Here is a 72,089-nt window from a genome sequence, read left to right as displayed (position 1 = left end):
GTATTCTGGTGCTCCTGCTAGCAGGCTAGCCCAGAAGATAGAATACAATGGAGAGAGGATAAACCTGAGAAAAAAGGAAGTTTTTTTTTTTTTTTTTTGACCACTGTAAAGAGACATCATCTGTGCACCTTAAATGAAAAGTCTGTTTCTCTGAAAGACTAAACATGTACATGGAAATGTTTTGAATAATTTGAGTACAAATAGTGTTTCTTCTTCCCTCTCTCTTCATTATATCATCTCTACAGTGTAACTCACTGAACTCATTCAATTGATTATCCAATAAATATTAAGAATCTACTGTGTGTCGGGCTGGGCTAATCATTTCCCTTGCATGATCTCATTTCATGCCCATGCCCATTTACAAAGTAGATACTATAATTATCCCCACTTACAGAACGGAAGCATGCTAAGAGACCTGGCCAAAGCTCACAGTAACTGGAGAACTGAGTGTTTCTAGCTTCAGATGCTGCGTTCTAACCACAATGCTATTACATGGTATTCCATTGTAGGGTCTTCACACAGCTGAGGACTCCATAGCAGCCAGAGGGCTTTGAAAATGGTCATCTGAATTTGAATATATGAACTATTATGTTTGCAAATGGTAAAAGTTTACCGTTGAAGTTTAATTTCTTAAACACATATGTATTTAAACAGCATATTAAAGAAAAATGATATATTCAAAACATGGCTTTTTCTCCAATCTCATTTTTCACGGAATTATTTGATTTAAGCTTAGAACCTGCATCTTCTTTCACCGCAGTAGAGCCAAGTTTTGAGTTTTCCAGTAGTTTTCTAGAGCAAATGATTTTCATTTCTGTCTAGGTTTTTTGTGACATAGCACTTTTGGAATCTGTGTCTGGGGCTGAAATGGAAATTTTATCCCAAGTCAAAGGTACCTAATTATATAATATTGATGGCTGTTTTTCTCATTCATCTCTAAGATTATATGTATATATATACATATGTATGTTATATGTCACATATGTGATGGAATATAATATATATATTATCTACAGTGTAACTTTATGGATCCTCGAAATGTGACTACAAGTTTTTTCTTACACTGGGATTCAAAACTTTTAACTGTAAAATCATACCCCTAAAATAATTACTAAATTCAGGTTAAGAATTTTTTTTTTCTTTTTTTAACAAATTCTGTAAAGTAACTTTTATGTATACCCAAAGCTAACATTGATTGATTCTCAGGCTTGTGTGTCTTCCTTAAATAATATTTTATTTTATTTCAAATGAAGTATTTAAGAGAACATACTGTAATATGAAAGACCTGTTAGGGTGCTAACGAAAGCCAACATCCTTTTTTCTGGGAGATACTTTTTTTTTTTTTTTTTGAGTTGTGGAATAAATATTCTATTGTCTTATATTTAAGCATGTTTAGTAACTATTGTTCAAAAGTAGAAGTTTCATACAAGATTTTGACAAGTGGCTCAAAAAAGTCAACCCTATCTCTGTTATTTTCATCTCTCTGACTCCTATGGAAGGAGCCCTGCTGGTGCAGCGGTTAAAGTGCTCAGCTGCTAACCTAAAGTTTAGTGGTTGGAACCCATCAGCTGCTCCTTGGCAGAAAGACTGTAGCAGTCTAATTCCATCCATAAAGATTGCAGCCTTGGAAATCCTATGAGGCAGTTCTATTTAGTCCTATAGAATTGCTACAGGGTCGTTATGAGTTGGAATTAACTCCGCAGCAACAGTTTTTTTTTTTTTTTCTCCTATGGTATCAGTTTTAACCTAACTCTCCTCCTCTTTAGTCACAAGGTGGCTGCCAAAGGTGCTATGAAAAGGAGGAGAAAAAAAGAGAGGGAGGCCTATTCCTCCAAATATTCAACAAAATTCATTTCTGTTAATCTGATGGGACCAATTTAGGTTGCAAGCCAACCCTTCAACCAATTCCTTCAGGGAGAGACAAGCCAAGTGCTAATTGATTTGGGACCATCGGGCCTTCCTCTGGAGTTGGGGATGAGTAAATACTCTCCAAAGCGCATGGCTATTACCACTGAGGGAGGGGTGAAATAGGAGCTGGAGCACCCACTACATGTTTCAGCATAGCAATATTGACCTCTATGGGGACAGTGCTTTAATTAATTCCAAAGAAATCTCATGCCTACTCATTTGATTCTCAGAACAAGTCTTGAGTTATTCCATTTGATGGAGGAGAACTCTGAGGCTCAGTGTGGCTGTTACCCTATAGTTAGACCTATTCTTCTTTAACTCCAGGTTCAAAGCTTTTTGGACAATTTCTCATTTTGCTAAAACCAGTTGAAACATGGCTAATTTGGTATAACTACACATTTGTCACTAAAAGGGTTGCTATATTGAATTTGTCATTCTTTTCCTGTCTAAATTATTCCAAAATGATAATAAGTTATGGTTGCAATGTTAGTTAGGAGGGTAGAGGGAGAGTCAGAAGTCAAGCCTGCCTTGATTAGCATCTTTGTTCTCTAGAAAAAAGATCACCTAACAGCCTCTCACCTTGATGGCACAGTGGTTAAGCACTTGGCTGCTAGCCTGAAGGTTGGCAGTTTGAACCTACCAGCAGCTCCAAAGTTTAGATGTCAATATGCCAGGGGAGTCACCGTCTATCTAGGAACTTCCTAATGCTCATGAAAGGGCTCTATGTGACAATTTGCCAAGAACATCTGAGAAGAAGGAGAGGTGTTTGAATGAAAACTCTCCAGATTGGGAGCAAAACCCTCATGGCAGGCTTGCTCACCCTGCCTCTTCTGATAATGCCCCCACTATTTAATATGGATGTTGGGTGAAATAAGAAGGAATTGTGAAAATACATTTTGGTGAAATTACTTGCTAATAGTGGGCTTAATATATTCAATCATTTGCTTTCACAATGCCACTGGATGTCATGATGCCAAAAATGTTTCCTAAAATTTTTATGGCTATGCATGTTCTTTTTTCTCTACACAATCTCAGTACTTCAAAGAGGTTACAACTTTAAGTGGATAGGGTATTGGCAAGGGAGTTTTAGAGTAGTAATAGATAGACCCAAGGAGTGGGGAGCACTCTCAATGTGCAAACCCACAGCCAGATATTTCAAACATAAAATAGAAAGACATATCCACTCAGGCAACAAAGACCAAGTACTGTAACTACATGGACAAGGCCCTCTTCTAAGTGCCAGGAATAGAGGTATGGATCAGACATACTTATTTCACCCTTACAAATCAAGCATAGTTATAAAAATGGCTTGGGAGCTGTGTCTGACCTCCTCCAACTTCACAAGGGGGAAGGAGAACCAAGATCATCAGCCCAAGGCTAATTCCTATGAGATAGAGGTAGGAACCACCTCCTATCTCCACCATCTCTGGCAATTCTGACACCAACTGTCCCTCCCATAGCACTCCCTACTACGATAATTCATTACAACGGCCACACAGGACTCACAGACCACACTCATTAATATGGGGTTTATTAGAGAAGTAACGGAAACCCTGGTGGTATAGTGGTTAAGTGCTATAGCTGCTAACGAAAAGGTCAGCAGTTTGAATCCACCAGATGCTCCTTGGAAACTCTATGGGGCAGTTCTACTCTGTCCTATAGGGTCGCTATGAGTCAGTATCGACTTGATGGCAGTGGGTTTGGTTTCTTTTTGGTTTTAGAGAAGTAACAGTTACAAGTCAGGCTCAAAAACACTCAAGATACAGTTCTTCCATCAGGATAGCCTCTTCCCAGCCATGCGCGCAGGCACACCTCTCCCTGGCCCTCAGTCTATGCCCAAAGGCACTCAAACTTTCTCTCTCCATGGGCTGGGAAGCTCACCATGCTGTCTCCTGCTGCTGGGTTTCTATACATAGTAAAATAATCATTTAATCTATAGCTTACTGTGTTTTAAGAAAGGGTAAAACACCAAGATTCAAATAAGGGGTGGTGATTATCCACTTTAGAAAAGGAAATTCTGGCCCTTTATTATTCCATTAGTCCAACAAGCATAGAATTCCTTCAAGGAAATGAATTACTCAGACTGTGCATGGCCCTCTTTCAAGCTGCTTGTCAACGTGGGACCCAAGGGCAGCATCAGAAGGAGGCCTGAGTAGCTTCAGTCCTGTGGACACTCACCTCGAAAAATTAAAAACCATTCTAGAATCCCTCACTTTCCAAAATAACCCTCTTACCACCCAAGAGAGAGCAGCAATTGCCTAAACTCCAAAGAGTAATAATTGAAGAACAATAACTTCATTTTGTTTTATATTTCAAAATGCGTTTATAATGGAGGTAGTACACATTTGCTGAAAATGTAGAAAATGCAGAAATACATAGAGTGAAAATGAAATCTCTTGTGATACTCCTAACTTTGGGTGTTTGAGCCCTTTCCAGTCTTTTTTTCTTTACCAAAAATGTACACCTAATATTCATGTATGTATTATTTTATTCCTTATTTTATAATTATGGCTGGAAAGATGGAAGGAAGGGTAAAAGGGAGGGAGGGATGGAAGAAGGGAGAATATATTTTGTTTCAGCCATTTTGCTAAATCCTGGGGACTGAGTGACACATAGGTAAGACCTAGACTCTACCACTACAAAACTTGTCCGTCTAGTTTTGATCATTGCTTTTTTACACAAAAAAGCCCTATAAATATTCTTGAATCCATGAATGCTAATCACATACTAGGAATACTATATTTTATGCATCTATTTCTCTCTTTAAAAGACAGTCTTACTTCCAAGTTTTGAGTCATATCATTGACACCTCTGATTATTTCCCTGGAAAAAATTCCTAGAACAGGCTCTTGGTGTCCATTGCCTCCACACTTGGGGCAGAAGAATTCAGAGCTGATGTTTCCGGGAAGCTCTAATTCAAACCTTCATCTGTCTGTGCTCTGAAGGAGGAAAGGAGGACCACTGTCTTCCCAGTGTATAAGGATAATAGAGATGGGTGTTTTGTTTTTTTCCTCATAATATTGCTTATTAGTGAAACTGATATTCTGCCTGCAGTAGTCAGTGAGGAAGAGTGGAATCGGAGTAGCAGTCAGCTCTTTTTCTGCCTCATTTACATAATGAACAACAAACGAATTAATCTTGACATTTGAAGGGGTCTTTGTTTTGATGCCACAATTAAAATGAAAAACTCACAAATATCTGTGCAATGTGTAACTTTGGAGAAGATAATTTTGCTCTTATTTTACCTGACTTCTCATCTTCCATTCAGAACAAGGGACATTATTCATAGTGCCTATGTTCTTGCCTTTGTTAGAAGGCTTCAACTTAAACACCCAGCTTACCTAAGACTTCAGTGAGGCACGCTGCAACGTGATCAAATACACTGGTGTGGGCTGGCAGATTCTTAACTGAGTAGGTAACAGGCTGTCCTCTGCCTATTGCCATCTGGGTGCTAATACAGCGTAGTCATCAGGATTTTGGAATGTGCTCCAGGGTCTTTGTTTTCTTATCTTTGATATCTCCCTTTGCCCCCTTGAATCAGCAGATCCATATTGAGTTATCAAAGTTCTCACCAGTTTTAAACTGTGATTTTATTTAAAGAATTCTCAAAGGGAGTTGGTATTTGATTAAATGAATTGCATTTCGGGGTGTACATTAAACTAAGTTCCTGTTACTTTTACTAGCCCTGACCAATATTATTGTATGCATAAATCCAACACTCTCAAAGAAGACTGCTACTACAGTTACTTCCTAATCCTAGTCTTGTTTCTGAAGTGTTTTTCATACACCTCTTGGATAGCCCTTCAATCACTCACTCACTAATTCACTCAGTCAGCCCTGGTGGTGCGATGGTTAAGGGCTTGGCTGCTAACTGAAATGTTGGCAGTTTGAACCCCCAGTAGCTCTGTGGAAGAAAAGACCTGGAGATCTGTTCCTGTGAAGATTATGCCCTAGAAAATCCTATGGGACAATTCTACTCTGTCACATGAGGTCACTATGAGTCAGAATCAACTCAAGGGCACCCAACAACAACAATCTTGGTCTAGGCATTGTATTGTTGTTGTTGTTGGGTGCCCTGGGGTCGATTAGTGACATGATGATTTTCAGAGTGTGTGGCTACTGTTCATGTCATTTGCGTTAGGCTGGGCCAGAGAAAAGACTTCTCAAGGTAGATGGGACAGAGTGGCTGGAGAAGTCTTTACTATATAATAATCAGTAGTAGGCAGATTGTGGTTTAATTATATTGGCCCCAAGTTTAAACAGATTAGATGAGATCTTTGAAATTGATGCCTTTCAGCAGTGGCTCTTTACCATATTGAGGTTACAGACCTCTTAAGAAACTCTTGAAAACAGCACTTTCTCCCCCAGAAAGAATGCTTATGTAGCAAAAAGGTTAGCACAAAATTTTAGGAAAGTTCAGGGATGCTCTGAATCCCATCAATGGCCCTACACTCCCAGGTATCACAACTCCATCTTAAAAACTATCAAACAAAAAAAAAGCCTCTCCCAAATAATTGGCATTTTTTTAGAGCTTACTATTTTCCATATCTGCACTCGAAAATTCACATGCATTACATCTTTTAACTCTTCTCACAATCCCATGCGCTACAAACTGTAGTTAACTTTATTTTATAGAGGTTAAAAGAAGAAGAGAGAGAAGGTCAGTAATCTGCCCAAGGTCAAACTGCTGAGAAGGTGTAGAGGTCAATTTTGAATGCTGGCAGCCTTACTCATTCTCTTAACTATACTCATATTACTTTTGTGTGTGTGTGTGTGTCTTTGTGTATGTGTGGTAAAATACATATAATATAAAATTTGTCATCTTTACCATTTTTAAGTATATATTTAGGTGGTATTAGTTCAATTCACAATATTGTGCAGCCATCATCTACTTCCCAAATCCTTTCATTACCTTAATACGAACTCTGCACCTGTTATGCCATAACTCCCCATTCCTCTCTCCTCACAGCCTCTGATAGCCTCTAATGTACTTCCTCTCTATGAATTTGCCTATTCTAAATACTTCATATAACTGGAATTATATAATATCTGTCCTTTTGTGTCTTGCTTATTTTACTTAGTATGTTTTCAAGATGCGTCTGTGTTCTAGCATGTATCAGATTTTCATTCCTCTTTATGGCATAATGTTTCATTGTATGTTTAAACTGGTTTCCTTGGGTGGAGCAAAGAGTTAATGTGCCTGGCTGCTAACTGAAAGGTTGGAGGCTTCAGTCCATCTAAAGGTGCCTAGGAAGAAAGGACTGGCAATCTACTTTCAAAAAATCAACTATTAAAAAACCTATGGAGCACAGTTCTACTCTGACACACATGGGGCCGCTATGAGTCAGAATTAACTCAATGGCAACTGGTTTTATGTATATAGGTTTTGTGTATCCATTTATCCATTGATGGACACGTGGATTGTTTCTACTTTTTTGGCTATTACAAATAATACTACTGTGAGCATCCATATACAAGTATCTGTTTGAGGCTCTTTTTCAATTCTTTTGGGTAAATACCTAGGAGTGTAATTGTTGGGCCATATAATAATTCCATACTTAACTTTTTGAGGAACCAGAAAATTGTTTTCCACAGCAGTTGCACCATATTACATTCCCACAGGCAATGTAGGAAGCTTCCACTTTCTCCACATCCTCGCCAACGCTTACTTGCCTGGTTTTTGTTTTGTTTTTATAACAAAACAGTCAACCTAGTGAATATGGGGAGGTATCTGATTGTTGTTTTGATTTGCATTTCCCTAATGACTAATGATGTTGAATATCTTTTCATGTGCTTGTTGGTCATTTGTATATGTTCTCTGGAGAAATGTCTATTGAAGTCCTTTGCCTATGTTTTGATTGGGTTGTTTATCATTTTCTTGTTCATATTGCCTTTCTTTCCAGCATTACTTGCCTCTAATCATGATGAAGGGTGACTAGCACATTCATTTGCTGCTACAAGAAACTTGGGTGATTGACAGCAGCACCAGGTGTTAATGCTATAGACTCTTCCTCCAAGAATGGAACCATCCGTTCTGCGATACACTGGGAATAAAGATAGAACCAAAAACTCCTGGTGGTAATTAACACCCTCCCCATTACTGTTTATCCAGAGACTTGCTCATTTGCTGTTTTCCTAGATGAGGTTAAAATAGAGTAAAATGTGCTTTCATTCTAGTTTCAACATATTCTAATTTTAAAGGATCATAGGTTAATTAAATTGATTTAAAAACAATTTTTGAGTGCTACCTTAATTAACCTTCCAGGTTTCTATGTTATTCCACTCCAATTCAGGGCTGTCAGTCTGCCAGGGCAAGGGTTAGAACCTCTCACCTTCTCGGGTAGGAGGGGAGGGTGGGAAATAGCATTTGCTTCTCGGTTTGATTAGCACAGCTCATTAGCTGTCGGATCTAAGACACAAGCAGTCCATCAGAAGAGAACTTCAACACCAATGACATTTATTACGTGGCCAATGTTCAGAGGCTGCTTAGAAACCAATTTCCAATCTTATAGCTTCTTTTCCCAAAATGGTAGTTCTCCAGGATTCAAGCCTGATCAAAATGCCAAGGAAACAAAAGAGAAAGGAATGGGGGAAAAGGCCTTAAGATAACCAAAGCACAAACCAGCCCTGAACACTCAGAGCAGAAATAAAGGAGCAAAGTTGTCAGTTGCTTCCATTTTCGCTAGCTGAGGCCTGGGTGTTACTCACCCAGCTTCAGTAGAGTTGCTGTTCTTGTTTTTTCCTGCAATTTCACAAAGTGAATGGCCATCGGAGCTGTTTGGTTGATGGTCTTAACACCGTGGAAACCAACGCTGGTTTTCTGAATTGATCACCATATGCATATCTTTCTGTTTACCCTGCCTGGCCTAAAATGCTTCCTGACAACTGATTTGAATGGCGACAGGACTGACCACATAGTGGGCAGGTGTGCACCTAGCAACCCTCTGAAAGCAAGTCTTCTCTCCTTTAGCAGCATAGCAAGGTGTTTTATTAAAATATATATATATGTATAAATACATATCGGCACATGATCTTTCTCCTAATTGGTCTGTGGCTTACACAAAGACATGGAAGCTGAGTGAAATTAAATGTGTTATGTAACAAACTATAATGGTGGAGTCCTTGAAAACCTGTGCTAGCTTTTGTTTGTCACCAAACCAGCTATGAATATGTTTTGGGTGGTATCTGTTGTCTCTTCTTGCTCGAAAATTATATGCCTTTATGATTATGGGTAGTTTTGTACTAGTCTGTGGTTTATTTATTTGCTTAACCCTCATTATAAACCTATTATCTAGGTATTGGAGTCCTGGTGGTACAGTGGTTAAGAGCTTGGCTGCTAACCAAAAGGTCAGCAGTTTGAATCCACCAGCCGCTCCTTGGAAACGCTATGGTGGCTATGAGTTGGAATCGACTTAATGGCAGTAGGTTTTTTTTTTTTTATCTAGGTATTATTGTTGTTCCTATTTACCGGTTGCAGTGGTTAGTGAAATTGGCTCCAATTCATGGTGACTCCATGTGTTTCAGAATAGAACCGCACTCCATAGGATTTTTATGGCTGTAATATCGACTCGAGGGCATTGGATTTTTTTTGCTTATTGTTTGCTTGATATACTTTTTTCCATCCTTTGAGTTTTAGTTTGTTTGTGTCTCTAAGTCTAAGGTGTGTCTCTTGTAGGCAGCATATAGATGGATCGTGTTTCTTTATCCAGTCTGTGACTCTCTGTCTCTTTATTGGTGCATTTAGTCCATTTACATTCAGGGTAATTATAGATAAATAAGTTTTTAGTGCTGTCATTTTGATGCCTTTTTATGTGTGTTGTTGACAGTTTCATTGTTCCACATACTTTTTTGTGCTGAGGCGTTTTTCTTAGTAAATTGTGAGATCCTCATTTTCATAGTGTTTGACTTTATGTTAGTTGAGTCGTTACGTTTTTCTTGGTTTTTGTCTTGAGTTATAGAGTTGTTATATCTTTTTGTGGTTACCTCATTATATACCCCTATTTTTCTAAGTAAAAACCTAACTTGTATTGTTCTATATCGCCTTGTATCACTCTCCATATGGCAGTTCAATGACTCCTGTATTTAGTCCCTCTTTTTGATTATTGTGATCTTTTACCTATTGACTTCCATGATTCCCTGTTATGTGTATTTTTTTTTTTAATTAATCTTAATTTGTTTTTTTTTATGATTTCCCTATTTGAGTTGATATCAGGACGTTCTGTTTTGTGACCTTGTGTTGTGCTGATATCTGATATTATTGGTTCTCTGACCAAACAATATCCTTTAGTATTTCTTGTAGCTTTGGTTTGGTTTTTGCAAATTCTCTAAACTTGTGTTTGTCTGTAAATATCTTAATTTCGCCTTCATATTTCAGAGAGAGTTTTGCTGGATATATGATCCTTGGTTGGCAGTTTTTCTCCTTCAGTGTTCTGTATATGTCGTCCCATTCCCTTCTTGCCTGCATGGTTTCTGCTGAGTAGTCAGAACATATTCTTATTGATTCTCCCTTGAAGGAAACCTTTCTTTTCTCCCTGGCTGCTTTTAAAATTTTCTGTTTATCTTTGGTTTTGGTGAGTTTGATGATAATATGTCTTGGTGTTTTTCTTTTTGTATCAATCTTAAATGGGGTTCGATGAGCATCTTGGATAGATATCCTTTCGTCTTTCATGATGTCAGGGAAGTTTTCTGTCAGAAGTTCTTCAACTATTTTCTCTGTGTTTTCTGTCCCCCCTCCCTGTTCTGGGACTCCAATCACCCGCAGGTTATCCTTCTTGATAGAATCCCACATAATTCTTAGGGTTTCTTCATTTTTTTAAATTCTTTTATCTGATTTTTTTTCAGCTATGTTGGTGTTGATTCCCTGGTCCTCCAGATGTCCCAGTCTGCATTCTAATTGCTCGAGTCTGCTCCTCTGACTTCCTAGTGTGTTGTCTAATTCTGTTATTTTATTGTTAATCTTTTGGATTTCTACATGTTGTCTCTCTATGGATTCTTGCAACTTATTAATTTTTCCAGTATGTTCTTGAATAATCTTTTTGAGTTCTTCAACACTTTTATCAGTGTGTTCCTTGGCTTTTTCTGCAGATATCCTAATTTCATTTGTGATATCATTAAGCATTCTGTAAATTAGTTTTTTATATTCTGTATCTGATAATTCCAAAATTGTATCTTCATTTGGGAAAGATTTTGATTCTTTTGTTTGGGGGGTTGGAGAAGCTGTCACGGTCTGCTTCTTTAAGTGATTTGATATGGATTGTTGTCTCCGAGCCATCACTGGGAAACTAGTTTTTCCAGAAAATCCTCTAAAAAAAAATGCAGTCAGATCCCTATCAGAGTTCTCCCTCTGGCTCAGGCTATTCAGATGTTAATGAAGCCGCCTGGGGAGGGTGGGGGAGGGAACAGAGAGATAGGAGAGTAGCACCTCAGAATATAGCCAGAGTTGCTTGTCTTGCTTGGAATGACTGTTATATCTGAGATTCCCGCGGGCGCGTCGCCTATGTGTGCTGGCTGTGTGGAGATTGCCCCCAGGGGGTCTGGCCCGCTGGAGTCACGGTCCGATCCTCTGCTTCCAGCCCCACACCCAGCGTCAAGGCTCCCCTACTGGGACGGTGCACTCTCGACTCCAAAATCAGTCGCTGCCTCCCGGGGACTTCTCGTCCCTCCAGCCGCGTGACCGTGCCGCCCCCGTGAACCAGGTGGGCCCCCTCCCGGGGTTAGTTCAGATGGGTGGAGTAGCTCCCTGTGCTTGTGCCGCGACCGAGTGTCCCGGCTGGAACGCTGTTCTCCCCGCTCCAATACCAGTCGCTGCCTCCCGGGGACTTCTCCTACCGGCTGCGTCCCACGCCGCCCGCGCGACCTGGCTGGTCCCCTTCCCGGGGTTAGTTCAGGGGGTGGAGCAACTCTCCGTGTTTATGGCGTACCTGCGTGCAGTCGAAATCCCTGCAGGACGGTTCCCCGGCTCGGATGCTGCTCTTTCTGCTCCAAGATCAGTCACTGTCTCCCGGGGACTTCTCCTACCGGCTGCGTCCCACGCCGCCCGTGGAACCGGCTGGTCCCCCTCCCGGGGTTAGTTCAGGGGGGTGGAGCAGGTTTCTGTGCTTGTGCCGTACCTGACTGGTACGCTGGCTCCAGGCTCTGGAAACTATCGCTGCTTCCCTGTATTAGTTCGTTCTCCGTCTCTAAATCTGTGTTTGTTGTTCAGGGTCGTAGATTATTATGTATGTGATCCATTCACTTGTTTTTCCGTGTCTTTGTTGTAAGAGGGATCCGAGGTAACGTCTGCCTAGTCCGCCATCTTGGCTCCGACCCGGATTTTTTTTATTATTATTATTTTTTAAACCTTTTGGAAGCAGTTCACCAGCCCTTTCTTCTGAGGAGCCTCTGGGTGGGCTTGAACTGCCAACCTTTTGGTTAGCAGAACCCCCCCCAAAAAACCAGTGCTGTTAAGTCAATTCCGACTCATAGCGACCCCATAGGACAGAGTAGACTGCCCCACAGAGTTTCCAAGGAGAGCCTGGTGGATTCAAACTGCCGACCTTTTGGTTAGCAGCTGTAGCACTTAACCACTACACCACCAGGGTTTCCCCTCTCTATATATGGCATTTATAATTATTTAAATTTGTTTATTGCCTACTTACCCAGTAGAATGTAAACTCCGTGGAGGTAGTGACTTCATCTGTCTTGTTCTTCTTTGTACCCCAGTGCCTAGCCCCAAAGCTGGCACTTAGCAAAGACTTTATAAATATTTGCTGCAGATAAATGGAGACATGAATTAATTGTTTGAGTATTTTCTACTTAAAATATGCAAAATCAGAAATATAGGATTATGTGGGATAAAATACAACTCATCTGGAAGAAAAAAAAGGGGGTAGATTTGTGTGTGGTGTTTCTCCTTTATTCCTTAAAAGTTCACATAGCAGAATCTTTTGAAGTAGGATAAAAAGGAAAAAAACCAAACCCAGTGCTGTCAAGTCGATTCCAACTCATAGCGACCCTATAGGACAGGGTAGAACTGCCCCACAGAGTTTCCAAGGAGTGCCTGGTGGATTTGAACTGCCCACCCTTTGGTTAGCAGCCGTAGCACTTAACCACTATGCCACCAGGGTTTCCTGAAGTAGGATAGCCTGTCCGTATTAATCCTGTCCATGCTGATTATTCCTAATCAGAGGGAATTTCCTAACTCATGGCTCTCTCTTCTCCAGACAAAAGGCAGCTGTTTTCCTGGTTCGTGGCCTGGCCTGCTGTGCCCATGGGCGGCCTCCCCAGCATGAGTATGGAGGCTCCATTGAACATAATGAAAGATACTCGGCTCCAAGCAATTACAAAAGTGAATGATGATGAACTGCCTTGTGCTTCCCTCTGCTGTGAAACTCCTCGTGGGCTGTTAGCTTTCCAGGCACCCTGTGGCTGAGATGTGATTGCACTTTGAATGGTCAGGCAAATGAAGCACGCGTGGATTCCTTTAACGGCTGCATGAGGGTAATTCTCTTTGCTTAAGTGTTAAAAACAAATTAAGTTCAAATTTTTCAAATGATAAAATGTTCTTCCCCTCCCCCCGCCCGCCAAGAGCTCATATTTAGAATTAGCTCAGATATAAATCTCTTTGAAGGCTGCCACTTGGCCATTTTGAGAGCTAGGTGCCCTCTGCCTTCAGATCAAAGGAGTCAGGCCAGGTTAAGTCAAAAAGTAGCAATAAGGATCTTCTTTATGTACGGAATTACTTTTTGGTTGTTGTTTTCTTCCCCAGTCCATTATTTCCATCATCTGATAAAACATTTTGATTTTGCTTCGACAAAGCATCCTTTTCTAATGCTTAAAAAAAAAAAAAAATTGTCATCAAGTTGATTTTGAGTCTGGCTCGTGGTGACCCCACGTGCGTCAGAGTGGAACTGTGCTCCACGGAGTTTTCAACAGCTGATTTTTCAGAAGTAGATCTCCAGACCTTTCTTCTGAGGCATCTCTGGGTAGATCCAAACCTTTAACCTTTTGATTAGTAGGTGACTGTGTCAACCATTTGCACCACCCAGGGACTCAGCCCTAACACTTAGTCCACGTGATACAGACGGGATGAGTCTAGCCCAGGGTATGAGAATAGAAACAGTTCACCAGCTGCACCAGACTGTCTCTTCCTGGAATTTTAGCTTTGCACACAGCCTGCCACAGATTTTCAGAGAAAGGTGTAAGGAAAATAGTGGCCTGGGAAAGCCATCATGGAGGAGGGGGGCTCAGAATAGACCTTGAGAACTGTTAGAACCGGGGAGACAGAGAAGAGTCAGGAGCTTATTAGAGAATGGGGGAGCAAAGAAGGTCATAGAAAAACCTTTGTTGAAGGCTTGCCAATGCCAGAAGTTTTAGACCTGGTATTTCTGTTCATCTTCGTTGCAGTTCAGTGATGTGAGAATATATGCCTCATTTACAGATGAGAAGTAAATTCAGAAAGTCTGAATAACATTATCAAGGTTCCACGCTGTCAACTGGGTGAGTCAAGACTTGGATCCTGTTTGATCTGAGGCCAAGGATTATTCCATGGCATCGTATGACCTTGTTGTTAGATGCCGACTCATAGACCATGTATACAACAGAAGAAAACACTGCCTTGTTCTGTGCCATCCTCACAATTCGTTATGCCTGAGCCCATTGTTGCAGCCACAGTGTCAATCTATCTCTTTGAGGGCCTTCCTCTTTTTCTCTGACCCTTTTTCTTACCAAGGATGATGTCATTCTCCAGGGACTGATCTCTCCTAAGAACATGTCTGTTATGGGTTGAATTGTGTCCCCCCCAAATGTATGTCAACTTGATTCCTAGTATTGTGTCTTGCAAAGTCCTATCATTCAATCTCCAGCATAGTTTCTATCACTAAGGCCTTATTTTCCAACTACAGATACTTCTTTGTTTCCAACTTTTCCATTCCAATCACCAAGCAATGATCAATGCATCCTGATTGCATGTTTGATCAATTTAAGACTGCAGAAACTGGTAAATTTCCTCATCTTTGGCCTTAGTGGTTAGTGCAGAAATTTGAATAATAGTAATTTTAACTGGCCTTCCTTGCAGACATATGGATATTATCCTATCATTGACAGCGTTGTACTTCAGGATAGATCTTGAAATGTTCTTTTTGACAATGAATGCAAGACCATTCCTCTTCAAGTTGTCATTTCCAGGATAGTAGACCACATGATTTTCAGATTCAAAATGGCCAATACCAGCCCATTTCAGCTCACTAATGCCTAGGATATTGATGTTTATACATTTCATTTTTGAAGATTTCCAATTTTCCTGGATTCATACTTTGTACATTCCACTTTCTAATTATTAATGGATGTTTGCAGCTGTTTCTTCTCATTTTAAGTCGTGCCACATTAGCACGTGGAGGTCCCAAAAGCCTGACTCCATCCATGTCATTAAGGTCAACTCTACTTTGAGGAAGCCCCTCTCACCCAGTTGTATTTTGAGTGTCTTCCAACCTGAGGGGCTCATCTCTCCAGCACCATATTAGACAATGTTCTACTATTCAAAAAGCTTTCACCAGATAATTCTTTTCAGAAGTAGATGACAGGGTCCTTCTTCCTAGTCTGTCTTAGCCTGGAAGCTCAGTTGAAACTTGTCAGGCATGGGTGACCCTGCTCTTACTTGAATACCAGTGGCATAGCTTCCAGCATCACAGCAACACTCAAGCCCTCACAGTATGACAAACTGACAGACTAATGGGGCCCTTAGAAGGTATGCCCTTAGAAGTGAGTTAAACACTGAAATATTCAATTGAACATCTAAGATCCATTAATTGAGTATCTACTTTGTGCTAAGAACAGAGGATACAATGCTGAGAATCACACACGTGTTAATGTCCAGGAAATTTGTGGTCTAGGATTGGAGGCCGACTATTAAATGAGCAATTATAAGGCATTATGATGAATACTACTGGCGGTATGTGGGATCAGGGTAAAGGATGCTTTTGGAACTAATGAAAACCAAAAAACCAAACCCGTTTCTGTAGACTTGATTCTGACTTATAGCGACCATATAGGACTAAGTAGAACTGCCCCTAGAGTTTCCAGGGTGCGCCTGGTGGATTTGAACTGTTGACCTTTTAGTTAGCAGCTGTAACTCTTTGAGGGGTTCCTAATCTAGGAGATTCAAGAAAAGAAAGGTTTCCCAGAGGAAACAATACAGAGGTTAGTTAGGTGAAGAAGAATTGTATTTGATGGGGTTGCAGGAATCATAGGAAGGGCTTTCCAGGGAAAGGAGGATAAGTCTGGAGGTAAGTGGCAGCAAGGTACCTATGAGGAACTGCAAGCAATTCAGTATGTCTTGAGCTTAGTACCTGGGTGGTACAAGTGATTAGCACTCGACCACTAACCAAAAGGTTGGTGGTTCAAATCCACCCAGAGACTCTTCATAAAAAAGGCCTGGTGATCTGCTTCTGGAAAAAAAAACATCAGCCATGGAAAACCCTGTGGTGCAGTTTTATTCTGACACACATGAGGTTGCCGTGAATCAGAATGGTAACCGGTTTTTTCTTTTTTAGTTTTTTAGAGCTTAATCTGCAAGAACCTGAGCAGGGGTTTGTAACAGGAAATGGAGAGTCAGGCAGGGGCCAGCTCAGGATGGGCTCCCAGACCATCATTGATTTCCATTGTCTCTAATGCAAAAAAGGGGGAGGTGTGCTGTCCTCTGTGCTTTTGCTGCAAGGACTCCCTTTGATAGCCCTTAAAGCAATGATGGATACCAAAAATAATACTTTTCAGCCTGCCCCATGTTACTATCTATTTCCCACATGTGCTTAAGGGAAAACTCGAATCACCAGAGCCATTAATAAACTTATAATGTAAGCATACTTGAAAGGTTCTGAGAAGACTGGTCATCCTTATTTCTCTGCCTCAGACAGATTTTTGGAGAAACATTTTAATATTTGCATGACCTTTAATCAAATATACCACACATTTTTAGATCCCGGTAAATTACTGCCTTCCTGTAAGTACAGGGCGGGGGGGCGGGGGGTATAGGGGTGGGGGAGGAAACTTAACAGTGTCATTAAGAAACACATAAATATCATCTTTTTTCAGTTTTTTTCTCTATGCAGTTTTTATTTCTGCCAGTAAAAGAGGGCCTTTTTTTTTTCTGTTTTGCCTATGGAAATTAAGGAGAATTTTATTAGCAATGAAAATTTTCCAAGTTATCTTCCTTCTGAGCCTAATGTATTTCCTAGAGCCCCCCTCGGGCTATAAAAGGACTAGATTTTTTGAAATTTCTAGTTCTTAATCATCACTAGGTCATTAACGTCAGCTTTCTCCACTTCTCCTTTTTTCTCTCCCTCCGAAGAACAGCGTCACTAAACTAAAACCTGGGATATATTTTTGTGTAAGTTTGCAAGTAAAAAGAAACCTGAGCATTCTTTACTAGATGTCATTCCCAACTTTAAAATATGAGAATTGCAGTCCTGAATTAGTCCCAAAACCAGAACTCTTGGTTTCAAGAGACAGAAATCAACTCAACCTGCTCAAGCCAACAAAAGACATTTATTGGCTAATGCGGTGAGAGAGTTCAGAGTGTCCTGGCTGCAGGCCTGGTTGGGCTCACCCGTTGCCATTAAGTCAGTTCCAACTTATGGTGGTCCCATGTGTGTAGAGTAGAACTGCACTCCATACATTGGGTTTTCAAGGCAGTAACTTTTTCAGAAGCAGATTGCCAGGCCTTTCTTCTGAGCTGTCTCTGGGTGCATTGGAACTGCCAAGTGTTTGGTTGGTAGTCAAGGGCTTAACCTTTTGCATCACCCAGGGACCCCTTGGCTGTCTCAGGGACTGCAAGTACATCATAGGAGCATCTCTCTCAACTCTTGACTCTGCTTTTCTCTGTGTTTGCTTGAATTTCGACAGGTTCTTACCACGTGATACCTATTTTGTGGCAGAAGAATGCAATCTTCTAACAGGCAAGGGCCATGTGAAAGTAGGGGCTGCTTAACAAATCACATGCACTGAGAGAAGGTTTTATTACCAGAATAAACGAGGAGTGGGCAACAGGCAAGCAAAAATGACAGATTTCCCTCTACAGTTACTTTTCTTAGTAGTTTTAGAATTTATGAACTCATTTCAATACAGTAAAACCACCATTTCATTTTACAGCCATAGTAAGGCTCATAATTCAATCACTGGATTTTTGAGGCCCCAGGATTATAGATTCTTTGACACATAAACTTTGAAACTCCTGTGAGTTCTAAAGCAGCCACAGGGGAATCTTCTCTAAATAGAGACCCAAACCCACTGCCGTCGAGTCGATTCCGACTCTAAATAGAGAGATATTATTAAATAAGAAAAGAATCACTTTGTCCCCCTTTCCTCAGCGACGTAACTAGCATTTTCATAAGAATGATATAGTTCTGATTTGGAAAAAACAACGAGTTCAATAAATCCCAACTTTTCAGCCTCCGTCTCATTTTCTTAGCAGCTTTTTCGGTGCCCAAAAGGAATCCATTATCCTTTGCGTCATTAAATGCATCTCCATGTAACACAAGAACATTTTCTGGTAGATGCATCTAGAACTCTGCAGGACATCCATCAAGACCCAAGGCTCTGCTTGTGCAGAGATCCATAATGGTTCATTTTAGCACTTGTCAGGCATCGGGAACATTTTTCCACCATCGCTAATTGGGAGAAACTGAACACTCCTAATGAAATGTTGACATTTCTGCAGATGAAGCATTATGAAGAGCAAGCCAGGTTCATTTCGTTACAAACAATAAAACACTTTCATTATATCCTTTGACTTTATAGAATTCTTATCTGTACCCTATGGAATAACAGGACTGATGCTTTGAGATCTTCACTTACAGGAAGCAAGTAGCCTCCTCTTTCATTTCCCTAAATTTAGGGTGATTTTGGATACTATGTTTTGGCCCATTTTGTACATTAATATTTGTCTCAGTCGCTGCTTCTTTGCAGAAAGAGCTTGAATGCTTGCCCTGGCTTCTTCCGCAATCAAACATGCTTCTGAATGTGTGATTTCGGCTTTCTGACTCAATGCCTTTGTCCTGTTCTTTTTAGGTAAAGTGCAAATAGCTAATTAGCACCTCTCTACTTCCTGATCTTAGGGTTTTCTATATGGGTTATGGAGAGGATTCAGAATTATTGTTATTTCTGAGGTAATTATTCAAGTTGATTTAGAGGGACCTTTTTTCATCCCTCCCTGTTTATTACCAATGAGTATTCAGATGCCATCTGGAGCTGTTGAGAGAGATGAATTGAGAGTGATTTGGGGCTGTGATTATGTCACATGATTGGCCACCAGCACTGATAATCACATCATTAGCAGCACAAGGACAGAGGGAATTACCTGTAGCAAGAGGTGTGAGCACGGAGTGGGACCCTGTTCCACCCAGACCTTTAGCACACAGCTTCTCAAGCAGACAGAGAGGAAGTATGGCTGCAAAGGGAAGAATTCAGTAATGTGTCACTCACATAGATGGGTCCATAGCCCCAAGGGTGACTTCTTACTGCAGCTAAACAAATACACATCGTATCTGACAACTGGGTAGAGTATAAGAACAGCTACCATTTGCTATGAGTTTACTAGATACCAGGCACTATGCGATATATTCTACTACATTGGTTTTTTTTTTTAACTTCATGAAAACAATATCAGGTATTAGTGTTATCCTCACTTCATAGGTTACAAACTGAGTCTAAAATATGTTAAGTACTTTGTAGAAGGTTACCCAAATGATAAATGTTAGACCCAAAGATTGATTACAGGTATACTTAATGCCAAACCTTGTTCTTATCCATCAGTTCCGTCAATTCCAAAATGCCACTCGTAGTTGGAACCAGAAAGATAGAGAAGTTTGGGACTCATGTTTTATTGGTCCCTGTATTTTCCTTGCATGGGGAACAGTGCTAGCTGTATGTGGGGGACTCAGATGAGGAAACAAATAATACTACAAAACATGATATTTATAGTATGTGATGTACTGTTGAGTCAATTCCAGCTCATAGCGCCCTTATAGTATACCTTCCCATGTATTAAGCCATCATTTGATCCTCCTCCTTACCTCTTCAGGAAGGAATAAATTTTATTAAGGGCTGCCATGGTCTAATAGTGTCCTATCCATTTTAACAAGATGGAACTGAGGCAAGTGATTAAACAGAGATGGGGCAGAGTCAGATGCCAATGGTGGGGTGATAATAACTATAGTAATACTAATAACAAGAATAATATTCACCTGGTATTTAGAAGTTTGAGCCAGGCTTATTCTTTCACCACTTTATTAAAATTTTTATTAATTGTGCTTTAAGTGAAAGTTTACAAATCAAGTCAGTCTCTCATACAAAAAGTTACACACACCTTGCTATGTATTCCTAGCTGCTCTCCCCCTAATGAGACAGCACATTCCTCCTCTCCTCCCTGTATTCCCTGTGTCCATTCAACCAGCTCCTCTCCTCTTCTTCCTTTTCATCTCACCTCCACACAGGAGCTGCCCACATAGTCTCATGCGTCTACTTGAGCCAAGAAGCTCACTCCTCACCAGTATCATTTTCTATCTTATAGTCCAGTCCAATCCCTGCTTGAAGAGTTGGCTTTGAGAATCGTTCCAGTCTTCGGCTAACAGAAGGCCTGGGGACCATGACCTCAGGAGTCCTTCTAGTCTCAGTCAGACCATTAAGCCTGGTCTTTTTAGAAGAATTTGAGGTCTGCATCCCACTGCTCTCCTGCTCCATCAGGGATTCTCTGTTGTGTTCCCTGTCAGGGCAGTCATTGATTGTAGCCAGGCACCATCTAGTTCTTCTGGTCTCAGGCTGGTGTAATCTCTGATTTATGTGGCCTCTTCTGTTTCTTGGGCTCATAATGACCTTGTGTCTTTGGTGTTATTCATTTTCCTTTGCTCCAGATGGATTGAGAACAATTAATGCAACTTAGATGGCTGCTTGCTAGTGTTTAAGACCCCAGACACCACTCACCAAAGTGGGATGCAAAATGTTTTCTTACTACCTTTCGTTATGCCAGTTAACCTAGATGTCACCTGAAACCATGATCCCCAGATCCCTGTCCCTGCTACTCTGGCCTTCGAAGGGTTTGGTTTATTCAGGAAACTTCTTTGTTTTTGGTTTAGTCCAGTTGTGCTGACCTCTCCTGTATTGTGTGTTGCCTCTCCCTTCACCTAAAACAGTTTTTGTCTACTACCTAATTAGAGAATACCCATCTCCCTCCCTCCCTCCCCAGCTTATAACCATCAAAGAATATTTTCTTCTTTGTTTAAACTATTTCTTGAGTTCTTATAATAGTGGTCTCATACAATATTTGTCCTTTTGAAACTGATTAATTTCACTCAGCATAATGCCTTCCAGATTGCTTCATTTTATGAAATGTTTCAGGGATTCATCGTTGTTCTTTATCGATGCATAGTATTCCATTATGTGAATATACCATGATTTATTTATCCATTCATCTGTTGATGGGCACCTTGGTCGCTTCCATCTTTTTGCTATTGTAAACAGTGCTGCAATGAACATGGGTATGCATATGCCTGTTCGCGTAAAGGCTTTTATTTCTCTAGGATATATTCCAAGGAGTGGGATTGCTGGATCATATGGTAGTTCTATTTCTAGCTTATTGAGGAAGCTCCAAACCGATTTCCAAAGTGGTTGTACCATTTTACATTCCCACCAGCAGTGCCTAAGTGTTCTAGTCTCTCCACAACCTCTCCAACATTTATTGTGTTGTGTTTTTTGTATTAATGCCAGCCTTATTGGGGTGAGATGGTATCTCATTGCAGTTTTGATTTGCATTTCTCTAATGGCTAGTGATTGTGGGCATTTCCTCATGTATCTGTTAATGCATGAATGTCTTCTTTGGTGAAGTGTCTGTTCATATCCTTTGCCTGTTTTTTAATTGGGTTATTTGTCTTTTTATTGTTGACTTTTTGCAGTATCATGTAGATTTTAGAGATCAGTCACTGATAGGAAATGTCATAGCTAAAAACTTTTTCCCAATCTGTAGGTAATCTTTTTACTCTTTTGGTGAAGTCTTTGGATGAGTGTAGGTGTTTGATTTTTAGGAGCTCCCAGTTATCTAGTATCTCTTCTGGTGTTTGTGCATTGTTAGTAATGTTTTGAATGCTGTTCATGCAATGTATTAGGGTTCCTAGTATTGCCCCTATTTTTTCTTCCATGATCTTTATCGTTTTAGATTGTGTATTTAGGTCTTTGATCCATTTTGAGTTTGTTTTTTTTGCATGGTTTGAGGTATGGGCCTTGTTTCATTTTTTTGCAGATGGATATCCAGTTATGCCAGCACCATTTGTTAAAGAGACTGTCTTTTCCTCCATTTAACTGACTTTGGGCCTTTGTCAAATATCAACTGCTCATATGTGGGTGGATTTATGTCTGGATTCTCAATTCTGTTCCATTGGTCTATGTACCTGTTGTTGTACCAGAATCAGGCTGTTTTGACTACTGTGGCAGTATAATATGTTCTAAAATCAGGTTGTGTGAGGCCTCCCAATTTGTTCTTCTTTTTCAGTAATGCTTTACTTATCTGGGGCCTTTTTCACTTCCATATGAAGTTGGTGATTTGTTTTTCCCTCTCATTAAAAAATGTTGCTGGAATTTGGATTGGGATTGCATTGTATCTATAGATCACTTTGGGTAGAGCAGACATTTTTACAATGTTGGGACTTCCTATTCATGAGCAAGATACATTTATCCACTTGTGTAGGTCTCTTTTGGTTTCTTGCAGAAGTGTCTTGTAGCTTTCTTTGTATAGGTCTTTCACGTCTCCGGTTAGATTTATTCTGAAGTATTTTATCTTCTTGGGGGCTACTGTAAATGGTACTGATTTGGTGATTCCCTCTTCAACATTCTTTTGGTTGATGTAAAGGAATCCAACTCATTTTCTTATGTTCATCTTGTATCCTGATAATCTCCTGAACTCTTAGTTTCAGTAGTTTTCTTGAGGATTCTTTAGGGTTTTCTGTGTATAAGATCGTGTCACCTGCAAATAGAAATACTTTTACTTCTTCCTTACCAATGTGTATGCCCTTTATCTAACCTAATTGCTCTGGCTAGGACCTCCAGCACAATGTTGAATAAGAGCGGTGATAAAGGGCATCCTTGTCTGGTTCCCATTCTCAAGGGGAATGCTTTCAGGCTGTCTCCATTTTGGATGATGTTGGCTGTTGGCTTTGTAAAAATGCCTGTTATCATGTTGAGGAATTATCCTTCTATTCCTATTTTACAGAAAATTTTTATCATGATTGGGTGTTACCAAAAACTAAAACAAAACCCAGAACCGTCAAGTCGAATCCGACTCATAGCGACCCTGTAGGAGAGAGTAGAACTGCCCCATAGAGTTTCCAAGGAGCATCTGGCAGATTCCCACTGCCGACCCTTTGGTTAGCAGCCGTAGCAGTGAACCACTACACCGCCAGTGTTTCCTGCAAATGTCTTTTCTGCATCAATTGATAAGATCACGTGATTCTTGTCTTTTGTTTTATTTATGTGATGGATTAAATTAATTGTTTTTCTAATGTTGAACCATCCCTGTATACCTGGTATAAATCCCTCTTGGTCATGGTGAATTATTTTTTTGATATGTTGTTGAATTCTAGAATTTTGTTGAAGATTTTTGCATCTAACTTCATGAGGCACGTAGGTCTGTAATTTTCTCTTTCTGTGGTGTCTTCACCTGGTTTTGGTATTAGAGATAAGCTGGCTTCACAGAATGAGTTTGGGAGTATTCCCTCCTTTTCTACGTTCTGAAATACCTTTAGTAGTAGTGGTGTTAACTTTTCTCTGAAAGTTTGGTAGAAGTCTCCAGAGAAACCGTCAGGGCCAGGGCTTTTTTGTTGTTGTTGGAGTTTTTTAAATTACGTTTTCAATCTCTTCTTTTGTTATGGGCTTATTTAGTTGTTTTACATGTTTGTGTTAGTTTAGGTAGGTAGTGTGTTTCTAGAAATTCATCCATTTCTTCCAGGTTTTCAAATTCGTAGAGTACAATTTTCATAGTAATCTGATATGGTTCTTTTAATTTCAGTTGGGTCTGATATTGTCCATCTTGTTTCTTATTCTGGTTGTTTGCTTCCTCTCCTGTTCTCCTTTTGTCGGTTTAGCCAGTAATTTATCAGTTTTGTTAATTTTTTCAAAGAGCCAGATTTGGCCTCGTTAACTCTTTCAATTGTTTTTCTGTTCTTTATTTCATTTAATTCTGCTCTAATTTTTATTATTTGGTTTCTTCTGGTGCCTGAGGGTTTCTTTTGTTGATCTCTTTCTATTTGTTCAAGTTGTAGGCATAGTCTTTTGATTCAGGCCATTTTGTCTTTTTGGATGTGTACATTTATTGCTATAAACTGACCTCTGAGCACTGTTTTAGCTGTGTCCAAAGGTTCTGATAGGAGTGTTTTCATTCATATTGTATTCTCTGAATTTCTTTATTCCATCCTTAATTTCTTCTATAATCTAGTCGTTTTTGAGCAGGATTTTGTTCATTTTCCAAGGTTTAATTTCTTTTCCCTGCTTTTTCTTCTATTGATTTCTACTTTTATGGCTTTATGGTCAGAGAAGATGCTTCGTAATATTTCAGTGTTTTGCATTCTGTTAAGGCTTGTTTTAAAATCTAATATGTGGTCTATTCTGGAGAATGTTCCATGTGCATTGAAAAAGAAAGTATACTTGGTTGCTGTTGGGTGGAGTGTTCTGTATATGTCTGTGAGGTCAAGTTGGTTGATTGTGGCATTTAGATCTTCCATGTTTTTACTAAGTTTCTTTCTGGATGTTCTGTCCGTCACCGAAAGTGGTGTGTTGAACTCTCCTACTTTTATTGTGGAGCTTTTCAATGCTGTTAGAGTTTGTTTTATGTGTCTTGAAGCCCTGTCGTTGGGTGGGTAAATATTTAATATGGTTATATCCTCCTGGTATATTGTCCCTTTAATCATTATATAGTGTCCTTCATTATCATTTGTGGTGGATTTAACTTTAAAGTCTATTTTGCCAGAAATGAATATTGCCACTCTACTCTTTCTTGATTGTTGTTTCCCTGATTTTTTTTTCCATCCTTTGAGTTTTAGTTTGTCTGTGTCTTTAAGTCTAAATTGTATCTCTTGTAGGCAGCATATAGAAAATTCATGTGTTTTTTTAATCCATTTTGTCACTCTCTGTCTCTTTATTGGTGCGTTTAGTCCATTTACATTCAGCGTAATTATGGATAAGTATGAGCTTAGTGCTGTCATTTTGATGTCTATTTTTGGGTGTTGTTTACAGTTTCTTTTTTCACTCAATTTTTTGTTCTGAGTGGCTTTTCTTTATGTATTGTCTTTTCCTCTTTCATTGTTGATTTTGTTGTTGCTGAGTCTTTATGTTTTTCTTGTACTTTATTTTGATGTTTAGGATTGTTAGTCTCCTTTGTGGTTACCTTATCATTTACCCCTATTTTTCTAAGTTTAAACAAAACTTTTATTTCTTTATATCACCTTTGACTTCCTCTCCATATGAAAGATCTATGACTGCATTTTTAGTACCTCTTTATTGATTTAATGTTGTCATCTCTTACATAATGTCATCGCTGTTTCCCTGTTCTGAGCGTTTTTTTATCTTGATTTATTTTCATAATTTTCCTATCTGGGTTGATATCTGTTTGCTCTCTCCTGTGTTCTAGTCTTGGTTTGATATCTGATATTTTTTCTAACCAGGGAACTTCCTTTAGTATCTCTTGTAGTTTTGGTTTGGTTTGCACGAATTCACTAAACTTCTGTTTATCTTGAAATGTCCCAGTTTCGCCTTCATATTTAAGAGACAGTTTTGCTGAATATATGATTCTTGGCTGGCACTTTTTTCCTTCAATGCTTTATATAAGTCATCCCATTGCTTTCTTGTCTGCGTGTTTTCTGCTGAGTAGTCTGAGCTTATTCTTATTGACTCTCCTTTATAGGTGACTTTTCGTTTATCCCTAGCTATTCTTACAATTGTCTTTATCTTTGGTTTTGGCAAGTTTGATTATAATATGTCTTGGTGACTTTCTTTTGAGATCTACCTTATGTCGTGTTCAATGAGCATCTTGGATAGATATTCTTTCATCTTTCACAATGTCAGGGGAGTTTTCCACCAACAAATCTTCAACAATTCTCTCTGTATTTTTTGCTAACCCTTGATAGTGTCCCACACGATTCTTAGAGTTTCTTCTTTTTTAAAAATTCTTTTATCTTATTTTTCTTCAAATATGTTGGTGCTAAGTGTAAGGTCTTCAGTCTAATTCTGCCTTCCATTTCCTCAATTCTGCTCCTCTGACTTTCTATTGAGTTTTCTAATTCTGTAATTTTATTGTTAATCTTCTGAATTTCTGACTGTTGCCTCTCTATGGATTCTTGCAGCCTATTAAATTTTTCATTTTCTTCTGGAATAACCTTTCAATTTCTTCAACTGTTTTATCTGTGTGTTCCTTGGCTTGTTCTGCATTTTGCCTGATATTCATGATCTCTTGAAGAGTTCTGTAAATTAATCTTTTGTATTCTACATCTGGTAGTTTCAGGAAGACATCTTCATCTGGAAGATTCCTTCTTTGTTTTGAAAGCTTTTTGAAGTGATCGTGGTCTGCTTCTTTATGTGATTTGATATTGATCGTTGTCTCCAAGCATCAATGTTATTATATTAATTTATTTTATGTTTGTTTATTATATCTTAGCTTCTTGCTTTTTTTTTTTTTTTTTCATATGCCCACATAGGATGCTTTAGTGACCTAGCTTAATTATTTCTGCCTTTGAAGCTCTCATGTCCTGTCACCAGATGGCTAGAGCTGTTACCAGGTATATTAGCCTAGGAGTCCATTCACTTTTCTTGTATGGATTCAGCTCAGGTGTCCAGGTAGTTGGTCATCAAGTGTGTGTACAAGCTCTACTTTACAGTCTTAGAGGGGCAGGGGTAATTGGTGTAGGCACAGGTATCTGGCTGCAGCATGGGGTCATGCTCTGACCAAAGCAGGAGGCTAACAACCATCCTCTGAGTGTCTGTGAGGAAAGCATGTCCCTGTTCCCTAGAGCATACAGGTGGGTAGTTTCTGCAGCCAGACCATGGGTACCCATTGCTTTTGGTTGTAAGGACTGGGAGGCACCACTTATCCTTAGACCCCTGTCATGGGTGACTGGGTGATGTGGGTGGAGACAGCAGTCCTCATTCCCCTGATGTGGGTAGGTGATGACCTTTTTTCATAGGAAAAACAATGTGAAATATCAAAAACTCTCCTCTCCACTGCACAGCTGAAACAGTTGAAATCCAATCTTAGGCAGATATACACTGTTGCAGTCTGCCAACAAGGACCTAATTTCCTGAAATGGGCCCATGCAGTTCCATGCAGGGGTGAAAGGTATTCAGAATCCGTGGACCATTTGTGCCTGGAAAGGAGCCACTTCTGTCTTGAGCTTCCAAGCTTAGTGGAGTTGGCAGATTATCTTTTCCCCCAATTGTCAGTTTGTTCCTTCTCCAAGGCTGGGAGAATGGCTCAGGCCCAGGAAAATCAACAGGCACTGAAGCTGGCTTGGGGGCTAGGAGTGCAGTAAAATAAATGCAAGTACTTAGCTTTTGCCAAGAGAGGTGTTCTTCTGTTCCAGAGGTGAGAGTAGGCTGTGTGGCTTGCTGTCTCTCCCTGAGGAAACCACTCCCCGGATGCTACCTCCAGCCTTGCTGCAATCTCTCCATGGGATCCTGCCTGAGGGGCAGTGGTACCCACCAAGTCAGGTCTGGCAACTCCTCGCCGCTTCTGATCCATCTCTCTTTCCTCCTGCTGCTCAGTTCGATTTCCTAGCTTTGCCTTTGATGTTCAGGGCTCCTAGCTTGTAATGTATATAATCATTTCACTTGTTTTTTTGGGTCTTTGTTGTAAGTTGGATCACTGGAAGCATCTGAATACTCTGCCATCTTGGCCCTGCCTTCTCTATTATATTTTTAAAGTCAACTTTGCCAAAGGTATAATTCACTTACAATGAACTGCATCCATTTTGAGTGTACAATTCAATGAGTTATGACAAATACATGCATCTGGGAAACCACCACCTTAGTCAGGGTAGGACATTTCCCTCATCCCCAAAAGGACCTTCATACCCCTTTACAGTCCATCCCACCCTCTTCCCCTGTCCGTGGGCAACCATTTATCTGCTTTTTTTCACTATAGATTAGTTTGTGTTTTTTAGAATGTTATGTCGATAGGATAATATACCATGTGCTCTTCTGTATACCTTTTCTTTCATCAGCATAATGATTTTGAGTCCATCCATTTTATCGTGTCTAAAAAATTTTTTTTTTTTTTAATCAGAAAATCGTTCCTTTTTACAGCTGAGTAGTGTTTCACTGTATGGATATACCATATGTTAGCTATCCATTCAGGGGCAAATTATATAATAGGCAAAGTAAGCATTGTGCTTACCTTGCTTACCAGATCATCTATAGTGAGCGATTTCATATTTTCTCACCACACCAAAGATTCTGCTCTTATATCTATGGCTGGTATCTATCTCTTTCCCAACATTATAGCAACTTCCTACAGAATCAAAGCCTCTTTTCAAATTTGCAGTCCCTGCCAGGAGTGGACTACCAAATAAGCAAGGTAATCATGGTTTTACCTGTGCTTAACTACTAATTGGTAGTGCACAATTTCACACTACCTGCTGATTGATATTTGGGTTGTTTCCAGTGTTTGGCTATTGTGAATAAATCTCCAGTACACATTCACATACACGTTCTTGTGTGCTTTTATTTCTCTTGGGTAAATAAGAGTGAAATGGCTGAGTTGTATGGTAGATATATATTCAACTTCTTAAGAAAATACCAAACTATTTTCCAAAGTGGTTGTGTAATTTTACATTCCCTTAAGTAGCGTACCAGAGTTTTAGTTGCCCTACATTCTGATCAATGTTTCTTTTTTCTTTTTTGATTGTAGACATTCTAATGAATGTAAAGTGATATCTCATTGTGTTTTTAAGGTATAATTTCTTGATAACTGATGATGCTGAGGAACCCTGGTGGTGCAGTGGTTAAGAGCTCAGCTAGTAACCAAAAGGTTGGCAGTTCAAATCCACTAGCCGCTCCTGGAAACCCTAGGGTCAGGTGATGATTGACCATTTATATAGCTTCTTTAGTGAAGTGTCTGGTCACATCTTTTGCCTTTTTTATTACATTGTTTGTTTTCTTATTATTGAGTTGTAAGAGTACTTTACATATTTTGATTATAAATCTGTTATCAGATAAATGTATTAAAATATTTTTTATCATTCTTTATCTTGCTTTTTTATTTTCTTACTGGTGTCTTTCAAAAATGAAATTTCTAATTTTGATAAAATCTAATTTATCAATTTTTCCTTTTTAATTTGTAGTACTTCATTTACTTTAGCATAGTTAACTATCTCATCAGCCTTATACTGTACTATAATTGTCTCTATTCTCTCAGACAATTGGAACTAAGTGTCTTAGAGATTATATGAGTTGCCCGAAGTTACAGATCTATGAGAATGCTAAATTCAAACCAATGAATGGATATAAAGTCAGGAACTGTAGTCAGGGGTTACTGCAGAAGTGCAGAATCAAGAGCCATCAAAGTCTGTGTGGGCAAATGTGAAAAGCAGAAACTAGGGCAACATTTTGGATTCTGTCACAAGGATGATGATTCATTTCCTGGCTAGAGATTGATAGGATGCTTCATTCAGCCCCTCTTCCTGGGTAAGCCTTTTCCAGGCTTGTTGTCGTTACTTGTCTTGGAGTCAGTTTCAGCTCATAATGACCCTGTGTGTACAGATTAAAACTGCTCCATAGAGTTTTCAAGGCTATGACCTTTTGGAGGTGGATCGCCAGGCCTGTCTTCCTAGGCATCTCTGGGTGGATTCAAACCATCAATATTTTGGCTAGTAGTCGAGTGCTTAATTGTAGTGCCACTCAGGGACACTTTCCAGGCTTAAAGCCTCTATTTTCTCTGTCTGGTGCCTGATTTCCAGTTTATAATTTTTTTTTTTTTAATCACAAGGGCTAGGACAGCAACTTGGTCTTCTTAGATTTAGCCCAGTGTTTTGTCCTCCCCCAGGACAAAATCCTTGTCACAGCTATCAAAAAACAAAATTAACATGCTTTTGCGTAGAAATTCCCATGATTACCTTAGGTAATGGGACAAAAAGGAGCCCTGGTGTCACATTGATTAAGTGCTTGGCTGCTAACTGAAAGGTTGGCTGTTTCTTCCTGTGCGAGAAAGATCTGGCAGTCTGCTTCCGTAAAGATTACAGCCTTGGAAACCCTACGAGGCAGTTCTACTCTGTCCTGTAGGGTTGCCATGAGTCAGAGTTGACTTGACAGCCATGGGTTTAATGGGACAAAGATGTAATTTCTCTTAAGAGAATCCAAATTGAACATGATTTTTCTTTTGAAATATAAATGGCAAAGTAGTTTTCCTGACTTCACAACAGAGTCAAAAAAGATTGAACGGTGACTGTTTAGTTTCACTCCCTTCCCAACATACCTCACAGGAAAACCCTAGAAAATGCCCCTTCTCTCCATGTTTCCTATTATGCTGGCTGGCACCATTAATTGCAATTGATTACTTCTTCAAAACTGTATTCTGCCATTTCCCTTGCCAGATTTCTCTGACCAACTCTCTGATCAGATCTATTTTGGCATATGTGAGTTTTATATTTCTCTTGCCCCTGGCTACCTTTGAATTACCACTGCTTTGCAACACAGCAGGTCCATCACCTGAAGGTGGAACAAAGAATATTGTACAGCTACCAGTGATATCAACTTTAAATGGAAATTAGATTCTTTTCCTACCTATTTTTACGTTCCACTTTAATTTGGGCAAACTACAGTTCCAGACATCATGTTCACTGCAATCATCTATCTTTTAGAGAGCACAACACTGGTCCTGCTTGCTTAAGTGCCTTTCATTTTTCATGTCAGTCTTTCTCTCTTTTTTTTTAGTAGCGTACCTCTGCCATAGGGAAGGGCATAATGTGCTCTCATGAATCTGGCTGCCCGTTCAAGCAACAGGAAACGGGAGAGTCACTTACCAGACTGATGGAATGTGCTTCTGTGGTCTAGGGGCCTTTAACTCCTGCATTCTATTACCAAAGTAATATGCATCCTCAGGGAAAATGCCCTGGAGCCCAGATGGATCTTTGGAAGACTGAGTTGTAAACCTTACAGTATCTTTGAAAGCATGAAGGAGTAGTAGTATCTACATGAACACAAAGAAATAATCAACAACCAGTAAAACTGCCCTGTGGTATAAAGCCTGAAATTGAGGCTCAATATTGTGTGCTGCCTTGATAACTGATAAAAGTGGGAGGGCTTCAAATGGCCTAAGAGTTCAGCTACTAAGGCTGGCAGTTTGAACGCACCCAGGGTTGCTCAGAAAAGAGGCTTTACAATCTGCTTCAGGAATGTCACAGCCATGAAAGCCCTATGGAGCAGTTCTACTTTGAAACACATGGGGGAATCTACTCAACAGTAATGTGTTTGGTTTTCAAATGGCCTAACCAACAATTCTCTTCCCACTATGCTTCCTCAAATAAGGTCTCCTAACCAAATCAACCCTCCTTATCAAAGAGAGCAGCCACAGTTCCTGCCTCTCCCTGAGTAGTGGATTTCAATTCCTTGAAACCTGTGGAATTATTCAAAGAAGCCTATTGCATCCTCCTGCTGGAACCAGGGGCACCTCACTCTCTTGGTACTACAAAGCCCACCTCCCACATCCTCTGCTAGGGTACTCTTGAATGCAACCTCTGTTTGATACTATGTGGGGTGCTGTGTCCCTCTTGCCCAGGTTGTGAGTATATGTGACTAACAAACTATTGATCTCATCTGTCCAGTGTTGGATACCATGCGTTTGGCTTTCCCAAAAATCCTAGGGCAGGAATCTCTCCCTCACCAGTGGGGTGACTAGAAGGCAATTATAACCATTGAAATAAAGAAAAGTAGTCAAATAAGTTGTTTGAATAAGCCAAATTCTCAATTCTGCCAAAAAGTTAGACCTAACCATCAGGTTATCTTTATATAACAATAAAATATCCTGTTGATTTATTGGTGGGACAAAGATCTGTTGAGTCGATTTAGTTCTTGCAGAGATTGTAGACATAAAGATTAGTTGGTGGGTTTGCTGTTTATTTTTAGTTTGTCCCCACCAGATATATCTTGCCCTTCTCTCCTCAGCTTTTTGTACTACCCAGGCCTTTTTACCCCCTTGCTTCTGGTTAGGAGACATTAAAAGTAAATTTATCCTTCCCTTGTCCTTCCTACTTTGTTGCGGTTCTTCTGGGTCTGGTGACACCTTTTCCACTCCTTGCCCTTTCAAACCAGTGACAATAATGGATTCTCACTGTTGCCCTCCTGGCTGCCTTATATCTCTAGTTGTTTTCCTCAACCCTGTCCACACTCACATAACTAGTCCACCCATGAAATTATTTTTTAATTAAATTTGTTTGCACCTGTTTCCTGAAATTATTTAGCCTGATAATGTTTGCTTGCTAGAAACTGTCTTTCCTGACAGGTTGTTTTTAGCCTCAGTGATTACTTAGTAAGCTACAGACGCTTACTCATAATGATACCTTAAGTATGTTTTGAGCAAATAAAAGTGCATGCAGATTATATAATAGGCATAAATTGAATAATCACAATTATTTCCATTTAGACTAAATCCCTTACCTGCCTGGGCTTTTTAGATATTTAAGTCTGTAAACTCCTGATATTTTGCATCACTGGCTTTGAAATTTCCCAGTAAAGACTCAAGTGAGGCAGTTAATAAAATGCTTGAGAGGCGAAGCCAACTTGGCTCTATAGACAGATGGACCATGCCGTCCCTGTGCAGCAAAGACCTGAAAAACAAAGTAAAACAGATACAAATATCAATCCTGGAACCCTAAGCATCAAATGAAGGGTTAAAGACTCAGTCAAGCACCAAATGGAAGAAGAAATTGACAGAGAACAGGGAATAGGGAAAGCTAAGGAGCTGAGGGCCCCTGCCAACTAATGCAGCATGGATTTGCCATCTTTGAGCACAGCCACCAAGGACCCTGGACACGGAGAATGGGAAGGCAACTTCACAGAACACCCAACAGGAGGCAGATCACCCACTTCACACATCACATCCTCTCCCTTCACTCCTGCATGTCTGTACCGTGTGCCAAGTGCAAGCAACACCAGTGATGACTCCCTGAACCCTGGACACTGCCCCACACTGCTCCCTGGCCCCACCCTGCCAGCCTCAGTTCATGCCACGAATGACCTATCCCTTCCCCCCACCGGACCTGCCCTGCTGCACCATATTTGAGATACCGGCCCTGCCTACCTGAACAAGGTGGTGAGAAGTATCATGCCCACAGATGAGCAAGCAACTAAACCCACCCATCTTGCCCACCCAGACATAACCAAATAAAACAAAAAAGCAAGATGAAACAAACCCACAATCAATACATGAAGAAAATAATTCAATATCAAAACCTGTTAAAAAAATTAAAAAAAAAGAACAGGATGACACCAGTAAACAACCAAAAAAAAAAAAAAAAAAAAAACACCAGAAGAAAAGGCACTGGAACTACCTGATAGGGAATTCAAAAATCTAATATTCAGGGCTCTCTAAAAGATTAGGAAAAAATCAAGGAAAACACACAAAAATAAGGAAAAAATAGACAAAATCATGGAAAATGCAGACAAAATCAGGGAAAAGAGAAAAAAAATTAAAATATACTCTTTTCATTTTTTTCTAAAGTAAAGACACTTCAACTCATTAGAAAGGAGGGAGAAAGACCTTAAACTGTAATGGGCTTTTAGACGACTGGTCTGATTTGCTGTTTTTGCGTTATGCTTTGTTTTAGGTCAAATGATGCTAACCAGTTTCTCTTCCATTTTCCAACTCTGCTGTAGCACATTTTCCCAGTAAAAAAAATGCTTACTTGCAGTAATTAAATACTTAGAGACTGTGTAGATTCCTTCAGAATGATTATTGCTTGCTTTGCTAATTTTTCTGTTTTCTTCTTCATATCCTTTTTTCTTTCTTCTTTTCAAAGAAGCTTCTGATTCAGTGGAACCCTGTTTCTGAATATATTTTGTATGCTCTGGTAGACACATTTCCAAAAGATACAATACTTATCAACTATAAACGGAGCCTTTTTTTTTAGAGATATTAACTTCATGATTAACTGACCTATACAGGGTCGCTATGAGCTCAATGGCAATGGGGTTGGTGAGTATCAGGTATTCTGGATTGTGACTGGCAGAGAAAAGGGATTTTAGGATGTTAATTTCATGGATAGATAGAGTCAGGCTCTGGGTGAAGAAATTGTAATTAGCGGTCCAAAATCAAGGAAGATATTAGGTAACCAGAGGGGTATTTAAGCAGTTGCCTTGAGTCGTTTTGACTCATGGTGACCCCACGTGTTTCAGAATAGAGCTGTTTCATGGAATTTTCATGTTCGTGGCCTTTCAGAAGCAGATTGCCAGGGCTTTCTTCTGAGATGCCTATGAGAGACCCTGAACTGCCAACCTTTCAGTTAGTAGTCAAGTGCTTAACGATTTATACTACCCAGGGACTCTTAGAGGGCATTTAGCCTGGGAAAAAAGGCCCTGAGAAGAGACCAGGTCAGCGTTTAATCAGGCTCACAGAACATAATTTGAATCTGAAGTCAAGTGTTTATGCATAGAGTCTTCACATTGGTCTTCTGAAGCTGGTTTGAAGAACAAGCCTGCCAGGATCACTGTTCAGTTCATAATATAGTTATAGTAATAATTACAACAGAATGATAACTACCTATGTTGAGCATTTACTATGTGCCAGTAACTACGCTAAACAATTTATTTGCTGTATTTGATTTTATGCTTTCAAGAACCCTATAATTAGCCCTAATAATTATTCCCATGAACACACAGATGAACGTGATAGAATCAGGCAGGATCCAAACCCAGGTATTTTTGATCCTGCAGTCCTAGTTTTCAACAGCCATGCTTGAGTCCCTTTAAGTCTCAGGCACAACGGTTATTATTATTAACTAACTTATTATGGGAGCCCTGGTGGCGCAGTGGTTAAGAGCTCAGCTGCAAACCAAAAGGTTGGCAGTTCAAGTCCACCAGCTGCTCCTTGAAAACCCTCCCTATGGGGCAGTTGTACTCTGTCACGTAGGGTCGTTATGAGTTGAAATCGACTTGATGGAAATTTTTTTTTAACTTATTGTAAGACAGCCCTTCCTTTCTCCCCCTAATCAGTAAAATCAGTTGCCTTTGAATCAACTCTGATTCATAGTGACCCCATGTGTATCAGAGTAGGATTGTGCTCCATAGGGTTTTCAAAGGCTGATTTTTCAGAAGTAGATTGCCAGGCCTTTCCTCTGAGGCATCTCTGGGTGGACTCGAACTTCCAATCTTTCAGTTAACAGTCTAGCATGTTATCTGTTTGAACCATCCAGGGACTCCCTTTCTCTCCCTTTTGTTGTTACCGTGGAATCAATTTTGACTCATGGTGCAGAGTAGAACAGCTCCATAGGTTTTTCAAGGCTGTGACCTTTTGGAAGCCTCTCGCCAGGCCTTTCTTTCAAGGTGCTTCATGGGTGGGCTTGAACTGCCAAACTTACGGCTAGTAGTCAAACACTTAACCACATGTGGCTTAGGTTTCTGGTGTGCAGTGCTAGGACAATTTACTAAAGAAAAACATTTTGGAGGATATTTTCCCTTGTTTTTACCAAGATTGAGGTATTTGGAGAAAATAGGATTCAATAGATGGCAACGGAAATATAAATGAAATGGAGAGGTTTTCTGATTTTAGCTTTTCAAATCAGTTTCATATTTTTTAGGTATTAACCATCTGTCATGGACTGAATTGTGTCCTCCAAAAATATGTGTATTAATTTGGCTAAGCCACGATTCCCAGTATTGTATGACTGTCCACCATTTTGTCACCTGGTGTGATTTCTTATCTGCTGTAAATCCTAGCTCCATGATGTTGAAGAGATGGGATTAGTGGCAGTTATGTTAATGAGGCAGGACTCAATCTACAAGATTGGATTATGTCTTGAGCCAATCTCTTTTGAGATTTAAAAGAGAGAAACGAGCAGAGAAACTTGGGGACCTCATACCAGCAAGAAAGCAGTGCCAGGAGTAGTACGTGTCCTTTGGACCTGAAGTTCCAAAAGGGGAAGCTCCTAGTCCAGAGAAGATCGATGACAAGGACGCTGCTCCAGAGCCAACAGAGAAAGAAAGTCTTTCCCTGGAGCTGATGCTCTAAATTTGAACTTCTAACCTCCTAGACTATGAGAGAATAAATCTCTCTTTGTTAAAGCCATCTGCTTGGGGTATTTCTATTATAATAGCACTAGATAACCAATACACCATTTTAAGAGATTATCAGTGGGAATTAAAAAAAAAAAAAAAATCCTCAGAAGAACCATGGCGATTTCTAATGTCTTTTTTTTTTTTTTTTTTGGTTAAGCCAAGACTGATCTAGGAATATAGATATAAAAAAGACACGGTCTCTTGGCCCTGAATGTGTTTATTTACCAGCCCATACGACCATATTCTGAGTTTAATTTGACAGATTCCACAAGACATCTGGGCAAATTTAATATTTGTGGTTGTAACTATTCCTAAGCACTAAAGATTCACAAACCAGGAAAATGTATTATTTTGCTTATGCATAAATTTGAATTGCTCAGGCTTTGAAGCTGATGTGCAAGAAGCAGCAGCTCCTCGATCTAGTGGGTGAGCAGAGCTGACATCTCAAAGTCTATTATCTCGTCAGGGCCCTGATGCTCACAACCCACATTAAGTGGTAAAAACTTTATATTGAAAAGAAATCCAACTGCAGTGCTTGTGATGAGTGTGAGGAGAAAGTAGAGCAGCCTAAGAAAGAGGTGGTTCTTTATAGAATGTAGAAATGTTGGATAATTTAGGAAGTAACATGTCACGTTCCTTCATGAGTTTGGATATATGACAGGAATGTGCCACAAGCTTTATATAAGTGGCTTGCAGACTTTTTTTTTTAATCCATGACCTATGAAAGGAATCACTTTACTTTATAACCTAACAAATACACACACACACATGCACACACACACGCACACACACACGCACATGCACACATGGAAATGAAACAAAGCTTTACTTGCCTTTACTGTAGGTCGTATAGGTTGATATTTTCCTAATCCTTTCAATTATTCTATTTCATTTTTCTAAAATGCTGGTTGTGACCGGCTAATTGGCTTTATGACTCAGTAATAGTTTGTAACCCACAGCTTGAAAAACACAGCTCTGTATTAAGAACATGAATGAATAAGTGAATGATTAAGTCAGTTCATGAAACTGTTTCAGTCAGTTATCCAGCTAAAATTCATTTTAATCATTTTATAAATTACTTTAATGCTATGTTTATACAATCATTAAGGGTCTTTTGGGGTCACTTGAGTTTATGGGAGAAATTATAGCATAGAACCTTTGCCAATATAGGGGTGTGCAGAGCTCTCAGGAGAAAGTCAAGCACAAGCTCTATAAATAAAATGCCTGGGGAGAACAGATGAGTGGGACTATTTTTGAGTGAGCGCTCTAGGGAAGTAACATTTGATATGATTTTGGAAAAATGGGTAGAGTTTTGACAGGTGAAGGTAGAAGAAGAAAGCTCTGACTAGAAAGGTGTGTTATCATTGGAAGACCAGTGAAAAGCAGGAAGATACAGTGGGAATTAGGTATGTGACAAGGACCCTTGGTGACACAATTCTTAGACCCTGGCTGCTAATCGAAAGGTCAGTGGTTGGGACTCACCAGTGTGCCTCCACAGTAGAAAAGACTTTGCAATCTGCTCCAGTAGATTTCAGGCTGGGAAGTCCTATGGGGCAGTTCTCATCTGTCCTATAGGGTCTCTATGAGTTGGAATCGACTAGCTGGTATACAACTGTTAAGTGAGATTGGTGTGTATCAGGGAGCGACGTCAGGGCTAGTCACTTTATTTCCATGATGGAAGCTGAAGCTCAATTATCATAGATATATTTTACTACAGTTGGACAGAAGACAATCTCAGAGTTTCTTTGGAGTTTTAGAGTTTGAGGGGAAACCCAGAAAGGAGATTGTAGAATAAAACTTATGAGATTATTTCTGTTCTAGATTGAAAACTACATAAATTTAGGGACCTTGTTGGTTTGGTTTGTTTATATTTCCTAGCACCTAAAACAGGGCCTGGTGCTTGGTGAAAATCTCTTACCATTGAGTCAATTCAGACTCATATTGACCTCTGTAGGACAGAGTAGGACCGTCCCCTACAGATTTCCAAGGCTGTAACTTTTACGGAAACATACTGCCACATCTTTCTCCCGCAGAGCTGCTGTTGGGTTTGGATCACTGATCTTTGGTTAGCAGCTGAGTGCTTAACCACTGTACCACCAAGACTCCAGAAGTATTTGCAAAATTAATGAATGAACAGATAAAGGAGTGTGTAGGTTACCTTCATGCTAATCCTCTGGGCTCTGCTTGCCTGGGTTTCCTTGCCCTCTGCTACAGCTTTTTAAAGAGTTTGCACTTATTCTAATTCTGTAACTTTCTAAATTCAGGGATGTCTTCCTGGCTGATCTACTGTCAGTCTCATATGCCTCCTGATAAAATATGATCTTTGTAGACGCTTTTTTCTTAGACTGCTTTCTTTCTCTATACTGTCATTTATGTATCTTAGGCAGCTTTCTAGGTCTTCCAAATGAAATCTTAACCTTCTTTATGAAGATTTCCTTGAAGTGGTTAGATCTTATTGTGTTCTTGATCCTTTTTCATTAGTTTATTGTATACATACATATTTATATTCTTAAAGATATGTACGTATCTTCTTAAATAAAATATATATTTATATACATTTATTTATTATATGTATGTACTTTTTAAATTTAAGAAGATTTGAGAAATGAAGTATATAATATGAACAAAGCAATTGTCTATAATCTTACTACCTAGAGAAAGCACTGTTAACATTTTGGTGCATTAAATTCCTGATGTTTTAATATGCCTATATTGATGAATTCATACTACATACATACACATGAATATAATTGCTATCAGGAGATACATAATATTTGATAAGCAGCTTTCTTGCTTAAAATGTTTTTCCTCATTTTCTTAAATAGTTCTCAAAAATATCACCTTAAAGTCTATTAAAAAAACCATTGCTTTCAAGTCAGTTCTGAATCATAGCAATCCTATAAGACAGAGTAGAACTGCCCTATAGGGTTTCCAAGGAGTGGCTGGAGGATTCGAACTGCCAACCTTTCTGTTAACAGCTGATCTCTTAACCACTGCACCACCAGGGCTCCATAGTGTATTCCATTATTTTCTTGTATGTAAACACATATTTAATTAAGTCTCTAAAAAAGTAAGTTTTTTTTTTTTTTTGCATATTTGGGTTGTTCCCAGTTTTTCACTTTTAAACCAACTCTGTGATAGACATCCTGATAGCCAAAACTTCATATTTACACCTATTATTCCCTTTGCATAAGTAAATAGAAGTGGAATTGCTTAGAAAAAGTGTATAAGCATTTTAAAGACTGTTGCTAAGTACGACAAAGGACAAATTATCCTTCCTCCCCGCCTCCGGGAGTCTATTACAATTTACACTCTCCTCAGCAGGGCAGGAATACCTATTTCTCCACATACTTATCAACCCTAGTGTTAAGATGTTTTAGAATTTAGTAATTAAAGAGGGGGGAAAAATGACATTGGCATTTATGTGAATCATTTTATCTTTTAACAAGTAGATTCTAACAATATTATATATGTTTTATTGTCCACTTTTCTTTCTTTTCAACCTGTTTGTTTGCAGCCTTTGTTAATTTTTCAAATCAGATATTAATCTTTTTAATTCAAATAATCACTTGTTTTTAAGAGTTCTCTAAACTACTACAGCATTTTTCCATTACTCTTCTATAATGTGGGACATATTGTTTTATGTATACATGAAATTACATGCATAATAAAACAATATGAATGTATATGTATATATACATACACACACATACATATATACATATACATATGTATATGCACACATATATACACATGCATATTGGAAACCCGATGGAGCAGTTCTACTCTGTCCTATCAGGTGGCTATGAGTCAGAATAGATTCAATAGCAATGTTTTTTTTTTTTTAATATATGTAACCAACTAGATTGTGAGTATCTTCTGGGAAAGAAGGTCTTATCTTTTTTAAGTCTCATTCTTTGAAGAGCTGTATAGATAAATGAAAAGGACATGGACTGTGGAACATGTACTTGGCTGCTAATGAAAATGTCAGTGGTTCGAATCCACCAGCTGCTCTACAGGAAAAAGATGTGGTAGCCTGCTTCTGTAAAGATTACACCTTGGAAATCCAGTAAGACAATTGTACCCTGCCCTATAGGGTAGCTTGGAGTTAGAGTCAACTCAATGGAAATCAGTTTTTAGGATTCAAATATCAGATTTTCACTTGAATAAGTTCCTCAACCTCCTTAAACCTCAGTTCCCACCTCCTGAAAAAAGATGGTAAATAATATTTCTCCTTCAGAGAGACGGTAATGGGAATTAGGTGAAACAGTGTATGTAAGGCCTTAACACAGAGACAGACACATGGCAGAAAAACATAAAAATTATCTACTTTTATGGAACACATAAAGATCAGTATCCTAGGCATTAGTGAGCTGAAATGGATTGATATTGACTATTTTAAACCAGACAATCATATGGTCTACTATTTTGGGAATGACAAATTGAAGAGGAATGGCAAAGTGTTCATCATCAAAAAGAATATTGCAAGATCTATCCTGAAGTACAAAACTGTCAGTGATAGAATAATATTCATACACCTACCAGTTAATATAACTATTATTCAAATTTATGCACCAACCACTTATGCCAAAGATGAGGAAATTGAAGATTTTTACCAACTTCTGCTGTCTGAAATTGATCAACATCCTGTCAAGATGCATTGATAATTACTGGTGATCAGAATGCAAAAGTTGGAAACAAAGGTGAAGGATCAGTAGTTGGAAAATATGGCCTTGGTGATAGAAATAATGACAGAGATAGCAAGATAGAATTTTGCAAGCCAATGACTTATTCATTGCAATACTTTTTTTCAACAACATAAATGGTGACTATACACGTGGACCTCACCAGATGGAAAACACAGAAATCAAATCAACTACATCTGTGAAAAGGGATGATGGAAAAGTACAATATCATCTGTCAGAACAAAGCCAGGGGCTGGCTGTGGAACAGACTATCAATTGCTCAATGCAAGTACAAATTGAAGCTGAAGAAAATTAAAACAAGTCTATGAGAGCCAAAATACAAACTTGGGTATATCCCACCTGAATTTGGAGACCATCTCAAGAGTAGATTTGACATATTGAACACTAATGACCCAAGACCAGACGAGTTGTGGGAAGACATTAAGGGCATCATGCATGAAGAAAGCAAGAGGTCATTAAAAAGACAAGAAAGAAAGGAAAGACCAAAATGGGTGTCAGAAGAGACTTTGAAACTTGCTTTTAAACATAGGGTAGCTAAAGCGAATGGAAGAAATGATGAAGTAAAAGAGCTGAACAGAAAATTTCAAAGGGCAGCTTAAGCACCTCTGGTAAAATATTATAAAGAAGTGTGCAAAGACCTGAAGTTAGAAAACCAAAAGGGTAGGACATGCTTGGCATCTCTCAAGCTGAAAAAACTGGAGAGAAAATTCAAGCCCCCAGTTGCAATATTGAAGGATTCTATAAGGAAAATATTAAATGATGAAGAATTCATCAAAAGAAGATAGAAGGAATACATACAGTCACTATACCATTTCAGGAGGTATCATATGATCAGGAACCTGTGACACTCATTGGAATACCAATTGAGATGTTTCAATAAATGGATGCAGCACTGGAAGTTCTCACTTATCTATGCCAAGAAATTTGGAAGACAGCTACCTGGCCAGACAACTGGAAGAGATCCATATTTATGCTTATTCTCGAGAAAGGTGACGCAACCGAATGTGAAAATTATCAAACAATATCATTAATAGCACACACAAGTAAAATTTAATGAAGATCATTCAAAAGTGGCTGCAGTAGTACATCAACAGGGAACTGCCTGAAATTCAAGCCAAGTCCAGAAGAGAATGTGGAGCCAGGGATATCCTTGCTTATGTCAGATGAATTCTGGCTGGAAGCAGAGAATAACAGAAAGATATTTACCTGTGTTTTATTGACTATGCAAAGGCATTCCACTGTGTGGATCATGACAAATTATTGATAACATTGCAAAGAATTGGAATTCCAGAACACTTAAGTGTACTCATGATGAACCTGCACATAGATCAAGTGGCAGTCAGACATTCGAACGCAGTAAGGGGACACTGCATGGTTTAAAGTCAGGAAAAGTGTGCATCACGTTTGTATCTTTTCACCATACTTATTCAACCTGTATGCTGAGCAAATAATCTGAGAAGCTGGACTATGTGAAGAAGAATGGGATATCAGGGTTGGAGGAAGACTCATTAACAGCCAGCATTATGCAGATCACACAACCTTGCTTGCTGAAAGTGAAGAGGACTTGAAGCACTTACTGATGAAGACCAAATATTACAGCCTTCAGTATGGATTATGCCTTATCATAAAGAAAACAAAAATCCTCACAACTGGACCAATAAGCAACATCATGATAAACGGAGAAAAGATTGAGGTTGTCAAGGATTTCATTTTACTTGGATCCACAAACAACACCCATGGAAGCAGCAGTCCAGAAATCAAAAGATGCATTGTGTTGGGCAAATCTGCTGCAAAAGACCTCTGTAAAGTGTTAAAAAGCAAAGATGTCACCTTGAAATCTAAGGTTCACCTGACCCAAGCCATGGTGTTTTCAATCACCTCATATGCATATGAAAGCTGGACAATGAATAGGGAAGACCAAAGAAGAATTGAAGCCTTTGAATTATGGTGTTGGCAAAGAATATTGAATATACCATAGGATGCCAGAAGAAGGAACAAATCTGTCCTGGAAGAAACAAAGCCAAAATCCTCCTTAGAAGTGAAGGGTGGTGAGACTATGTCTCACATACTTTGGACATGTTATCAAAAGGGACCCATCCCTGAAGAAGGACATTATGCTTGGTAAAGTAAAGTAGAGGGTCAGCAAAAAAGAAGACTCTCGACGAGATGCACTGAGCTGCAACAATGGGCTCAAGTATAACAAGTATTGTGAGAGTGGCGAAGGACTCAGCAGTGTTTCGTTCTGTTGTACATACGGTTGTGATGTGTGGATAGTGACTTGAGGGCACCTAACAACAACAACCTTTATCCTTATTCAACACTTTATTTTTTTCATAGCTTCCATTGTAATGTTTCAAAGGATATTAGATACTTATTGAACATAATAAAACCAGTCAATTTTATTTGGATCAATAAAATAGTCAAAATAGTGTTTATTAATTAATAAACATAATAGCGAATATTTGGACAAAAACTTGATTTTCACCCTTTTAAGTGCATTCCACTTCCGTGTCATTTAAGGTGTAAATATTGATTAACTCTGTGGGGCAGTTCTACTCTGTCCTGTAGGGTCGCTATGAGTCAGAATTGACTCAAAGGCAGTGGATTTGGTTTTTTTTGTTGTTGTTTGATTGTTTTTATTGATAAACACAATCAGCTTTCAATTCTCATGTCCAAGATGCAAGTAGGCATTTTGCAAGTCACATTTTCCCTCTTTTAACAAACTAAGAATAACTGAAAGGAAGTGTTTTCCCCAGTCTCGGCCCTTTCCCCACCAGAACTTCATGTTAGACTCTTGAATAGCTTTTCCAAGATAAGTTTGTTGAAAGACTGAGTCAAAGCAATTTTACAACTCCTCAATTTGGAATTCTGCTTTAAGGGCTGGGTTGTCAATAGGTGTTCTTGGCAATTCGTCTCTAATGAAATCTGCTTTATTCTCTGACTTTCATCAAATATATAATACTTAGAATCACTTCGATTTGGCTCTTTCACCCCACTTGGTTATGTAGCACTATGATTTAAAAATAGAGAACTTTGGAGAATGTGTTCAGGAAAAGATAACTGATTTTTTACAACTGCAAGGAAAGTTGTCCCCTTTGATTGATAATGGCCTTGGAGAGGTATGAAATCAAACATTTTGTTTCTTATTAATTGGTTTTTTAAATTTTTTTATTTTTATTTTGCTGGACCTGCACAACTAAAGGATCTTATAAATTGTGTTTCTAATCATTTCCAAATCCCTCTTCAAATTAGTGAGAATCTCTTCCCACTCAGTTGGCATTCATTCTCTTAAATCTTCTGTCTTCTAGCCCAGTTTCACCTTATTTACCAGCAGCTACTGTGGATCCAAAAAAAAAAAGCATCTTTAAGGTTTTCTTGTTGATATAGACATAGCTGGAGTTTAACTGTATGTCCACTGTTCCCCAAATTCTTTTCCCATCAGTAGGGATCTTCCTGTTTATCCCCTACCCACTTTGTTTATATGCAAACATAAAGTGGAAAATAAATGATTCTTGCCTAGTTGTTTCTGTCTCTTCCATTTTCTGACTTACTTCTTGGAGACAGACAGCTTTCTATTTTATTGTTTAATATTTTCTTTTTTTTTGTTTTGCTTTAGAGGAAGGTATAGACAGCAAATCAGTTTCTCATTAAACAATTAATACATACATTATTTTGTGACATTCGTTGACAACATGTCAACACTCTCCTCTTCCTGACCTTGGGTTCCTCATTTCTACTCATCCAGCTTTCCTGTATCCCGCTGCCTTCTCATCCTTGCGCCTGAGCTGGTGTATTCATTTAGTCTTGTATACATAGTTTATCTACTTGTATTATTGTTTGTTTTATGGGCCTGTCTAATCTTTGGCTGAACAGTGAATCTCAAGAGTGACAGAGTACTGAGTTAAAAGGGTATCTGGGGGCCATATTCTTGGGATTTCTGTACTCTCTGTCAGGCTGGTAAGTCTGGTGTTTTTTGTGAGTTTGAATTTTGCTCAACATTTTTCTCCAGCTCTGTCCAGAACCCCCTATTGTGATCCCTATCAGAGAAGTCAATGGTGGTAGCCAGGCACCATCTAGCTGTGCTGGATTCAGTCTGGTGGAAACTGTGGTAGTTGTAGTCCATTTGTCCTTTGGACTCATCTTTCCCTTGTGTCTTTGTTTTTCTTCACCCTTCCTTGTTCCACATGAGGTGAAACCAGTGGAGTATTTTAGATTGCTGCTCACAAGCTTTTAAGACCCTAGATGCTACTCACCAAAGTAGGATGTAGAATATTTTCTTTATAAACTATGTTATGGTCAATTGAGCTAGGTTTTCCCCGAGACCATGGTCCCCATAGCCCTCAGCCCAGTAATTTTGTCCCTCTGGGAGTTTGGATGTGTCTATGGAACTTCCATGACCTTGCCTTGCACAATCGTGCTGGCTTCCCCAGTATTGTGTACTGTCTTACCCTTCACCAAAGTTACCACTTATCTATTGTCTATTTAATGTTTTTCCCTTCCCATTCCTTCCCTCCCTCATAACCATCAAAAGTTCTTTCTTTTTGTGTGTAAATCTTTTCATGAGTTTTTATAATAGTGGTCTTATACAGCATTTGTACTTTCGTGATCAACATATTTCACTCAGCTTAATGCCCTCCAGATTCATCCATGTTGTCAGATGCTTTGCAAATTTATCATTGTTTTTTTATCATTGGGTAGTATTCCATTGTGTGTATGTACCATAGTTTGTTTATCCATTCATCTGTTGATGGGCATCTAGACTGTTTCTATCTTTTTGCTATTGTGAATAATGTTGCAATGAACATGGGTGTACATATATCTATTTGTGTGATGGCTTTTATTTCTCTAGGATATATTCTTAGGAGTGGGTTTGCTGGATCATATGGTATTTGTAGATTTTTAAGGAAGTGCCATATCATTTTCCAAAATGGTCGTACCATTTTACATTCCCACCAGCAGTACATAAGAGTTTCAAGCTCTCCGCAGCCTCTCCAACATTTGTTATTTTCTCTCTTTCTTTTTTTTATTTGTGCAAGTAATGTTGAGGTAACATGGTATCTCATTGTGGTTTTGATTTGCATTTCTCTAATTGTTAATGATCATGAGCAATTCCTCATGTGTCTGTTAGCCATCTGAATATCTTCTTTGGTGAAGTATCTGTTCAAATCCTTTACCCATTTTTTTAATTTTGATTCTTTGTCTTTTTGTTTTAGAAATGCTGGTTTTTCATATAGATTTTAGAGATTAGACCTTTGTCAAATAGGTCATAGCCAAAAGCTTTTTCCCAGTCTGTAGCTTCTCCTTTTACTCCTGTAGTGAATGCTTTCGATTAGTATAAGAAGATTCCAGTTATCTAGCTTGTCTTCTGATGTTTGTGTATTGTTAGTTATGGTTTGTATCCTATTTATGCCATGTATTAGGGCCTCGAGCATTGACCCTATTTTTTCTTCTATGTTAGTTACACTTTTCAGTTTTATATTTAGGCCTTTGATCCATTTTGAATTATTTTTTGTGGGATTCAGCAGATGGAATGGGACAGTCCCAGGGAAGCCATATGCCAGTGGCTCTCTGGCTGAGCACTGCAGCTTGGCCCAACAAGGGTGAGGGTGGTGTACAGGGCTAGGTGGCCAGGAGAAAGGAAAGGAAAGAAGGGAAAGAGAGAAGAAACAAACAGACAAAAAACAACAACAAAAATAAACATGGTGGTGAGGGAGCCAGCCATTGGGGGCAGGGTGGAATCAGGGTGATGATGAGCTGGTTTTCTCTCTTGCCAGGTGGTATGGCATGGCTGCTTAGGAAGGGGCAGAGGTGGAGCAGGGCCTAGGTGGGAGGGAAAAGGAAAAGGTAGAAAGGGAAAGATAAAGAAAAATAAAAAATATGGCACTGAGAGAGCTGACCTGTGGGGTTGTCACAGACTCAGAGAGGCCATGTGTCAGTGGCTCTGTACCCAAGCAGTGCAGCATGGCCCTTCAAGAAGGGGTGGGGGTAGTACACAGGGCTAAGTGGGTGGGAGAATGGAAAGAAAGGAAGGAAGGGAGAGAGAGAGAGAAGAAACAGGAAAAAACAAAAAAACAAAAAAAACAAGCAAACTAAAACAATATGCCACTGAGGGAGTCAGTTGGTGGGGGAAGCACAGACCCTGGGAGGCCATGTGTTGGTGGCTTTCTAGCCAAACGGTGCCACACGGCCCTGTGAGAAGCGGCAGTGATGATGCATAGGGCTAGGTGGGTGGCCGACAGGAAAGAAAGGAAGGGAGAGAGAAAGAGAGAAGATACAAATCAGCACACAAACAAAATATAGCACTGAGAGAACCAGTCAGTGGGGGCTGTACAGACCTGGGGAGGCGGTGTACTGGTGGCTCTGTAGCCAAGTGGTGTGGCAAAGCCTGTCAAAAAGGGGCAAGGATGGCACATAGGGCTAGGGGAGTGGGAGAAAGGAAAGGAAGGAAGGAAAGAGGAAAAAAAAGAAACAGAAAGAAAAAAATGGCCCTGAGGGAGCTGGCTGGTGGGGTGACACGGAACCGGGGAGGCCTTACTAGTGGCTCTCTAGCTAAGCAGTGTGGCACAGCCCATCAAGAAGCGGGGTCGGGGGGGGCAGTGCACAGGGCTAGCTGGGTGAGAGAAAGGACAGGAAGAATGGGAGAAAGAGAGAGAAGAAACAAAAAAGCCAACAAAAACAATAACGAATATGTGTGTGTGTGTGTATATATATATATATATACACATTTTTTTATGTGTATATGTATGTATACACATTTGTTATATATGTATGGTAGGGGTAGGGCAGACCCTGGTGGCAGTGAGCTGGTGTCTCTCCAGCTGAGCAACTGTGGCCCATTGGAAAGTGGTGGAGGTCGAGTAGAGGGAAGACAGTAGGGGGGGAGGGGGTAAGAAAGCTTGGATCACTGGTTACCCAGTGCTCTGTCTCCTGTTGGAGCTCCATGAAGTTGCCTTCCCATACTCCGTGTTCACGGTTCTTGGTGGCTGTGGTCCAGTATGGTGAAACCATGACAAGTTAGCTGGCAGGGGACGTCCACTCCATAGTTCTGATCGTTCTCTGTTCTCTGTCAGTTTCTTATTCCATTCGGTGCTTGACTGAGTTCTTTATCTCTTCATATGATGCTTAGTGTTCCAGAACTGACATTTGTATTTGTTTCACTTAGTTTTTCATGTCTTTGCCGCAGAGGGACGGCATGATACTTCTGTCTATAGCACAGTGTTAGCTCTGCCTATATTTTTTTAACATTTTTCCTTCTTGGTTAGGGAATCTAAAAGAAATTCAGTCATCTGTTATGTTGTTGTCCATTTTTTATTCCCATCTTTTTATCTATATTTCACTTGCATTAGCTTTTTCAGACTTTAGTCAATCTTCCAACATGCAGTTCATTTATAATACTATGTCAGTTTTATTAAGAAATAACTTGCATACCACAAAAATTCTTTCTTAGTATTTTTGAGAGAAAGTGGAAAGAGTAAGAACAAAAATATCTTTTTTAATAATGATTTTTCATATGTTACTTGCTCCTTAGTCACAAATGAACTGACTCAAAAGCATAGCTTACAACAGTTTTGATACTTGCATATTTTTCCAGATTTATTTTACATTGCTTTTTGCTGATTTTTAAAAATTTTCTTTCATTTTGGATTGATAATTTCTATAGTCCACAGGATGCCTTCTTGCTGGTAAGCATTTATTTTTATTATTGTACCCCAGAATCTCAGATTTTGGAAGCACCCAGATAATTTTATAGACTTCTGAAAGTTTGTCATTGAGATGTTTTATACACTGGCAGAATATCTAAGATATAGAGCATAACACAATACTAGACACAAAAGAAGGTTCGATTAATGCACAATACACAATGTAGTCTACTAAAATATGCACTAAGAAATTATTAGTATAACTAAGAGAATATGAACACTAGAAAGTATTGATTTTATACAGTAATAACAAATTAAAGACAATTTTACTGTTGTCATTGTTAAGATGCTGTCAGATTGGTTCCAACTCATAGCGACCCTATCTACCACAGAAAGAAACACTGCCTGGTCCTGTGCCATGCCCATAATTGTTATGCTTGAGCCCATTGTTGCAGCCACAGTGTCAACCCATCTCATTGAAGGTCTTCCTGTTTTCCACTGACACTGTACTTTACCAAGCATAATGTCCTTCTCCAGGGACTGATAGCTCCTGACAAGGTATGTAAGGCGTAGTCTCGCCATCCTTGCTTCTAAGGAGCATCGTGCTTTTGGCAGTCCATGGTATATTCAATATTCTTCGCCAACGCCATAATTCAAAGGTGTCATTTCTTCTTTGGTCTTCTTTATTCATTGTCCAGCTTTTGCATGCATATGAAAAAATGCATATGAGGTAACTGAAAATACCATGGCTTGGGTCAGGTGCACCTTGGTCTTCAAGGTGACATCTTTGCTTTTCAACACTTTCAACAGGTCTTTTGCAGCAGATTTGCCCAATGCATTGTGTCTTTTGATTTCTTGACTGCTGCTTCCGTGGGTGCTGATTGTGGATCCAAGTAAAATGAAATCTTTGACAACTTCAATCTTTTCTCTGTTTATCATGATGTTGATTATTGGCCCAGTTGTGAGGATTTTTGTTTCCTTTATGTTGAGGGGTAATCCATACTGAAGGCTGTGGTCTTTGATCTTCATCAGTAAGTGCTTCAAGTCCTCTTCACTTTCAGCAAGCAAGGTTGTGTCGTCTGCATAATGCAGGTTGTTAATGAGTCTTCCTCCAAACCTGATGCCCCATTCTTCTTCATATAGTCCAGCTTCTCAGATTATTTGCTCAGCATACAGATTGAATAGGTATGGTGAAAAGATACAACCCTGAAGCACACCTTTCCTGACTTTAAACCACGCAGTATTCCCTTGTTCTGTCCGAACAACCACCTCTTGATCTATGTACAGGTTCCTCATGAGCACAATTAAGTCTTCTGAAACTCCCATTCTTCACAATGTTATCCATAATTTGTTATGATCCACACAGTTGAATGGCTTTGCATAGTCAATAAAGAACAGGTAAACATCCTTCTGGTATTTTCTGCTTTCAGCCAGGATCCATCTGACATCAGCAACGATATCTCTGGTTCCATGTTGTCATGGATTGAATTATGTCCCCCCCAAAAAATGTGTGTATCAACTTGGTTAGGAAATGATTCCCAGTATTGTGTGGTTGTCCTCCATTTTGTGATAGTAATTTTGAGTTGAGAGAGTTAGAGTGGGATTGTAACACCACCTTTACCAGGTCACCTCCCTGATCCAAAGTAAAGGGAGTTTCCCTGGGGTGTGGCCTGCATCATCTTTTATCTCGCAAGAGATAAAAGGAAAGAGAAGCAAGCAGAGAGTTGGGGACCTCATACCGCCAAGAAAACAGCACCAGGAGCAGAGCGCATCCTTTGGACATGGTGTCCCTGTGCCTGAGAAGCTGCTTGACCAGGGGAAGTCTTCCTCCAGAGCTGACAGAGAAAGAAAGCCTTCCCCTAGAGCCAACGCCCTGAATTTGGACTTGTAACCTACTAGACTGGGAGATAATAAATTTCTCTTTGTTAAAGCTATCCATTTGTGGTATTTCTGTTATGGCAATGCTAGATGACTAAAACATACATCTTCTTCTGAATCTGGCCTAAATTTCTGGCAGTTCCCTGCTGATATACTGCTACAGCCACTTTTGAATAATCTTCAATGTAATTTTGCTTGCATGTGATATTAATGATATTGTTTGATAATTTCTCGATTTGGTTGGAGCACCTTTCTTGGGAATAACCATAAATATTGATCTCCTCCAGTTGGTTGGCCAGGTAGCTGTTTTCCAAATTTCTTGGCATAGATGAGTGAGCACTTCCAGCATTGCATCCTTTTGTTGAAACATCTCAATTCATATTCTGTCAATTCCCAGAGCCTTGTTTTCCACCAATGCCTTCAGTGCAGCTTGGACTTCTTCCTTCAACACCATCAGTTCCTGATCATATGCTATCCCTTGAAATGGTTGAACACTGACCAATTCTTTTTGGTATAATGACCCTGTATAATCCTTCCATCTTCTTTTGATGCCTCCTGCTTTGTTTAATAATTTCCTCACACAATCAAAACAATTTTAGCAATTTTAGCATTGCCATTAACAATTTTAACATTGATGAGTTCTTGATGGCATGTGTATGTCAACCAAATCACAGGAAGAAAATGCAGTACATGTCCTGGGATTCAGTTTTTCATTAATTCAGAATCTAAGTGTGGAATATCCATTGCTGCTGGCCTGCTTCTAGGCACTGAAATTACAGTAATAAAGACTGACAAGATGTGCATTCTTAAGGAGCTTATATAACATGCAGTTGCTGTCCAGTAAAATAGTCATTAGTCACGTGTGGCTATTTAAATTCAAAGTAATTAAAATGTGGCACTAGGCACATTCCAATTGTTCAGTGACTACATGTGGGTAATAGTTACTGCATTGGACCGTCCAGATATACAACATTTCCACCATCACAGAAAGTTCAACTGCACAGTGTTGTTTTTAAGACTTTTTTTTCTAAGTTTAATAGTAAATTATCTCAAACACATAGAAAAGCAAATAAAATAATATTATAGACACCTAGGTAATTACTACCAGGATAAAACTTATGTTGCTATTTGCGATATTTATCTCAGCTCTCTCTTTTCTAAAAACAAAACATTTCAAATAAGAAAAATCCTCCACCCTCTTTCGTTCTCCCAAAAGGTAACCACTATTCTGAAGATGATGAGAAGCACTCATATGCATGCTTGTCAACTTTTACTGCATAGGAATATATTGATAAACCATGTGAATCATTATGTTGTGCTTTACGATTTCTAAATAAATGACACCAGCTATTTGCAACTTGCAATTTTATTTCCGTTTGGCATTTAATTTTGAGATATGTGGTACATATAATTCTACATATTCATTTATCTGCTCTAAAGTATTGTTTCTGTACAAAAAAAGTGACATCCATTTTACAGTGAGAAACTGTTACTTACTTTCCAACTAAGATTTACATGCTTAACGTTTTACAGGCTCTATTGGACAACCCAGATCCCTGGTGGCGCAGCAGTTAAAAGCTCAGCAGTTAATCAAAAGTTCAGCAGTTCAAATCCATAGGCTCCTTGGAAACCCTATGGGGCAGTTGTACTATGTCCTATAGGGTCACTATGAGTGGGAATCAATTCGACAATGACCATTTTGGCTTGGTTTTTTTTTTTTTTTTAATTGGACAACTCTGGGCTGTGGGGTGGCACTAACAGTTAAGTTTGACTACCAGCCAAAATGTTGGCAGTTGAAACCCACGCACAGGCATCCTGAAAGATGGGCCTGGTGATCTGCATCTGAAAGATCACAGCCTTGAAAACCCTATGAAGCAGTTCTACTCTGCACACATGGGGTCACTGTGAGTGGGCTCTATGGCAACAAACAAAAACCACATGACTGGACAACTCAACCTCAGTCTTGGGCTTGATAAGTGTTCAGCAACCCGAAGATTCTAAATCTTTTACCAAAGTGCACTGTAAAAGGAAAGGAAGCCTATGTCTACGGTGGTGTTAGAACTCCACTCCCCCACTGTGATCTTGAATAGGTGGGTGACCCTCTGTGAGGTCTCCCATATATATTCTGATACAGAACTAAGTAATCAGTGACATTACAGTCCTAGAACTTTTGATTGAGTTGGCGTTCTCTCATATCCTCTTTATTGACTCTTTCCTAAATAAATGAGTTTTTTTTATGTGATTTTTTTTTTTTTTTATGTAAAGCAAGTCCTAAGGAATAGCTTGCAAAACACGTGTGTTCATTTCTTGAGGGGAAAAAAAAATGAGTAGCTAAATTTATGTCAAACTTTGCATTCTACCTGAATATATTTAGCTGCTATCTTTTGATGTTCTGATCTCATAAATTTAAAAGCAACACTTGAATCCTAGCTAGGGAGACAGGCAGCAAGCATTAGGTCTATTTCTTCGCTTCCTCTTCTCAAAAGATTCTGCCTTTTGTGGAATGTGAAATCAGCTTGGAGATTTTTAAGAATTTCAATGTAATACTGACTCTACATTCCCCATTCTAGTTGTTAAAAGTACACTTTCCTCAGATTACAGACCAAACCTAGTTTCACCTACAAGATGAAAACTGCTTTTGTACCATTTCAAAGACAGGGCAACTTTGAAAATATTGGTGTATTTCATTGCTACTGCTCAAAGTTTTCCACATTTCAGGTTTTTGGTTTGGAAATAACATTAGGAAACTGGACATTTCGACAAATGGAGGATTCCTAGAGGACTGGATGATTGATTATCGAAACAGGCCTAAGGGTTATTTTTACAAATTACATATTCTGGGAAGTCCACAGAAAACACATTAGAAAACTAATTGCTCAGTTCAATAAGGTAGTATATACCACCTTATGGTGCCCCATGATGGCTAGGACAGTTTTATTTTTTGTTTTTAAATAATTTTTTTTTATTGTACTTTAGACAAAGTTTTACAGAGCAAACTAGCTTCTCATTAAACAATTAATATACATATTGTTTTGTGACATTGGTTGCCAACTCACAGCATGTCAACACTCTCCCTTTCTCCACCTTAGGTTTCCCATTACCAGATTTCCTGTCCCCTCCTGCTTTCTCATTCTTGCCCCTTGGCTGCTGTGCCCATTTAGTCTCATTTTGTTTTATGGGCCTGTCTAATCTTTGACTGAAGGGTGAACCTGAGGAGTGATTTCATTACTGAGCTAAAAGGGTATCCAGGGGTCATACTGTTAGGATTTCTACAGTCTCTGTCAGACAAGTAATTCTGGTCTTTTTTTGTGAGTTAGAATTTTGTTGTACCTTTTTCTCCAGCTCTGTCTGGGAACCTCTATTGCGATCCCTGTCAGAGCAGTCAGTGGTGGTAAGTAGTTGGGCACCATCTAGTTCTCCTGGACTCAGTCTGGTGAAGGCTGTGGTAGTTGTGGTCCATTAGTCCTTTGGACTAATCTTTGCCTTGTGTCTTTGGTTTTCTTCATTCTCCCTTGCTCCAGATGAGGTGAGACCAGTGAAGTATCTTGGCTGCTCACAAGCTTTTAAGACCCCAGATGCTACTCACCAAAGTAGAATGTAGAACATTTTCTTTATAAACTATGTTATGGTCAATTGAGCTAGATGTTCCCCAAAACCATGGTCCCTATAGCCCTCAACCCAGTAATTTTGTCCCTTGGTGGGTCTGGATGTGTCTGTGGAGCTTCTACGACCTTGCCCTGGACAATTGTGCTGGCTTCCCCAGTATTGTGTACTGTCTTACCCTTCAACAAAGTTACTACATTTCTATTGTCTATTTAGTGTTTTTCCCTCCCCACCCCTACCCTCCCTCATAACCATGAAAGATTGTTTCTTTTTGTGTGTAAATCCTCCCATGAGTTTTTTTAATAATGGTCTTATGTAGTATTTGTCCTTTTGTGATTCACTTATTTCACTCAGCATATTGTCTTTGAAATTCATTTATGTTGTAGTATGTATCAAGATCTAATTTCTATTTATGAGTGAGTAGTATTCCATTACATGTATTTACCACATTGTGTTTATCCATTTATTTCTCGAAGGACACAAGCTGTTTCCACCTTTTTGCTATTGCGAATAGTGTTGCAATAAACACAGGTGTACATATGTCTGTGTTGCTACTTTTAGGTTCCTAGGATATATTCCTAGGAGTGGAATTGCTGTGCCATATGGTAGTTCTATTTTTAATTTCGGGGGACATCTCCATACTGCTTTCCACAATGTTGTTGTTGTTAGGTGTCATCGAGTTTGTTCTGACTCAAAGCGACCCTATTTATAATAGAACAAAATACTTCCCGGTCCTGCACCACCCTCACAATTGTTGTTATACTTGAGCCCATTGTTAGAGCCAATGTGTCAATCCACGTTAAGGGTCTTGCTTTTTTCTCTGACCCTGTACTTTACCAAGCATGATGTCCTTCTCCAGGGACTGATCCATCCTTATAACCTGTCCAAAGTATATGAGATGTAGTCTAGCCATCCTCACTTCTAAGGAGCATTCTGGTTATACTTCCTCCAAGACAGATTTGTTCATTCTTTTGGCAGTCCATGGTATATTCAATGTTCTTGCCAACACCACAATTAAAAGGCATGGATTCTTCTTCTGTCTTCCTTATTTTTCGTCCAGCTTTCACCTGCATATGAGGCAATTGAAAATGCCATGGCTTGGGTCAGGTGCACCTTAGACTTCAAGGTGACATCTTTGCTTTTCAAAACTTTAGAGAGGTCTCTTGAAGCAGATTTGCCCATAACAATATGTCTTTTGATTTCTGGACTGCTGCTTCCATGAGTGTTGATTGTGGATCCAAGTAAAATAAAATCCTTAACAACTTCAAACTTTTCTCCATTTTTCATTATGCTGCTTTTTGGTCCACTGTGAGGATTTTTGTTTCTTTTATGTTGAGGTGTAATCCATACTGAAGGCTGTGGTTTTTTGGTCTTCATCAGTAAATGCTTCCATTCCTCTTCACTTTCAGCAAGCAAGATTGTGTTATCTGCATAATGCAGGCTGTTAACGAGTGTTCCTCCAATCCTGATGCCCCATACTTCTTTATAGAGTCTGGCTTTTTGGGTTATTTGTTCAACATACAGATTGAATAGTATGGTGAAAGGATGCAACCCTGACACACACATCTCCTGATTTAAAACACACAGTATCCTCCTGTTCTGTTCAAATGACTGCCTCTTGATCTATGTATAGGTTCGTCATGAGTACAATTAAGTGGTGGAACTCCCATTCTTCACAATGTTACCCATAACTTGTTATGATCCACACAGTCAAATGCCTTTGCATAGTCTGTCAATTACTGGAGCCTTGTTTTTCCCCAATGTCTTGAGTACAGCTTGGACTTCTTCCTTCAGTACCATCAGTTCCTGATCATATGCCAGCTCTTGAAATGGTTGAACGTAGACCAAATCTTTTTGGAATAGTGACTCCATCTGTGTATTCCTTCCATCTTCTTTACTGCTTTAATGCTTCCTGCATCATTTAATATTTTCCCAATAGAATCCTTCAGTATTGCAACTGGAGGCTTGAATTTTTCAGCTTGAGAAATACCAAGCATGTTCTTCACTTTTGGTTTTCTATCTCCAGCTCTTTTTCTTTGCACGTGTCGTCATAGTACTTTGCTTTTTCTTCTCAAGCAGCCGTTTGAAATCTTCTGTTCATCTCTTTTACTTCATTTCTTCCTTTTGCTTTAGCTACTCGACATTCAAGAGCAAATTTCAGAGTCTCTTCTGACACCCATTTTGGTGTTTTCTTTCTTTCCTGTCTTTTTAATGACCTTTTGCTTTTTCATGTATGATGTCCTTGATATCATTCCATAACTCATCTGGTCTTCAGTCATTAGCGTTCAACCTGTCAAATCTATTCTTGAGATGGTCTCTAAATTCAGGTGGGATATACTCAAAGTCCTACTTTGGCTCTCATTGACTTGTTCTAATTTTCTTCAGTTTCATCTTGAACTTGCATATGAGCAATTGATGATCTGTTTAGCAATCTGCCCCTGGCCTTGTTCTGACTGATGATATCGAGCTTTTCCATTGTCTCTTTTCACACATATAGTGGATTCAATTCCTGCGTATTCCATGTGGCGAAATTCACGTGTAGCTGACATTTATGTTGGTGTAAAAAAGGTATTTGTGATGAAGAAGTCATTAGTCTTGCAAAATTATATCATGTGATATCTAGCATCGTTTCTATCACCAAGGCCATATTTTCCAACTAACGATCCTTCTTTGTTTCCAACTCTCGCATTCCAATCACCAGTAATTATCAATGCATCCTAACTGCATGTTCGATCAATTTCAGACTGCAAAGTTGGTAAAGATCTTTAATTTCCTCATCCTTGGCCTTAGTGGTTGGTGCATAAATTTCCATAATAGTAATATTAACTGGTCTTCCTTACAGGCGTATGGTTATTATTCTATCACTGGCAGCATTGTACTTCAGGATAGATATTGAAATGTTCTTTTTGATGATGAACGCAACGCCATTCCTCTTGAAGTTGTCATTCCTAGTGTATGTAATAGACCATATGATTGTCCGATTCAAAATGGCCAATACCAGTCCATTTTAGCTCACTAATGCCTAGCATATCGATGTTTATGTGTACCGTTTCATTTTTGAGGAATTCTAATTTTCCTAGATTCATAGTTTGTACATTGCACATTCCAATTATTAATGGATGTTTGCAGCTGTTTCTTCTCATTTTGAGTTTCATCTCATCAGCAGATGAAGGTCCCAAAACCTCGACTCCATCCACATCTTTAAGTTCGACTCTACTTTGAGGAGGCAGCTCTTCCTTCCCCAGTCGTTTTTGAGTGCCTTCCAACCTGGGGGGCTCATCTTCCAGCACTATTCATAAGGTTTTCACTGGTTAATTCTTTTCAGAAGTAGACTGCCGGGTTCTTCTTCCTAGTTTGTCTTAGTCTGGAAGCTCCACTGAAACCTATCCACCATGGGTGACCCTGCTGGTATTTGAATACTTGTGGCATAGCTTCTAGCATCACAGTAGCAAGCAAGCCCCCACAGTATGACAAACTGACAGACGTGTGGGGGCTGTATCATTTTACATGGTAAGTGTTGCAATCTCCTCACATCCTCACCAACATTTTTCATTTTCTGTTTTTTTTTTTCTTTTTTAATCACTGCTATTCTAGTAGGGGTGAAGTGGGGTAAGCTAACATTTTTAAAATGCATTTCATCTTGAGAGTATATTATGAAACATTGATTTTAGGATTTTGTTTTGCACCTATTCCAGGCACAAAAAACTGAAATAAAGACTAGGACCTGCTTAAAATGGGAATATAATAGGAAACTCCTACATCAATCTGGGTATTCAAGGGGCTAGTCATTCAAAGTAAAGGTGAATGACAAACTCACCAACTAGAAGAGGACACAATGGAGACTTACCTAATTTGAGCTTTGCTCTGGTTGAAGAAGTAAAAAAGAAAACCTGAGAATTAGTAAACAACTAACTGCACTCACTTAGGTTTACAATCCAAATTTTTGTTACATTGTATAACTTAAAACGTCTTAAGCAGACGGTTTTAAAGAGGTAGTGACCTGACATAACTGGCAGAATCAAATGCAATTTTTCTCTGAATTAATGTAACTTTAGTTTAGGCTTCAAATAATTCCCAAAGAAGACCTTTCCAAAGAACATGACCTCACAGTCAAAAATGATATATCACATGAGCAAATGAGGCACCATACATTAGAGCAAGAAAAAACAACAGACAGCAAAATCAGATCCCAAAGTCTCCACTAATGAAATTATCAAGTATAGAATATAAAATAAATATGCTTAATGTATTTCAGGAAACAACAGTAAAGATTGAAGTCACGAACAAGGAAAAAGAGACAATAAAACAATCAAACATTTTTATAGGAACCAAGCAGAGCTTCAGATAGAAAAATAAAATAATTGAAATAAAAAGTAGCTGAAAAATTGAAAGAAGAGATTATATTCTGCTGAAAATAAAAGTAGGGATCAAGAGAAACACAGAATGGAGATCCATATAAATTTGTAAATGCACGAAGGTCTAATAAATATGTATTCTGAGTTGAAGAAGGTAATAATATAGAAATTTTGGGATCAGGCAATATTCTGATAACGACAGGATTTTCAACAATTGTTGAAAGACATCAAACTATAGGTTCACAAAACCCATGATAAAATCCAAACAGAATGAACAACAACAACAAAAATGTCTGTGTGTGTGTCTGCATCTGGCTTCCAATGCGACAGAATGCTTTGGGACCCAGAAGCCAGTGGAAAATTGCCAGTGAGCTAAGATTAAAAACAAAACAGAACAAACATTTCCATTACTAGGGCAAATAAAGACATTTTCAGATTAAAAGCAATTGCAAGAGTTTACCTTACTAAAGAAAATCTTCAGGATGTATTTTGGGTAGAAGGAAATGATTCCAGATGGAAAATCTGAGATCTAAAAAAAGAATGGAAAGTATGATATTATTATCATTTAGACAAATCTAAACAAATAATTATTATGTAAAATATTTATTTATGGTTATAAAAGAAGAAAGGACTTAAATATGGGAAGAAACATACAAATCGGGAGTAGTGGTGATCAGAATGAAAATGTTTTGAAACTGTTGTGTTGTTTACAATGATATCAAAGAACTGGTTCATTTTTGGCCTCATTTAATTAAGTAAACTCGTTGAAATAGGCTTAGTACTAATAACATTTAATTTACTACTCAATTAGCACTAAACAAAGAAGTAAATGGAAATTCCTGAAAATATAGGTTAAATTGAAGACATAAAATAAGATGGTGAAAACAAATCTAAAGACTAGTGTATCAAAACTGATGTTCTTCAGACTATTATAAGCATAGATCAATATGGTTAGAAAACAATAACAAAAATAATACATTTAGAAAAAATTTAAACAATAAATGGGACAAAGAAAAATCCAAGAGGACCAAAAAAAAAAAAAAAAATTAGTAAGGATATAGAAGTGTCATTGATTGAAATGTGTCCCCCCAAAATATGTGTCAACTTGGTTAGGCCACGATTCCCAGTATTTCGTGGTTGTCTTACATTTTGTGATTGGTATAATTTTCCTGTGTGTTATAAATCCTAATCTCTGTCTGTGGTTAATGAGGCAAGATTAGATTATGTTAAAGAGGATTAGGGTGAGATGTAACACCCTTGCTCAGGTCGCATCCTTGATCCAATGTACAGGGAGTTTCCCTGGGGTGTGGACTGCACCACCTTATATCTTACAAGAGATAAAAGGAAAGGGAAGCTAGCAGAGAGGTGGGGACCTCATACCACCAAAAAAGCAGTGCCAGGAGCAGAGCTCATCCTTTGAACCAGGGATTCCTTCACAGAGAAGCTCCTAGTCCAGGGGAAGACTGATGATAGGACCTTCCTCCAGAGCTGACAGAGAAAGCCTTCTCCTGGAGCTGATGCCCTGAATTTGGACTTCTAGCCTATTAGACTATGAGAGAATAAACTGTTTGTGAAAGCCACCCACTTGTGGTATCTGCTACAGCAGCACTATATGACTAAGACAAGAAGGTTGGAAGAGCACAATTAACCTTTAATGGTCATGTAAGAACATCCTTATAGTTTCAAAAGATGATCCTTTAAGAGTCACACCTGGTACACACCTCCTATGCAGCTCTACCTACATTAAAGATGGCCAGACCTGTGCAACTAATAAGATGGGATGCTGTGTGACTTCCAAAGCTAGATTATAAGAAGGCTTGCAGCTTTGATCTTGGTATCCAGGAAATTATGCTTTAGGGCATGCCAGCCACCATGTTAACCATCCCCCCCTTCAAAAAAAAAAAAAAAAAAAAACATTGCTGTCGAGTGAATTCTGACTCACAGTGACCCTGTAAGGTGGAGTAGAACTGCCCCACAGGGTTTCCAAGGAGCAGCTGGTGGATTGAAACTGCCGACATTTTGGTTAGCAGCAGAGCTCTTAACCACTGCACCTTGAGACTACAATGCTGTGAAAAAGTCCCACTCATGTGAGGTGGACACTAGGAGAGGGAAGGGATGCCCAATCTGCCTTTAGTCATCTAGATGAGTTGCCAAAAATATGACTGAAGTTGCCTTCTTGAATTTCTGCCTCTCTCAAGCTTTCAGATATCTCCAGTACCAGTCTCCATCTAACTTAAATTGCATGAGAGACTCTAATCTCTGATCTAAGTCATTCCATAAAATTGTGAGAGTTAAAAGTAAGTTATTATTTTCAGTTGCTAAGTTCTGGAGTATTTTTATATGCATCAGGAGATAACTAAAACAACCTTATAACTGGAGACAAAAAAATCATAACAGGCCAATAGCAAGCATCATCATACTTTACGAGACTGGTGCTATTCAGACCATGCTTTGTAAGCATGTATCAACAGAGTTAGAAAGCAAAAGTAATAAATAATTCATTTAGAAAAAGCCACCAACACTAAACAATGTCTGGAGCAGGAAGAAATCAAGGTGAAATTCTAAAAATGTTTGTAACTTAGCTATAAATTAAGTGCTATAGATCAAACGTATGTGGTACAGCTTATGGGTTCGTAGAGGTAACCCAGAACCCAGTAGAGGTAGAGGTAATTTTTTTTTTTTTTTTGCCTTAAGTGTTCACATTTTTAAAAAAGTGCTGATAAGTAGTGAATTAAATGAGTTAGGGTCCAGTCAAGAGACAGAAGCCATAGCTGAAATTTAAAATGGGAACACTTAATATATATAAAAAAAATGTTAACTGAGAAAAATGTGGTGAACTATTGTAAAGTGTAATGGGAATTCTAAGGCAGAGCAGAGGTAATAACTACAGCAAAGAGCTTTCACCCTTAGTGCTGAAGGAAAAATGACCAAGGAAATAGTAAGGTAGAGGAGAGGCTACATGAGGATAAAATTTAGACTTCTGAGAGATGTCATGGCTGCTTCAAAGACAGACCACCTGCCATGGCAGTAAGAAGAAATTTACTGGAGGCCACTCACCAGGGCAATGGGAGCAGCATCGCCACAGTGAACAAGAACACTGCTGAAGAGATCATGTGCTCATTGAAGTGCCTGCCATTGCTGCGAATACTGCAGGGACCAGCCATTCACCAAACCACCTGCTACTGTGGAAAAACAAATAAACAGGAGAAGCAACTACCTCCTTACTCCTCCAGCCTTGCAGTCTCCCTCCAGTGTCCCTCACTGACAGAGCCTAACATAAAACCAGCTGGAAGAGGGACATTTGATTTGCAACATCCAACTCCAGCATCACAAAATAGGACAAAAGAAAGGTGAATTTGGAATCAAGTGGCTATACGTTAACAACAGATATACTAAGGCTTCAACATAAGAAGCTATAAAGAAACTCTAGAATAACCCCAAAGAAACTAAGAAGGGAATAATAAAGATAATACTTTTCTTTTTTTTTAAAGCAGATGTAAAATACAGAGGATCAATAGAACTAACAATTGTCACTTAGACAAAGTTGATAAAATTAACAAACTGCTGGAAAGGTTATAAAATAAGTACAAAAGTGACTTAATTGCAGATATGGCAGAAATTAAAATTTAAAAGTTGCGATGAACAGCTTCACACCAACAAATTTCAAAACTTGATGAAATGAACTAAATTTCTAAAAAATACAGTTTCCCATAACTGGCACAAGAAGACATAGAAAACCTAAATCTCCAAAAATCATTCAATCAGTACTTGAAAATTTTCCCACAAAGAAAATACTAGGCTGCATGATTTCAAACAGCATTTAAGGAATAAACAACTCAAATCCAATACAATACCTTTAAAATGATAAAAAAAAAAAAAAATTCTCTAGTATTTTTATATTTTCAAATCATTTGGAAAGTGACAATAGGAACTGATGATAATCAAATATAGTAAAAGAAATAAAAATTGCAGTTCATTCTCCCTCAAAAACACATGAACAAATATCCTAAACAAACGATTAGAAACTAAATCCGTAATAGGAAAACAAAAACAAAAACCAACATCCCAAATATCCATCAATAAAAAAGAATAATTGTGGTACAGTCATTTAATAGACTGCTTAGTATGTTGCAGTTCAAATAACTAAACAATAGCTGTAAGCTACACCATGAATGAATCACAAAAACATTGTTGAGTGAAAAGTATGGGTAATATAAAAATATAAACACTATGATTCAACTTATGTAATGTTCAAAATTAGTCAGAACCAAATAATATGTCATTCAAGGAACCTTGCATGTATATATGGTAACACTACGAATAAAAACAAGAAAATGATTGATATAAATATTTAGAAAAAGGAGGTAAATGTGGTCGGAGAAGGTCATGTGGTCATTTCAAAGACACTGGTCTTAATCTGGGTAGTTGGATCATGGGGTTTATCAATATTCTTTAACCATATAAACATGTTATATATACTTTTTTGTTTGTATAAAATATTTTGAAAGAAAGAAAGAAAATAAAGGGAGAAAAAAAGAAGAAAAGAGAAGGGAATGAAGGAGAAAGTAAAGGAAGAAAAGAAGGGAAGGAGGGAAGAAACCAATGCAGTAGAGCCCAAAAGGAAGAGGCATTTGGGGTTCAAATGATCACTTTGTCACTTAGCGAGGCCTTAGGCAGGTTTACTTAAGTTTACTGAACTCATGTTGCTTCATCTATAAAAGTATGGTATTTACCTTAGAGTGTTGCTTGTGGATTAAATGAGATGTTTTTGAGGTTCTTGAGAGATATTAAGTGCTCAATAAATGATAAGGATACTTATATGATATAGTCGTTTACATTTTCAAGCATTAACATTTATGGGATGCCCTGATGGTGCAGTGGCTAATGTGCTCAGCTGCTAATCTAAAAGGTTAGTGGTTCTAACCTGCCAGCTGCTCCTCGGGAGGAAGATGTGGCAGTCTGCTTCCATAAAGATTTACAGCCTTGGAAACCCTATGGGAAGGCTCTACTCTGTCCTATAGAGTCTCTGTCAGTTAGAATCGACTCGACAGCAGCAGGTACTATGCTCTTAGCTATTTGTTTTTGTTGGGTGCCATCAAGTTGATTCCAACTCATAGCAACCTATATGACAGAGTAGAACTGCCCCATAGGGTTTCCAAGGAGTGGCTGGTGGATTTGGACTGAATTTTTGGTTAGCAGCCTGAGCTCTTAACTGCTACACCGCTATGCTAATGAATAAAACAGATACGATATTGCTCTTGTAGAGATTACACCCTAATGATGGAAAAGGTATTCAACAATCCCATGGACAGATATGAAGTAATAAATTATGAAATTTTAAGAAAATATGCTTAAAGATATAAGGAGAGATTTTTAGTGCAAAGGCCTTATTTAGGTTGGGGGAATCAAGGGAAGTCTTCTCTAACAAAGTGACATTAGGGAGCATCATAAAGGAAGCTTTCATATCCTGTGTTTGTCTTATATAATGGATCTAACTTAGCTATATCCCTTTTATACCCCAAGTCTCAGTTTAAATGGCATCTCTACAGCTGGGAACACAGTAACTATTCAAAAAATATGTGTTTAATATTGCCATGTGCCTCTCAAGCTCTCTATTAATACTTATTGAAATTTTCAAATTTCTGTGCTTATTTCAGTACTTTACACACAGTGGATGTTCAGTAAAACCTTTTCAGCATTAGATACCAATATTTAGAAAAAAAAAATGCTGGATTTCAGATTATCACTAATGTATCCCTCAAAGCTTATAGGTTTCCTTTAAGAAAAAGAAAAAAAAAAATCCATCCATAGATGTTTTAAAAAGTACATGCAGAAAATAGTAATTAAAATAAAAAGAAAAATACATGAAGGTAGTGAATAAGCCCTTCCTCCATAAATTCCCAGTTATGGCCCTTTGGCCCTTGGTTATATAATCCTGACTAGAATTACTTTTGCTTTTGGAGCCAAATCCCTAGAGTCTTGTGTTCTTGGCTGGCACAGAGTAAAGTTATTACATGTGAACCTCTTAAATTCTGAATACAGCATTTCCCCACTTACTACTCTCATAGGTCTGTAAGGTAATGGGAAAGAAAGAAAAAGGAGGTAGTTCGAACATCAACTTCATTAAAAAGCAAAAGATAAAGCCAGTGTTACATCTGGAGCTTAATCAGATATAATAGTATTTTCATTGAGCTATATAAAAGGAATTTCTCTAGATTTAGGTACCAGCATAAGCAGAGAAGGGGGAATAAAGGCATTTATTTAGAAGGCTACCTTAACACAGTAAGCTAATGATGGGTGATAAGATACCAAAGGGAAGTGTTCTAAAATCTGCTTAATAAAATCTTATACTTGGAACGTTGGATTATGCATCCAAAGGCTAAGACCATGATCATTGCTTCCCAAAAGACTTGTACCATCTTGAGAACGTAGGTTTGCTGTGCTGTTCTTCCTTCTTCCGGTGATGGTGCAATGAAGTGTTTCATTGTAGGACAGATGAGAGTAAACAACAGAAGATACGAGAGTGTGCTATTAATTTTGGGCAAAAGACTGAATAACTGGATAAAAGACAGCAACATTCTAGCCCTTGTAGCTGCCTCACTGACACCTCCTTCTTCCCTTCAAGGATAACCCGACCAAACCCATTGCTATTGAGTCAATTCTGTCTCATAGTGACCCTATAGGACAGAGCAGAACTGCCCCATAGAGTTTCCAAGAAGCGCCTCGTGGATTTGAACTGCCGATCTGTTGGTTAACAGCCGTAGCACTTAACCACTACACCACCAGGATTTCCCTGAGGATAAACAAAAATAAGAAAAACTTCCAGGGGAGTGAAATGGATATGCATTTTTCTACTCACTTCTTATACGCATAGAGATTTTGCCTATTCGTTCAGATATACTCTGAAAGTTGATATCACAGGGTTAAAGCAGTTCTGTCCATTAGTGAAGACATTTAACATCAACAAACTCTTCTGTCTCTACCTGTGTATGTGCTGGGGTTGAAAAAGCACCCAGGACAGCATCCTGTGTAAATTCCAGATTCCAGAGCTCCTTGAATTCTGTCATTTCCTATAATTTCTCAATTATTATTTTTTTTTTATTGACTTCTTAGGAAGCACAATTTAGAATTCACTGGCTTCCAGGAAAGAGATGCCGCTTGCTAGCATTGTCAGTGAATAGGTTTCAAGTCCCTATCAGAGGAAGAGTAAAAGTGCAAGTGTGTGTGTGTGTGTGTGTGTGTGTGTGTTCACTCCTCTACTTGTAGTTTTCGGTTAAGAAAGCAAAGCTGCTCCATTTCCATGGTAAAATAGGTAAGTGTTTTGCTTATGTTCATACACGTGCATGTGCACACACATGTTCCACTGTGTCATTCTGGCCAAAGAAAAAGACAGTTGAGAGCTAATTGGGATGATGATAACTCCCAGCTACCATTTCTGCTCACCTTTGGTCCTTTACCAGAAAAATCACCATCATCATTGATGGTCAGAACAGAGAAGAGTTTGGATGTTTTGAATCTCATCACAAAAAGCCAGAGGTGCCTTAACTGGGACCTGTAGTTGACACATGTGAAATAATACGCAGTGATTCCATGTTACAGCAAGGAAATAAAAAACAAAAACAGTTATCACTGAGTCAATTCCAAGTCATGGTAACCCCATGTGTTGCAGAGCACAACTGCATTCCATAGGATTTTCATGGCTGTGACCTTTTGGAAACAGATTGCCAGGTGGATTCAAGTTGCCAACCTTCTGGTTGATAGTTGAGCTTACCTGTCTGTGCCACCTAGGGACTCCTAGGAATTAGTGAGGCTTTAAGTGGTGTTTTATGAGTATGTGTAATCACAAGATGACATATGTTGTGTAGTAAAACATGCAGCTTCTTGCATCCTATCATCATGAAGGCATTTCATCTTTGCACCCTCTCCTTGCCACTGTCTCTTTCCTTCTCGCCTAATCCTTGCACCAACCTGGAGCTGGGAAGCAACTCTGTGGTTGGTCTCTCACTTCCTATCTTTGTGAGTTGCAAAAGCCCCACTCCCATGAGGGCAGCGAGACTAAGAAGTCTCTAGGCCTTTGATTGCTCATAGTATGAATTAGTTGGTTGAGGTAATAAATATTTAAAGGGTTGTTTTCTTGATCCCTGTAACCTTTAAAGCCTTAAGAGGAAGAATCCTAAGGTTTTCTTTATTCATTTATCCAACAAATGTTTATCACAATTCTACTATGAGCCAGTCATTGTACTAGGTCCTAGAAACCTAATCTCCATTCACTCCTCTTCATGAGCATCCAACAAGAGTCAATCATGAAACCTTGCTGAGACAAAGAGAGAGAGTGAAAATAAACAAACAAAAAACTAGTAATGTCTAGATGTCATGACTTTAATGTTAAATAATTGACTCTGGTTGGATGCATGAATATTTCCCTTTTCTTTCTCTTCCTAACATACTGTAAGCCATTCTTTAAATCTCAGTTCTACTGTGTAACGGATTGAATTATGTCCCCCCAAAAATGTATCAATTTGGCCAGACTATGATTTCCAACATTGTGTGGTTGTCTTCCATTTTGTGATTGTAATTTTATGTTAAAAAGGATTAGGGTGGATTGTAATACCACCCTTACTCAGGTCACATTCCTGATTCAGTGTAAAGGAAGTTTCCTTGGGAAGTGGCCTGTACCACCCTTTAACTCTCAAGAGTTAAAGAGGAAATGGAAGCAAGCAGAGAGTTGGGGACCTCATATCACCAAGAAAAAAGCACCAGGAGCAGAGCACATCCTTTAGACCAGGGATTCCTACTCAGAGAAGCTCTTAGTATAGGGGAGGATTGACGAGAAAGACCTTCCTCCAGAGCCAACAGAGAGAGAAAGCCTTCCCCTGGAGCTGACACCTTGAATTCGGACTTTTAGTCAACTTTACTGTGACAAAATAAAATTCTCTTTGTTAGAGCCATCCACTTGTGGTATTTCTGTTATAGTGGCACTAGATGACTAAGACACACTGCCAAGTCTTTCATGAAGACTTCTAGATCGCCTCAATGAAAAATGAGCTTTCTCTGATCAGGCATCTTATTTCTCTTATTATTTGTACCACTCATAAAGAATACTATATGATCCCTACCCCTTGAGTGTGGACTGGACCTTGTGACTTGCTCTAACAAATGGAATATGGCAAAAGTAATGCATGTCATTTCTGAGATTAGGTTATAAAAGAAGATGAATTCCGTTGTGCTTATACTCTACGTTTCTCCTCCTATCTCTCGATTGCTCACACTGAAGGAAGCCAACTGCCATATTGTGAGTTGCCTTATGGAGAGGTCCGTGTGGTAAGAAACATAGGGCCATAATCTGAGAGGAACTGAATCTAGCCAACAACCTTTTGAGTGAGTTTGGAAGTAATTTGAATCTTGAGAAAACCGTATGAGAGGCCTTGAGCCAGGAGACCTAGCTAAGCATATGTAGATTTCTGACCCACCAAAAATTGTCAGACAATAAATATTCTTTCAAGTCACTAATTTTGGGGTACTTAGTTACACAGAAATAGATAACTAATCTAATTCTGCTATTTTAGCTCTAACCTGTGGGTGGTATAGATGGTTAAGCATGGCTGCTCAACCAAAAGTTTGGAGATTTGAATCTACCCAGAGGTGACTCAGAAAAAAAGGTCTGGAAAAAACTTCTGGAAAAGAAAAAAAGGCCTGGAAAAAAAAAAAAAATCAGCCATTGAAAACCCTAAGGAGCACAGTTCTACTCTAACACACACAGGGTAGCCATGAGCTGAAATTAGCTTAATGGCAGTTGACATTGTAGCTTTATCATATATTCATTCATTCATTTAACAAACATTTAGTGGATATCTGCTCTTCTTTCTGCCTGTGCTCTGTAAGGCAAGCTGAAGCACATGTGATATCTGCCATGGGGGACTGTAGTTTATAAGAAATATGGACATGCAAAAATAAAATCACAACACAGTGTGTAAGAAATGAGGGTGAGAGGCACAGAGGAGCTGTAGGAGAACTCAGAGGAAAGATGTTGCATTTGATTCTTGTCTGTTCCTCCCACTTACGAGAAAGCACTTTGAGGCATGTATCATACGGCACAGGGTTAGAAATGCTGATTCCAGACTCAAAGCCTTCAGTTTAACCCTACCTTAAACATGTGTTAGATATAAAACTTAGGGCAAGTTACTTAAACTCTCTGAGCCTGTTTCTGCATTAAAAAAAAAAAAAAAATGGAATTGTTCATAGTACTTACTTCATAGAGTTGTTGGGAGAATTGAGTATGAAGGTCATGAAGTCTAAAACACTTACAACATGTAGTATATGTTCAGTAAATCTTAGCTGGTTTCATCATATTGTCCATGGTAGCAAGTGATGAGCCATATATGGATTATACACTCGATAAATAGCTTTCCTGAGTCAATCAATCATCCCAGGGCAAGAATGAGGAACGGAGATGCAGTGTAATGCTACAGTTAAGAACCAGGAGTCAGAAGTCAGATTATGGTTTGAATGTTCACTTTGCCACTTTCAAACTCCAGGTCCTTTTGGTAAATTATTAACCTCTACAAATCTGTTCCCTCACCTGTAAAATGGGGATAATGATAGTACTTATCTCAGAAATTTGTTGTAAGGATTCTAGAACCTCAATAACATGAGGCACTAAACTTAGTACTGGCCCATAATAATCTTGAATTTGATGTAGTCATTTTTTTAAATAATATTTTTCATTGGCCTCTGAATCCAAGCCCTGGGTTAAATGATGGACAGGCATTAAAATATAATGCCCTAAGTGTACTACTCCTAGAGACTGTCGGCTATTTTTCAGAAAATATTTCCATTGGAGAATTGTACTTTCCACAGCCTGTCTTTTGCTGTTCTGGTGACACACCTTTGATCAGAGTTCTCAGCAGCAGAAATCCACAGGCAACTGAGCTGAGGTTTCTATTTGTGGCCAGGACTAAATCCTTGAAAGGCTGAGATGAGACTCACCTGGAATTGCATCTGCATGCAATCAAGTCTTCTCTCATTTAACAGTCACAAGGGAGAGCTCAGGTCAGTCTTTGGAATGATTCAGAGAAATTCCTGGTTTGTTCAATGGGGAAAGTTCTGGCCCAGGTAGGAAGATGTCCCCAGTCCAGCCCTAGTCAAATTGCTGATACTCTCATTAGCTTGAGCTAGTCATTTAAATTTCCCCACTATACTTTGCTCATATTAAATAATATTCTCCCCATTCATCTCAGAGAAGTATTCTGATGATAAGAATTAAATATTCATTGTGTACAAGTAGGAAAATGCAGAGAAGTATAAAGAAGAAATATTGCTACTCAAAATGAATCTCCCAGACGTAACCATTAAGATTTTGTTGTAGTTTTTGGAAACCCTAGTAGCGTAGTGGTTAAGAGCTATGGCTGCTAACCAAAAAGTTGGCAGCTGGAATCCACCAGCCGCTCCTTGGAAACTGTATGTGGCAGTTCTACTCTGTCTGATAGGGTTACTGTAGGTCAGAATTGACTCCACAGCAACAGGTTTAGTTTTTTTGGTTTCAATTCATTTATTCAACCAATGGAAACCCTGGTGGTGTAGTGGTTAAGTGGTATGGCTACTAACCAAGAGGTCGACAGTTTGAATCCACCAGGCGCTCCTTGGAAACTCTGTAAGGTCAGTTCTGCTCGGTCCTATAGGGTCACTATGAGTCGGAATTGACTTGATGGCAGTGGGTTTTGGTTTTTTATTCAACCCATAATTTATTGTGTGCCTACCATGTGCCAGACACTGTAATTTCAACCTTGTTATGCATAAATGTGTATACTTACATATGTAATAAATAAAATGTAAAATGAGTATGACCGTGTATAGTTTCTACCCACTGTCATTTAAGCTTGAGCCACGCATAATCGGCCTTTGAAAACATCTTTTTCTGAACTGCATAACAATGCAGAGATTAAATAACTATGCCGTAATTAATTAATTATATCATTCTTCCCCTGACGGTGTTTAGGCTGCCACTAATAATTCTCTTCATAAATATAAGATCAGGCCTTGAATATTTCCTTAGTACAGTTCCCTGGAAGTGATCTTACTGGACAAATTGACTTGGGCATTTTTAAGGCTTTTGATAATTTTTCAGATATTATGCAAAAGACCCCTTTAAAGTCAAAGATGTCTCCTTGAGGGCTAAGGTGCATCTGACCCAAGCCGTGGTATTTTTAATTGCCTTGTATGCATGTGAATGCTGACAATGATTAAGGAAGACTGAAGAAGGACTGACGCCTTTGAATTATGGTGTCGGTGAAGAACATTGAATACGGACTGCCAGAAGAATGAACAAATCTGTCTTGGAAGAAATTCAGCCAGAATGCTCCTAAAAAACAGGGATGGCAAGACTTTGTCTCACACACTTTGGAAATGTTTTCAGGAGTTACCAGTCTGTGGGGAAGGACATCAAGCTTGGTAAAGTAGAGGGTCAGCGAAAAAGAGGAAGACCCTCAACAAGATGGATTGACACAGTGGCTGCAACAATGGCCTCAAACATAGCAATGATTGTGAGGATGGCACAGGACAGGACAGTGTTCTGTTGTACATAGGGTCAGTATGAGTCAGAACCAACTCAATGACACTTAACAACAATGTGGTCCAGTTTATTCTTCCACCAGTAATGTATACATATAGTATTCTCCCAACTCCTATTTTAACATCCACCCAGAGGATCTTAGGTCAAAGCTAGAAATGACCACGCAAAGCAATCTAAAACAGCAAGTTCTAGGCTTTTTAGTCCTGTGGTGCACTTGGAAACACTGTAGTTTAGGACAGACACCTGAGTTTATGGAGCAGGAAGGACTTATCTCAAAGATCCTAAAATGGTCTCCATTCACAGGGTGTCAGGTTTCAAAGCTCTTGCTCAGAGTAGACACTCTATCAGTGTTGCTGACGGATGGTGGACTGCCCAGAGCTGATGATGACACAGGCAAACACCAAGTAAAAAAAAAAAAAAGAACAAAAAACACAGAACAGGGTTTCCTTTATTTTAGGCAGATCTTCTTTGTGGTTGAAACACCTGCTGAATTTTTATTGAAAATGCAATATTTTGGCTGGGCGTGAAAATCTATGTTAGGAAATGCCCCCCAAGTGAACAAAATATGTATCGGGTGATAATGAATGTTATTACTGGAAGCAACATTTGTCCCTGTTTTTTTTTTTTTTTTTTTTGGCCTGACCCTCACTCAATCATAGTAAATTTTAATATGTGTGTCAGGTTTCCTGCAATTTATATAAAATGAAACTCATTGGGAAAGATAACACCCAAGTGTCCATATGATTTCATGCTGCGGTTTCAGCTTAGATCTAAAGCTAATGTCAGTTTCCCGTACCTTCTCCTGGGGAGATGTCAACAGAAATGCTGGCTCAGAATGAATGCGTTCCTATGACTGATATTTTTGATGGACCCAGCTGTGCTTCTTCTCTCAGAAATCACCCCCTTCTGTGATCACAAAAAAGAAAAAAAGAAATAGGCCCATCTTTTAAGACAGGAATAATTTTGCCTCACTGAGCACTGTTTCTTAAAATTCTTTTTGGGTTTAAAATCTATTGGTTAATCTTTGTGTCATATCTTATTATGCAAAGAAGTTCAGTGCATACTGGCTCCCAAACCAGGCCCTGAGGTCTAACAGAATATGGTCGATTCTTGAAGATTTTAGAACCAGATCATTTCTTGTTTTATTTATTTATTTTTTAGT

Source organism: Loxodonta africana, chromosome 2 (assembly GCF_030014295.1).
Source record: "Loxodonta africana isolate mLoxAfr1 chromosome 2, mLoxAfr1.hap2, whole genome shotgun sequence".
In the NCBI taxonomy this organism is placed as follows: domain Eukaryota; kingdom Metazoa; phylum Chordata; class Mammalia; order Proboscidea; family Elephantidae; genus Loxodonta; species Loxodonta africana.
This window is presented reverse-complemented; position numbering follows the sequence as displayed.